Here is a 71558-nt window from a genome sequence, read left to right as displayed (position 1 = left end):
GGTGTTTGCTTGTTAGCAAGGCCATCAGTTCCCCCAAAATAAGGTAAAGGGTAAAGGGACCCCTGACCATTAGGTCCAGTCATGACCGACTCTGGGGTTTCTGCACTCATCCCACTGGAGTGGTACCTATTTATCTACTTGCACTTGATGTGCTTTTCAACTGCTAGGTTGGCAGGAGCAGGGACAGAGAAACAGGAGCTCACCCCATTGCGGGGATTCGAACCGCCAACCTAGGCTCTGTGGTTTAACCCACAGCGCCACCCACGTCCCTTCCCCCAAAATGGAAGTCAGCAATTAGCATTTTGTGTATTAGCTTCCCCTTTTCATGAAATGCATAGGCCTCAAATGTGTTGTGTTTTTCACATTCTAACTCCTGCCGCATGTCACTCAATGAGGAAAACACATGGAATGTCTGTCGCCAATGAGCCACCCTAGATGAATCTCCCTTCTCCTCTCAGCCATTTCTGTTACGCTATGGAAATATAACTAGAAGCTGGCAGTCCATTAACGGTTTTTAACTGCAGGTTTCATTATCCATGGATAAGGGGATTTGTCTTTTCTCTCAGCGGAACAGAATGAAAGCAAATAATAGCAAGGACATTTATTGGGTTAGCTAATGGAGGAAAAAACCTGGTCTTTATTCTGCAGGCACATCATGTATGCCGCCAATTTCCCATGCTTCTACTAATAAAGAGATCAGGATGTCTCTGAAAACACGCCGTCTCAACTTGACGCTCTATCATTCAGTGATTGTCATGATGGCTAAATTAATACGTTTATTAAGATACCTTCATTTCCTCCCTCTCTGCTGCAGCTGCTACCGCATCACTCTTAAAGCCACGCTTTCCCCAAGAAACTGGAATTGTTCAAATGACCTTTGCATGTCTAAAGCAAGCAAATACTCACTGAGGTATCCCTCAAGACACCTCACCAAACACTTTTAATGAGCTCCTGTCTCCTCTTCCTCTTTTAAACTTCAGCCAATCTGCAAAAAAGGCATAAAAGACCCCTGTATCTCGTTGCTCTAGGCAAACCATTTGCTTCCCCACATAATGAACAGCTGCTAACATCTTATTGCTCTAGGCAAGCCGTTCCAACCTTCATCCTTGAGAGAACAGCAACAGCTTCCTTAAGTGGATAATTCCTTTCCCGGGTTTCCCACTTGCTTAGCCTTCTGATCTCTGCGACCTTTTTCACAGATGCTTTCCTCTGCCTGAGACTCGTCTACTGTAGGGATGGGGAAACCTGTTCTTAGGCTCAGGCTCCATCATCCTGGGCTATGGACCATGCTGTCTGGGGCTGCCTGGAGTCAAGAGTCCAACATCTGCAGGACCACATATTCCCTACTCAAGATCTACTGCAAAGTTTCTCAGAATACTGATGGTTGTACAGGTTGCGAACAACCAATAGTGTGCCAAGTTGGCCATCGATAAGGTCCCACAGACTGCCCAGGTAAGTTGCCACCAATCCCTACTGCATCGCTCTGTGCAAAGGTGCACACATAATAATAATAATAATAATAATAATAATAATAATAATAATAATAATAATAAATTTTATTTATATCCCGCCCTCCCCAGCCAAGCCGGGCTCAGGGCGGCTAACAACAATCAAATAAACAATCAAATAATAACACATTCTAAAAATTTTCATTATAAAAATTAGTTAAAATCAAATTGATGGCAACCGATTAAACAAAATTCTGTGCAGGTTGCCAGAGGAGGGAGTCAGGCTGCGCCCTGACCAAAGGCCTGGCGGAACAACTCTGTCTTGCAGGCCCTGCGGAAAGATGTCAGGTCCCGCAGGGCCCTGGTCTCTTGTGACAGAGCGTTCCACCAGGTTGGAGCCGCAGCCGAGAAGGCCCTGGCTCTAGTTGAGGCCAGCCTAACCTCTCTGAGGCCTGGGACCTTGAGGGTGTTATTATTTGCAGACCGTAGGTTTCTCTGTGGGGCATACCAGGAGAGGCGGTCCCGTAGGTACGAGGGTCCTAGGCCGTATAGGGCTTTAAAGGTTAAAACCAGCACCTTAAACCTGATCCTGTACTCCACCGGGAGCCAGTGCAGCTGGTATAGTACCGGATGAATGTGATCTCGCAGCGAAGACCCCATAAGGAGTCTCGCCGCGGCATTCTGCACCCGCTGGAGTTTCTGGGTCAGTCTCAAGGGCAGCCCCACGTAGAGCGAGTTACAATAATCCAGTCTGGAGGTGACCGTCGCATGGATCACAGTGGCTAGGTGAGGGCGAGAGAGATAAGGGGCCAACTGCTTAGCTTGGCGGAGATGGAAAAATGCCGCCTTTGTTATAGCTGTAATCTGCGCCTCCATAGAGAGGGAGGTATCGAAGATTACACCCAAACTCTTAACGAACGGTGCTGGCACTAATTGCACCCTCGCAAGAGATGGGAGTTGCCCCCTCGATCCCATATCGTCCCGCCCCAGCCAGAGGACCTCTGTCTTCGAAGGATTTAACTTCAACCGGCTCCCACGTAACCATCTAGCCACAGCTTCCAGACATCTGGTCAGTGTGTCTGGGGCCGAGTTAGGATGGCCATCCATCAACAGATAGAGTTGGGTGTCATCAGCATACTGATGGCAACCCAGCCCAAAACTCCGGACAAGCTGGGCGAGGGGGCGCATAAAGATGTTAAAAAGCATCGGGGAAAGAATCGCACCCTGAGGCACTCCACACACCAAGGAGTGACACGATGACAATTCCCCCCCAAGCGCCACCCTCTGTCCCCGATCAGAGAGAAACGAGCGCAGCCATTGAAGGACTGTGCCCTGGATCCCCACGTCGGCAAGGCGGTGGTCCAGGAGTTCGTGATCAACCATGTCAAAGGCTGCTGACAGATCTAGAAGAATCAGCAGCCCCGACCCGCCTCGATCCAGCTGTCTGCGGAGATCATCTGTTAGGGCGACCAGAGCCGTCTCGGTCCCATGGCCAGCACGGAAGCCGGACTGGAATGGATCCAAAGCAGATGTTTCATCCAGGAACCTACCAAGCTGTTCAGCAACCGCTCTCTCAATCACCTTACCCAGGAATGGAAGATTCGAGACCGGGCGGTAATTGGATAGATCTAAGGGATCTAATGATGTTTTCTTTAAGAGCGGACGCACCACCGCCTCCTTCAGTTCCCCTGGGAATATCCCGGTGCCAAGGGACAAATTGATGATATCCCCCAGGGGGGCCCGCACCTCGTCTGGACACGCTCTAATCAGCCATGACGGGCACGGGTCAAGAGGACAGGTGGTGGGCTTTCCAGCTTGGAGGAATCTGTCCACATTGGCTGGAGATATCCGGTCAAAGTGGTCCAATACTGGACCCGAGGACAGTCGAGGGGCCTCCAGTTCCTTTATTGTATCCAAATTGGCAGGGAGGTCATGGCGGAGCAACAGGACCTTCTCCACAAAAAAGCTCGCAAATGCCTCACAGCTGTGTGTCAGATTGTTATTTAAATTTGGCTGTCCTTCAAGGGACGTTAAAGACCGAATTATACTAAATAATTGCGCCGGGCGAGAGCTAGCGGATGCAATGGAGGCCGAGAAGTAAGACTTCTTAGCGGCCTTCACTGCCATCTCATAGGTTTTCATAAAAACCCTATAAGATGTTCTTGAGGCTCCGTCACGGGCACCCCGCCATACTCGCTCTAGCCGTCTGAGGTCCCGCTTCATTTTCCGAAGCTCCTCGGTAAACCAGGGGGCCCGGTTTCTGCGGGGTCGCAGAGGGCGCTTAGGTGCGATCTCATCGATGGCTGCCAGGAGCTGGGTATTCCAGCCCTCAACAAGCTCAGTCAATGAGTCGCCAGGGGGAGCAAGGTCCCGCAAGGCCTGACGGAATCTATCAGGGTCCATCAGCCTCCGCGGGCGAGCCCAAATTGGCTCGCCACCTAAGCGGGGTGGGGGTGGAAAATCAATCCTGGCTTTCAGTGCGTAGTGATCAGACCATGGCACCTTCATCCATACTTGATCCATACTGAAATATCTATGGGATCAGCTTCCATCAAGGAAAGAAAAACCCTTGTGGGTCACAGTGTGAATGACATGAGCTGTGATCTTCCTGTGATCTACCACGCTGAATCTTTGATATGCTTGGTAGGTGCTGGTTTCATCATCATCATCACCATCTGGCCAGGCCTCCCCAGCCACTCTGCATGGCTCCCAACAGAATATTAAAAACACGATAAAACATCAAACATTAAAAACTTCCCTAATCAGGGCCGCCTTCAGATGTCTTCTAAAAGTCAGGTGACAGTTTATTTCCTTGACATCTGATGGGAGGGTGTTCCACAGGTCAGGTGCCACTACCGAGAAGGCCCTCTGCCTGGTTCCCTGTAACCTCACTTCTCCCAGTGAGGGAACTGCCAGAAGGCCCTTGGCGCTGGATCTTAGTGTCCGGGCTGAACAATGGGCTCCTTCAGGTATACTGGGCCAAGGCTGTTTAGGGCTTTAAAGGTCAACACCAACACTTTGAATTGTGCTCAAATATGTACTGGGAGCCAATGTAGGTCTTTCAGGACCAGTGTTATATGGTCTCGGCGGCCACTCCCAGTCACCAGTCTAGCTGCATCATTCTGGATTAGTTGTAAGTGATGCCTGAAAGCAAGTTGCCTGAACCCATTTCTATTTTTTAAATAATATTTTTATAAAATTTTCAAGAAAAACAACAACAACAAATACAAATACAGTGGTACCTCTGGTTACGAACACTTCTGGTTACAAATGCTTCTGGTTACAAACTCTGCTAAGCCAGAAGTAGCTGCTCCTGGTTGCAAACTTGCCCCGGGACGTGAACGGAAATTGCGCGCCAGAGGTACACACGCAACAGGAGGCCCCATTAGCAAAAGTGAGCCTCAGCATAAGAACGGTTTCAACTTAAGAACGGACCTCCAGAACAAATTAAGTTCGTAACCAGAGGTACCACTGTACAATAACAGCCACCAACAAAGAAAAATATACACTAAAACAATATCAAATCCATAAAAATGGATTCTTTGAATCCGGTGACTCTCTCCTCCCCCGCACCCCTGGTTCTTTAATTTTTCTTTTCAACCGCATATCATTTGTACTCCAAATTATTTTTTACCTCAAAGTTCCTGTAGTATTTCTAAAATTACAAGTATTCTTAAAATCCTGCCATTGTATTAATCTGTTTACAAGACTTTTGCAAATACATACAGAAGAAGAAGAAGAGAAGAGTTTGGATTTGATATCCCGCCTTTCACTGCCTTTAAGGAGTCTCAAAGCGGCTAACATTCTCCTTTCCCTTCCTCCCCCACAACAAACACTCTGTGAGTGAGTGGGGCTGAGAGACTTCAAAGAAGTGTGACTGGCCCAAGGTCACCCAGCAGCTGCATGTGGAGGAGCAGAGACGCGAACCCGGTTCCCCAGATTACGAGACTACCGCTCTTAACCACTACACCACACTGGCTCATAATAAACATTTCCCATTCTTTTTTAAATTTCTTGCCATCTTGATAATAATATCTTATTTCTAGGAGAACTTCCGTCCTTTTGGCACTCATAAACCGGGCCTCCTTCTCCTATTGGTAAACTGCTATCGTTTCACAATGGGAATATGGGAGTTGTTTAAAAAGACTAAGCAAATTCACAAAACAGTTTAAGGCAGGACGAAGAGCATGTCATACTGCCATGTCAAACAGAGCTACAAAAAAAGGCAGAGGATAATTTGGAGATGAGATGCAATTATTCAAGTTGGACCGGAGCCAGGATGGTGACAGTGACATCTCTGCTCTTTGTGGAAAGTTACTATGGGATGTTTTGTTGGATGGGTCAACTCCTTCCTTTCCCTTCTAACATGTAGGATGGCACCTCCATCAGCTTATGGTGTCCAGCAATAAGTTGCCGAGTGCGGGGAAATTAGCAAGAGGAAAGAGTGCCATCTCTTGAAGAATATGTGTAACTGAGCTCAACACCCTACAAATTGTTTCGTTGATACTTTACTTAACAAATGAAGTGCTCTTAAGTGATCTTTATGACTATTAGAAATGTGTTTCATTTAGCGCCTTCCATCTAAGTATCTCAAACCACTTACAATAATCATCAGAGCTGATTGCAGACTCTCTCTCTCTTTTTAAGACAAATTCCCCCATTTATCGCCAAATGTTTTATTTCCTTTGGGCCTCCAAATTGCTTTAGGTATTAATCTTTTGGTTTCCGTACACGGACAGATTACAACTGCAGTTAAAGATCTTCAAGCCTTTTCAACAAGTATACATTTTCACGGGAGAAACAGAACTTTGGTGGATCACATCTGGTCCAGTATCTTGCTTCTTGGAGTTGATTATTAACCGATAACTGATTATTAACCAATACATTCAAACCTTGGAATTCAAACGGCTCCGTTGCCGAACGTTTCAGTTCCCAAATGCCGAAAACCCGGAAGTAAGTGTTAAGGTTTTCGAATGTTCTTCAGAACTCAAACGTCTGACGCGGCTTCCGCTATGCAAAAACCTAGCTGTCAGCCAATTGGAAGCCACACCTTGGAACTCAAACATTGCGGAAGTCGAATGGTCTTCTAGAATGCATTATGTTCAAGTTCTGAGGCTTAACTGTATTTATTTCCTAGAATCAAAGACTTGGAAGGCTCGACGACCCAACAAAAACCTCTAATACTCCCTAGAGGTCATCCTAGAGGTATCATGGAGGCTTCTGAGGAATTTTACCTGTGCAGGGAACACCTTTGGGGTGACCTCCTAATTTTTAGTGGGAGGGGCTATATCCTGCAAGGTACTGTAGAAAGGGTGTTTTCCTTCTCTCTTTGTGCTATGGAAGTGGCTTAGACAGCGCAGAACAACTGCCTAGGCAGAGCTGCTCTGCTCTCTGAATCGGGTGTGTAATGTGTATGAGTTACTCGTGCATAAACTGCCGCCTTTCTAGGCTTTATTGCCTTGGTTAAACCGTTCTGACTGCACAGCCCATCTCCGCGTGGCTGCCTCAGTCGCTAGCAGAATCTATCTGTGGGCGTTTCTTAAACCTTTTCCAGCATAGAAGCTGTCTGACTCCCAGTCTCCTCCTCCTCTCACTGCGCGGGAGTCTTCTGCGCAGGGAGGGCGTGGGTAGTGGACAGGGATGCGGACTTATAAAAAATATTGGGGGGGCCGGGAAAGCTCATGAATAATAAATAAGCTCATGAATATGCAAATAAAGTGGCGCCGCCTCCTCGTGAGCGAGCGTGCTGCGCCTATTAATCAGCTCCGGAACAGCTGATATGCGGGAAACGTGGGGCTAGCCGGAGAAGAGAGGGCGAGCCCCCTCCGCTCCGGCCCTAAATAGGGCAAGCCACACACCCCCCAGCCAGCCGATTGGTACCCGGTCGTTCTCGCGGGGGCTGAAACCGCCAGGAGGAAGGAAATTCCCCCCGGCAGTACCTTGGCAGTGGCGGTGGTGCTGCGAAGCAGCGAGGCAGGAGCCCCCGCCCCCGGGGATTCCCTAATCTCGCGGGGGACGGCCGGGGCTCTCCGACTAGGGCGCGCGGCTGGCTGGCTGGCTGGCTGGCGAGGGAGCAGGTGGGGAGGAGGCGGGGGCGGCGGCGGCGCTCTGCTGGAAGGGCGCCCGAGATTATTGGGGGGGCTGAGCCCCCCAAAAAATTTTTTTGAGGGGGCTCGAGCCCCCTCAGGCCCCATGGAGTCGGCGCCTATGGTAGTGGAGGACCTGTGCTCTCCTCACTGATGTCCAGAGAAGAATCCCGGAGCTCTCCCTCCGCTTCCCCCATTTGCCCCCCTTTTTCCCTGGTGTTGCACTGATTTCCTTCCTCCTCTACCAAGCTGCTTCTCCCTCTGGTGCTGGGTCCTTCGCCTGCAGAATCTGGGAGCCTCCCCTTCGCCTCTCGCTCTGATGTCAGTTCCCTGACAGGGTGCAAGCATCTATTCCCCACACGCAAATAACTGGGTTTTGTTTTGTTTTGAAAGTGGCTCTTCTCAAAAGTTACCGACCACCACCACCATGACCGCAAACTACAAAGCTTTGCTGAAAGCTTTTATGTCCGTTTCATGAAGTCTACACAGCATTCTCCTGTGGGAGATTCTCACTTTTAGATGGTTGTTGTGCCGTTCCTATTTCTTCTGCTCAGATCTTATTGAACCTTCCATTGTAGTTAGTCCACAGAGAGGAGGGAGGTGATTTGTGAGAGGCAACATTTGGGGTGTGTGTTTTCTCTCTACATAGCATCATTTTCCCATCTTCACGGTTGTAAAGATATACTGGTCAATGTGCACAAAACAAGCCTGTTCTTGCTACTCGTGATAGAAAACAACCAGGTGTCTATATTTGTTGTCACATCATGTCTCTTTCCTTGACCTTCTCTCCTCAGCAATCTCTTTACGAAGCTGCAATAAATACAGTGATCGCTGTAAGGAGAAAACTAGAGTACACACCTATTTCAACACAACAGTTTCCTGCTTGGTAAAACCTCCCAGAAATATGAAGGGAAGCTGTTTCAAATAAGACCCGTTAAATTTCATTGTGTTTACTTACACCACGCCGACACCAGATTGTCACCAGATTTTCCCTAAAACAAACTTTAGAAATGGATGTGGAGGTTCCTCTCTGAATAAACACTGAGGAATTCTGAGGACAGCTCAAAGCATTTCAATAGCCAGGGTTGACAATATATATATTTAGTATACAGTTGTATAAATGTCTGTTAAGCAAAACTATCTCTCACCTCGCCCCACTGTCATACAGACCCTTCAAGTGTCCCTATTTTCCAGGGATATCTCTGATTTAGAGAAGCTGTTCCAGATTTGGTTCTGGGAAGTCCCAGTTTTCTTTAGACTGTCCGTATTATCATTGGAGAAATGTTGGAGGGTATGGAGTTATCTGACATGCGAGCAATCTGAAGGCAATCCTGTACTGTTAAACTTCGGAATCCGAACAGCTCCATTGCCGAACGTTTCAGTTCCTGAATGCCAAAAACCCGGAAGTAAGTGTTCCAGTTTTCGAACGTTCCTCAGAACTCAAACATCCGACGCAGCTTCCGCTTGAGTGCAAAAAGCTATTGCAACCAACCAGAAGCCGTGTTTCAGAACTTGAACATTTCGGAAGTCGAACGGTTTTCCGGAATGGATTACATTTGACAACTGAGGTTTGACTATATAGGGAAGGCTTTCTTAACGTTTTAATAATAATAATAATAATAATAATAATAATAATAATAATAATAATAATTATTATTATTATAATTTATTTATACCCCGCCCATCTGGCTGGGTTTCCCCAGCCACTCTGGGCGGCTTCCAAACGAATATTAAAAACAATACAGTGTCAGACATTAAAAACTTCCCTAAACAGGGCCACTTTCAGTTGTCTTTTTAAAAGTAAAATAGTTGTTTATTGCCTTGATATCTGCTGGGAGGGCATTCCACAGGGCAGGCGCCACTACCGAGAAGGCCCTCTGCCTGGTTCCCTGTAGCCTCACTTCTCGCAGTGAGGGAACCACCAGAAGGCCCTCGAAGATGGATCTCAGTGTCCGGGTAGAACGATGGGGGTGGAGACCTTACTCCTCTTTATTTTCTAAACAGCCCCAGATATTGCAACCTTTCTTCAAAGGGCAGATGTCCCAACCCCTTGATAATTTTCCAGCTCTGTGATTTCCTTTTTGTGGTTAAGTGACCAGAACTATACACAGAATTCCAAGTGTGCTCTCTACACAGCTGGACCTCAGAGTCCGGGCTGGATGATGGGGGTGGAGATGCTCCTTCAGGTATACAGGACCGAGGCCATTTAGGGCTTTAAAGGTCAGCACCAACTGTTTTATTATGGGGTTTTATATGTTGGAAGCTGCCCAAAGTGGCTGGGGCAACCTATTCAGATGTGTGGGGTATAAATAGTACAATTATCATTATGGAATGGGATGTCCCTATTTTCATCAGAGAAATGTTGGAGGGTATGTGTCATATCCACATTTTGTCTCTGCTGAGCCTCACTGCCCACTGTTATTCACATGTTGGGGGCACACCTACAGAGAGGAACCTGCTTTGTGTGGATAGACTTGCTTTGTGATGTGGATCCTTAGGTCTCAGCCTATGCTCATACAACAATTTGTTAGAATTCCTGCTCCATGGTTGCAGTCATTGGATTGTTGTCTATCACATGATGGTGTATGTTTTGACTCCACAGAGCGGAAAGTGATGGAGACAGGATGTTTGTGTTCCGTGAAGTGGGACTATTGTCCTTTGTTCTTTCTCTTTGCTGTCTGATGCTAGAGAGAGAGGGAGCCATGTTGCAGAGCTCTGTGTGTGTTTATATGTAAATAAAGTAGATTAGCCAAAATGCTGAGTTGCTGAGGTCTGCAAAGACTCTGCGGATCCCTAAGTGTGCTGATGTCTGTTGGCATTGGTCGCTGTGATGTTCAGGCTGAAGAAAGCTTTTGAAGCTCCCGAATGATCAAGGAGGGAGAGAACATGCCTATAGGGCATGTGTCTCTGCCAGGGTCCTACTCGAGTGTAGGACAAGCTCCTAACACAATTTCCCCTGCACAGATGCACCCCACACTACAAAAACAGTGAATGCATGGAGTGTGGATCCACTTCCCACTCCAAAGAATTGTAATTGCATAAGCTGAATGCCTGAACAGAACTAATAAGACAATGGTTTAAAGGAACCGATTCACCTAAATCCCTAGCAATGCATAAGCTGGTGAAATCCACCTCTGTACTGTAAAGGAAAGCGAACAAGGGTTGAGAAACTAGGCATTCATATTATATACATGTTTAGAATAGATATTGGTGGCTATGTTAATGTTTCCTATGGATGTTTGGAGAATCCATGTCTCCCGTGCACTATGATCAATGTTTTATGCTTCACATATATGCTTTGTGTCTTTGCATGCATTTATTTTGTATCGGTTTCTTTTTCCTTCAAAACAATCATGTTTAGAACTGTGAATGTGGCAAACATGCTTGCAAACATGGGTAAAAAAGGTATATGCAACAGGGAATAATAATAATAATAATAATAATAATAATAATAATAATAATAATAATAATAAATAAATGGTTGCAGTTCACTCAATGGCACTCATAGCTTTGTATAAAGTATAAAATGGCTCAATCTGTATAGATAAGGGATATCTAGGGTTGATGATGCTCACCACAAACCTTTGCACACCAGGAGACAAATAAGTAATCTTACTAATAATTGTTGAAATTGATTCATGAAGTGTTTATTATATTTGTCAGACAGATGCTATGGGTGCTAAAATATTTGCAAATATTCCACACCTATCCTTTGGAGAACTTACTGTTGTCTTTCTTGCGCATTAAATACTTTCTTTGTGTAATTGTTCCCAGGAGAATGAATTAAAAAGAGCCATGCATGTATTAATAGACTAATAAACCTCCCAAGAAGAAAATTTCCCTCCATCCCAGTGGAAACCAATCACTTCAAATCATAGCCTGATGTAGCTCAAAGAGTATTTTCCTTTTTCTGGAAAGGCTGTGGGAGAACAACATATTGGAAATAGCTAGAAAGCACAAATAGCAATTTCAAAAACAAGTCCCGGGTTTTATTTCCCAAGAAACACTGTTCCTAGTTGCTGAGGGAAGTGCGTATTGATTGTATATTTAAGGGGGAATGAATACCAGTTACATACATGCTAAAGTGAGAAGTGTATGCGTCTTCGGATGTCCCTGAACTACAACTCCCATTATCCCTGACCATTGGCCATGCTAGCCGGGGCTGATGGGAGTTGGAATGCAACAATTTTCATTCCTAGAAAATCTATGACTGCCAAAAGCTTCCATCAATTCAGTTTAATGGTATTTATTAATAGGAACACTGTGAGGATCGAATGCTCCTGTGGCCTCCTGGCTTGTTGACAATACAGTCGTACCTCGGAAGTCGAATGGAATCCATTTCAGAAGTCTGTTCGACTTCCAAAACATACGGAAACCAAGGCACAGCTTCTGATTGGCTGCAGGAAGCTCCTGCAGCCAATTGATAGCCGTGGAAGCCACATCGGACGTTCCGGTTCCAAAGAACATTCGCAAACCGGAATACTCACTTGCAGGTTTTCAGTTTTCGGGAGCCAAATCGTTTGACTCACAATACATTCGGGATCCAAGGTACGACTATATGTAGGAAAAAGTTTGTTTGGTATTACAGGCATCATTGGTAGATTAATATTTCCATAAGGGTGAAAGTAAATGTTAACATTTTAACATTTTAAGAGTACGAGAAGGGTTTTGCTAGCCCTATCACCATCCTCCAAAGACACGGACCTATTTCTTTCCTCTGACAAATGGTTCTGTGAGTTTTCTGCATGGCTCAGCTTCAACTGGAGCAAAACTAGTCGAAAAGGATGCCTGATGGCATGTGCCTGTGACATCATCAACACCTTTCCCCTCAGTACTGAAGGAGGTTTGCAAACTTTCTTTTAAAAGGTTAATGAATCTAGAGGAAACAAGTGTAAGCATGTATTTATATCGGCATGAACACATAAATCCTTGGTAAACAAAGCAGACCAATGCATGTGGAGTAGGCAAGACGAAGCCATTTGATTTAATATCTGTAGTACAAGTTAGAATCGTAGAATTGTGGAGAGGCAGGACTGAGATGTGGAGATACGCTTCAGAGATCCAGACTGTGGGGAGCTCTGAAAAATTAATAACTATAATTTGGACTATAATTTGGTCTTTTTGTTTTAGTTTTTTATTTTAATTGGAGTATTATGATTGGATATATTAATTGGATGTTTTTTATTGGAAAATCAATAAAAATGATTTTTTTTAAAAAAGGAATTGTAGAATTGTAGAGTTGGAAGGGACCCCAAGCATCATCTGGTCCAACTCCTTGCAATGCAGGAATCTTCTTTGCCCAATGCGGGGCTCAAACCCACAGCCCTGAGATTCAGAGTCTCATGCTCTGCAGACTGAGCTATCTGCTGTCAAAGTACAAAAGCAGAGGAAAATGTTCTACTTCTCCCTCAGGCAGAGGGTGCTTCTCCCGACGGAAAGTGGGAAAGGTCATGCCTCTGCAAGGAGCCAGCGGCTGCTGGTGCATGCAGAGGGAATGTCAGAGAAGCTTTGCTCGATCGGGCGAAAGGCCCATCTAGCCCAGCAGAACTTGAATTGCAACGATGCTCTGCCTGCTCTCGGGGTACCAAGAAAGCAGCAACACAAGAGGTGCTGCTCCTTATCTGGCAGGTTCTCCTCCGAGTAAGAGTTGTTTGCTGTTCGGAAGGGTTCCTTGCAAAATGAGGAGCACCTTGAAAGGTCAACGTGAAGCCGGGAGAGATGAGAGAGTCCCAAAAGATCACTGGGGAATTGTAAGGTGGTAAAAGGATTTTGGGAAATGATATATAATGAGTTGAAAAAATGTTTAAAATAACCTTTGTTTTAAAAAACAACAACCTGAAGCCTTCCTTTTAGGAATTCTAGGTGCCGAAATCCCAAAGGAACAGAAAGGCTATTTACGTATGCGACCACGGCTGCACGGATGTTACTAGTCCAGAGATGGAAAGAAGATAAAGTTCCTACCAGAGAAGAATGACAGATGAAGGTAATGGACTATGCTGCAATGGCTAAAATGACCGGAAGAATCAGAAATTAGGAAGACCAATTTTTTAATAAGGAATGGGGAAAATTTATAACTTATCATAAAGATCATTGTAAACAGTTAAAATAGTTAGTAGGATTGGAATATCACTTGTGGTTTAAGGTTGAATTCTGGACATAATGGAAGAGGTAAAGGGTTTGGATTATAATAAAAGATGTGGGAGGAACTGATTAATAATAGGACCCACAAAGGGGAGGATGGAAGTCCAGGAAATTCCTTGGAATCTTGTTTTGATGATTTATGTTTGATATATCTCTGTAAAACTTTAAGTTGAAAAACCAAATATTTGTGTGTGTTTTTAAGAAAGATTACAGGGGAGGTAAAGAAAAGCCACTGGGTCATCTCTGCCGCAAGGAATCACACAAAAGGCAGTGGGCCTTTTCGGGAGTCGAGCCCACCCTGTGAAACGCCCTCCCAGGAGATGTCAAACAGCTATGTGATTTTCAAAAGACATCTAAAGGCAGGGATGTTTTTAGCGTTGTGATGTTGTATTGTGTTTTTACTGTTCCTTTGTTGGGAGCCGCCCAGATTGGCTGGGGCAACCCAGTCAGACGGGTGGCATAAAAGTAAAAACTTAGCCCAACAATGGAAAGTGAGTTAGGTCCCACATAAGGAAGACTGGCAACTTAAGATGACAGAATATGTGGAACTTATAGGTTTGATGTCTACCTTAAGAGAACAAGTAGGACATGCATTTAAAGAGGAGTATATGGAGAGTAGCTGCGCACTGTTGAAAACGCGGGCTGCAGTAAGATAAATTTGACTGTTGATTAATATTTCAGTGATGTAGGTTTGGAGAACTGACCAAAATGGTTAGAGTAAAATATGCAGGAATGATATAGACAACTAAAATGGAAGGGGAAGGAGGGAAGTCATTGATTATATGGTGTTATGTAAAATGTTTGTTTTGAGATGTTAAACCAGAAACTTAATAAAAACTATTCCAAAAAATTACACAAAGAGAAACTTGCTGTTATTGTTGTTGTTATTATTTGGGAATCTGTCTGTGAGACCCATTTTAAAATGGAGCACCTTGCCTCCCTCCCCATCCCAAAAGCATAGTTTCACTCATAAAGAAGCAGGTAGCCACAGGTCCATTTAAAACATGTACATACACAGAAAGAGAATTATTAAGCAAGGTGGACCAGGGTTGGTTCCATGTGCATACTTCCTATGTTCCCTAAGTACGCCACTGAATTCCCCCAGTTGAAATTTGAGAGCGGCTATGTTTTAAACTGCTCTGTCGTGAGACGGGGAACCGTGGCAATCCTGAAGGGCTCGGTCTTTTTAATCGAAAACTCTTTTCCCTTTCCCATTTGTGAGATACAGCGATGGCAATAGATACTGCTATTGTCTCCTCAAATCCCCACACTCCTTTATTTATTATCTAGCCTAAAATAGGAGCCGAATTTCTTATTAAATGGGCTCTGATAATATACATGGCAGCAATAGATAAATCCCCAAATCTTGTGCAATATGCCAGAAGAGGCATCTGGAATGCTAAAGAGTCAGCCGGGCTTCAGAATGCTACACTTCTTTTTTTTTTGGTATCTCCCCGCCACCCTGCGCTTCTGATCTCATTTGAAAAACTTCAGCAAGCCAGCTTGCTCTGAGGAGAAATTGTGCTAAGCACAGACTCATTTATTTTCTGCTGATGAACACAGGCGTGTGAACAATTGATAAAGTTGTCTGTTTGGTTTGGTTTTTTCTGCAGAGGGAACCAACTGGCACGCCAGAGCTGTAAGCTTGCATTTCAAACTTCATAACCACCCTATTTGTTAATGCAATTACGGGGTTGTTTGCTGCTCTCATGGCTCCAGCATTTGGGTACATTTAAATATATTTTGTCGTTTTTTTCTCCTCAAGTTTTATGGTTTAAATACAACAAATAACAGGGTCACTTACTGTATTTCAAAATTAATAATTCCAGTCCAACGCAGGGCCTTTATGTTAACCCGACTGGACATTTTTCCTCAGCTTTTTTTTAAAAAATATGTTTATTAAAGATTTCTTAATTTACAAAAATACGTGCATTGTCTCTTTTTTCAAGTTGTGTTTTGTCAAGGGCAGGTATTTAAACATCCCCAGAAATGATATACATTGGAGGTATTATTTGAATGTGGCAGACACAGTAGAACATATCATTTTCTGCTGTCCATTGTACAACCAGCTATGCAAATGTGTGCTTTCCCCTTTTTTGGGTAGTCTAACACCATGACACAATGAAAATATCAGATTCTGACATTAACCCAGAAGTAACTGCAAGGGTGGCGGGTGGCGCTGTGGGTTAAACCACTGAGCCTAGGACTTGCCGATCAGAAGGCCGGTGGTTCGAATCCCCGCGACGGGGTGAGCTCCCGTTGCTCGGTCCCAGCTCCTGCCCACCTAGCAGTTCAAAAGCACATCAAAGTACAAGTAGATAAATAAGTACCGCTCCGGCGGGAAGGTAAACGGCGTTTCCATGTGCTGCTCTGGTTTGCCAGAAGCGGCTTAGTCATGCTGGCCACATGACCCGGAAGCTGTATGCCGGCTCTCTCGGCCAATAAAGCAAGATGAGCGCCGCAACCCCAGAGTCGGTCATGACTGGACCTAATGGTCAGGGGTCCCTTTACCCTTTACCTTTAACTGCAAGGGTGGCTGAGTTTTTATCAGTTTTTTTCAAGAGTATCTCTTAGAGTGGCAAATGGCCATATTTAGCAGGAAGAAACTCCCATTTAAAATCCTTGCTACTACCTATTTTTACACAGCTGTTTATTCGTATATATTTTACATTTTGATATATGAATGTTTCCGATGGCCTATATTTGTAATGCCAAATAAAGGTTTGGCGAAGTATGCTTTGTTGTCTTCTTTAAGGTGGCTGGCAAGGCAAAGAGAATGCATAAGAGCTAGGCAGGGCAAGCTCACTTGGTATTCGCTTGCAAATGGATGCACTACTGGCAATCTGAAAATCTCTCTGGCCTAGAATCGAAATTTTACAAACCAGACTGCCCAATAACTGCTGCTAGGAAACATCTGGAGCAGATTAAAAAACAGGGATGAGAATCCTGTGGATCTCCAAAGGGTTATGGATTTCCAACTCCAGCAGAAACCTAAAATTTGAACTTATCCTGCAGCTTAGAAAGAGAGTTACACTTGCAGAAAAAAAGTAATTTTGTTCCGCTCATAAAATGTACTAACCACAACTACCGTATGTGTGCTCTATTTTTCACAACCAGAAAGTGGCATATTGGCCAGTTGCCGATACTATAAAGCAAGAAAAAGGTGTTTGCATGTAGCGGGTTTTTTCCGAACTGCAATTTATCTGTTTTGAATAAGATGCCTTTTTCAATGCAACCTTCTAGCTGCAACAAGCTCAGAGGCAATCTCTATATCTGTGCATAGGTGCCGACTCCATGGGGCCTGAGGGGGCTCGAGCCCCCTCAAAAAAATTTGGGGGGGGCTCAGCCCCCCCAATAATCTCGGGCACCCTTCCAGCAGAGCGCCACCGCCGTCCCCCGCCTCCTCCCCACCTGCTCCCTCGCCAGCCAGCCAGCCAGCCGCGCGCCCTAGTCGGAGAGCCCCGGCCGTCCCCCGCGAGATTAGGGAATCCCCGGGGGCGGGGGCTCCTGCCTCGCTGCTTCGCAGCACCACCGCCACTGCCAAGGCACTGCCGGGGGGAATTTCCTTCCTCCTGGCGGTTTCAGCCCCCGCGAGAACAGGGGAATCCCGACCGGCCACACCTCCCAGCCAGCCCTCTCTTCTCCGGCTAGCCCCACGTTTCCCGCATATCAGCTGTTCCGGAGCTGATTAATAGGCGCAGCACGCTCTCCCCTATTCGCTCACGAGGAGGCGGCGCCACTTTATTTGCATATTCATGAGCTTATTTATTATTCATGAGCTTTCCCGGGCCCCCCCCCCAATATTTTTTATAAGTCCGCGTCCCTGTATCTGTGGGTTCTGGCTTGTTTGTTTCTTTTTAGCTTTTGCGAAAAAGAGCTGCACATGTTCAGAGGCACCGTTTGGCACCATTTTCACTATTGGCTCCCCTCACAAAGGGAAGGCACTCTGCACATGTCTAGAGGCGTTCTGCCCCCCCCTCGCTCCTTTTCCGGAGGAGAAGAGAAAAGAAAATTTAGTTAATTTGGCTATGCAGAAGATATTAAAAATAAATTTAAGGAACTGCAGAAAGAGGGGGGAGGAAGTTTTGAAATGTCAAAATGATTGTAAAATTAGAGAAATGTATAAAATTTGTGAAATGTGTAAACTTGAAAAGTATTTTTTTTAAAACCAAAGACAGAAACCCGGGACGTATGCTCAGAGGCACTTGAATTCCATATGCTCATTTTCCTTTAAATACAGCCGATTTCCTTTAAGTGCTGTCCCTCTTTAGCCAGTTTCCTGCTTTTATGGAAGCTGGTGAAGATGCTGCTTTTGGAACATGGGTATAAAATTGACAGCATGTTATGGTTTAAGAGAAAATTATGTGAAAATGTTATATAGACGGTGCCTAAACACCTAGCAGATTGGCAAAAATGTACAAATCCAAATCGATTAAGTGTCGGAAATGTAAAGAGAAAGAAGGCACCTTTTTCCGTATGCAGTGGTCTTGCAATAAAGTTAAAGCTTATTGGGAAATGATATATAATGAAGTGAAAAGGATGTTTAAGATAACATTTGGGTTTTTAAAAAACAAAACAGAAGCTTTTCTCTTGGGGAGTATAGGATCAGAATTACCTAAACAATATAGAAATTTATGTATGTATGCAGCTACTGCCGCAATAAATTGCAAACAAATTAAGACATTAGCAGGATTATTGCAGAAACTTGCAGTTATTAAAACATGTATGAAATAAATGAGAAAAGGGATAGAGTTAATTGGGAGATGCGGGGGGGGGGGAGGAAATAAATTAACGGGACCGCAGAGAGAGGGGGAGGGAAGCTGCTTTTTCAAAAAATAAAATAAAATAGTTTATGGTTGCTTCATTTTCTCTGTTGAAATGTTTATTTGTTGTAAATGAAAATAAAAAAATGAACTTAAAAAAGATACTGCACAGTTTCATTTTCTTTGTTGAAATATTTATCTGTTGTAGATGAAAATCATAAATGAACTTTAAAAAATTCTGCATTTGCTGGTTGTTTGTTTGCACGTTTCTTCTCTGCCCTCCCCACCCCCCTCCGTACAAAGCGACCCAGAGGCGCTTGCCCTCATCCAACATGGCGGTCCGCAGCTTCCCATACCCGGAACGAAGATGGATGACCCACTCCCCGCCGCATGACGCACGCCCTAGGCGTTTCCGCGGCGACGGCTGCGGCCTTTCGCCGAGACGTCGAGAAGGGAACCGTCCTAGTTTGCCCTCAGTCAAAATGGCCGGCCGAGCCTTACGAGGGAGAGGCGGAAAACAGAGGCGCGCGTGAGCAGAGCCGGTCTTCCCAGAAGGCTTTGCGCCGGCGCCGTTTCCCAGTGTCAAACGCGGGGCGAGACGGACGGTGGTAGGTGAGTGAGGTCGGAATTCGGCGTGGAATCGGTTTATTTTGGCGGGGGGCGGGGCAGCGCTTCTCCCTGTGGCCGTTCTTTGCTCCGGGAGGGGTTCCGTGTTCACAGGTAAGAAAGGGACGGGTGGGAATAGTCCCCGTATGAGGAAGCGAAGATACACGCAGATATTAAATGCGTATACGCAGATATTAGCTCAATGGCACTTAGGTTAGGCTCGCTATATTCCAAAAAGTAAAATTCCACCAATTGTGGAGGTTTTATTTTGTTTTGTTTTAGAAACCCACCAAGATTGTCGAGCTTATTTTTTAGAAACCGCCAAAATTGTGAAGCTTTATTTTAGGAAACTCACCAAAATTGTCGAGCTTTATTTTGGAAGACCAACAAAATTGTCGACCATTTTAAATTTTTTTTTTTAGGAATCCACCAAGATTGTGGAGCATTTTTTTCCTTTTTTTTAAGGAAACCCACCAAGATTGTCAAGCTTTTTTTTTTTTAAGAAACCGCCAAAATTGTGAAACTTTATTTTAGGAAACTCACCAAAATTGTCGAGCTTTACTTTAGTAAACCCACCAAGATTGTGGAGCTTCTTCTAAGAACAAAATTGGAGACTTTTTGGGGGGAACAAACCCAAATTGTTAAGCTTTTGGGAGAAATTTCCCATCGTGTTGCCATATAGCTGAGTTTTCCATGACATTTTGCCACTTCGGCAAAATCCACACACACACCCTGACACAGTTTTTGCACCCCAAAACCAGGACATGTCAGGAATTTTCCTGACGCAGGGCAAGCCTAGCCTAAGTTATGGGAGCAACAACAGAATTTCCAGAATAAGAATAATACAAAGCTGAAAATAAATGAACTGCAGCTAAAATATTATGTTCATTTTTCACTTGGTCTAGTCCTTCCCCTGCCCATCCCCCTAATATTCTTAAGAGGGTCCCTTCTCTAGTCTTAAGCGAGTAGCTGGAAGTGGAGAGGCAGAAAAAGGTCATTCTTTTCTCTGACTTTGCAGTTTTCATCTGAAATCTTAGGCGCAGTACTGCACCCAGAGCTCAGAAACTGCTTGCGCTAATGAAATTCCCTATCGCAAAATGCGCCTAGTACAGTGGGAGTTTCGAACACTGCTCCAAGCCCACGTAGGACAGCAACTGAAAGAATAAAAGTGACTGGTTCCGCTAAGAAATTGCCCGTTCTTGCTGATCCTTTGCGTTTGGTACATTCAGCGACTGTATCATTGATCTGTGGGGACCACAGAAATAATGTTATTTTGGTTGAAAGTTTCAGCATCAATCTCTCTTCCTCTATTTTGAGGATTACAAGGCTTGGTGGACGTCCTTGTATGCATGCATGCATGCATGTCTCTCTCCTTATTACATCATACAGCCTTGACTCAGCATTTACTTTATGTTAGATAACGGGCTTGGTGACAGACATGGTTACTGTGTTGCTTTCATCTGTAGCTGCTCCCTCTTGTTTTTAGAAGGTCTTAACTAGGGCTGCCGTATTTCAAAAAGTAAAAACCAGGACATCCTAAAAGTTTTCCCTTTTTTTTTTTTTAGGAAACCACCAAAATTGTTGAACAACAAAAGTTGTTGACAAACCTAGAGTTGCCATATCTCCAAAAGTGAAACTCAGGACAAAGTCATTGAGCTTGTTTTTGTTTTTGAAGGGAACTAACAACTATCAGCTTTTTTTGTAAAAGTTACAAGAGTTTTTTGGGTTTGGGAGCTTTTTTAAAGCATTTTCAGCACAATTTTGCTGGTTTTCCTTTCTCTTCACAAGATTTGTTTTATTTTTTTAAAAAAAATCTGCTAAATTCTTAAAACCTTGGGTAAGGAGAGAATTATCATCATGTGTCTGATTTTTTTCTGATTTCTCCAGTTTAAGGCTAAATTAGCAACCCAGCTTGTGACTTCAGCTGTTCCCCAGATAGTTTTTTTTTGTTTATGGTGAAAGTTAAATATTTCTTTAATTTTTGTGGCTTAGCCTCAAGGGATCAGTAGCAACCATGTAACAGGTTTAAAGTGGATGGGAAGTATTAGTGACACAGCTCTGCAATCCTTGCCACTTTTATTTGGTTGTCATTTAAATTACAGCCTCTTAAACAGCTTACTGGGTTGGTGTGTGTTTTGCCCGAGACACAAAAAGTCTTTACTTGCTTGAAGCTTTTGGAAAGGTTTAGAACTGTATTCACCACATTCCAACAAACCCTTTTGGTTCTTGTATTCTACCGACCTTGTTCTGTTTCTGGGGATCAGCAACTTTCAAGTCTGTCTACAGTGGTACCTTGGGTTACAGACGCTTCAGGTTACAGATGCTTCAGGTTACAGTCTCCGCTAACCCAGAAATAGTACCTCGGGTTAAGAACTTTGCTTCAGTATGAGAACAGAAATTGAGCAGCGGTGGCATGGTGGCAGTGGGAGGCCCCATTAGCTAAAGTGATGCTTCAGGTTAAGAATGGACCTCTAGAACGAATTAAGTTCTTAACCCTAGGTACCATTGTATATGACCACATTTTAAATTTCAAAGAGGTTGTGTGTATTTTCATTAATGAGTATTTCTTCCCACGTGTTGAGAATAACAACATGGAAAAACGACATAAAGGGCAAAGCGAGGGTCATATTTACTCCAGTTTGCCTAGCTTCTGTTTTCTTCTTTCTGCCTTTCCACCCCTGTCCCTTGGAAAGTCTGGGTGAAAAGAGAGTAGTCTTGCCTCTGCTTAGCTTAAACTAGGAATAACAAAATAGTCTTTCCTTTATTCCTTGTAGATGAGAGATGTAGCAGCTGTGGCCCTCTGTTATTGGACCACAACACACACACCCATCATACCCAGTGAGAATCCTAAATCTGGAGGGCCAAAGAGTTGCTTATCCCTCTCCTAAATGTGCATTTCCACTTTAAAATTTCACAGCAGCTAATGTAAATGAAACTTAGCTTGCACTGTTCTGAGGGCAGATTATCAGGCTGTGGAATCCCTAAGAGATGGTGGCATCACAATGGTTTGAATTCTACTCTGCTGCTGGGATCCTCTCCCTTTCCTGCTCTCCAGAAAAACACAGCAAACAGAACCGCAAGGAGGAGAAGCTCAGCTGCTGGGGATAATGTTGTCAGCAGCTGGACATGACCAGGGTGGCAAATGAAACCTTTTGGGAAAGTTCCCTTTGCCTTGAAGTCGCCATCTTCCAGCTCCTGCCTTGCAGCGACAACTTCCAGAGAAACATTGTAGTATACCTTTTTTAAAATGTTGGCATTTTAAAGCCTGCAAAGGAAGAGAGAGGATAATCTCTTTTGAAGCCTCTTTTCCCAGCAACTGAGTTGAACACACTCAAAAGTGGCAGAGTAAACTTTATTTTTTCCACACACAAAAACAAAACAAAAAGCTGCTACTACTCAAGGCAGTCTGCTGTCCTAATTTAATTTTGAGTACTATTTTTTTTATCAAAGTTTGATTCTTTTCATTCATAAAGGGGGATGGGCTGTAGCACATTGTTTGTGCCCATGCTTTACATTTTGAAGGTTCCCAGTTCATGTATGTCTTGATGCGGGTGGCGCTGTGGTCTAAACCACTGAGCCTCTTGGGCTTGCCGATCAGAGGGTTGGCCATTATAATACCTACGACGGGGTGAGCTCCCATTGCTCGGTCCCAGCTCCTGCCAACCTAGCAGTTTGAAAGCACACCAGTCAAGTAGATAAATAGGTACCACTGTGGCGGGAAGGTAAATAATGTTTCCTTGCACTCTGGTTTCCGTCACGGTGTTCCGTGTGCCAGAAGCAGTTTAGTCCTGCTAGCCACATGACCTAGAAAGCTGCCTATGGACAAATGCCGGCTCCCTTGGCTTGAAAGCAAGACAAACACCACAACCCCATAGTCTCCTTTGACTGGACTTAACCATCCAGGGGTCCTTTACCTAGTCTTGAATCCTTGGGATCTCCAGGTAAAAATGTGCTGGACCTTGAAGAGCTGCTTCCAGCAAGAGTAGACACTACTGGGTTCAACAGTTAAGCAGAGGGATGATTTGAAGCAGCTTCCTATATCTGCTCTCTTTTATATAATGATGTTAGCAATTATTATTTTTGGCTCCATGCTGTGCTTTGCAGTGCAGTTGCTGTTATGTAACTCTCTTTCATGTTGTTACAGGTAAAATTTTGCCATTGACGACCACAGCCATGTTGGCAGCAAGGTTGGTGTGCCTTCGGGCTCTCCCTTGCCTACGGCCTGCACACCTTCAGGCTTCACCTGCACTGAGAAATTCCTCTCTAAAGACACAGCATTGGCTCTTGCAGCCTTCTAAGGTAGGTGTCTCTTTGGAATCTTATACTAGTTTTGAGATTTCTCTTTTAAAAACAGTTTATGTGCATGTTAATACATTCAGTACATGAATTTAAGTAGCCTATTTTTTTGTTTCTTAAAACCATACAGATCTGCTCCAAGATCTTAATCCTTAGAAGCCTTTCATGTGAACAGAAAACCATAACTTTCTTTTACGTTTGGACAGGTTCTGATTTATACCTCTGGCCCTGCAGAGTATGGGTCAAGGCAGCACAACTTGACATGTTCATGCAGCTACATCAAAGCCAGCCCAAAATCTTCCCTGTCTTTGCACGCACTCACACCCCACAACTATCTTCATGGGCCCCACTTCTTAGTGGTATGCTCCAATGTGGAATTTATTTACTTACTTTAATAGATTCCTGCCTGCCGTTTACTTTAAGGTCCCAGCGTGAGTTACTGCAATAAAGTATACAATTATTTAAAACAAAATGGTTGTAAACATAAAAGAGGAATTGTGTAAAAATAGCACCATGTGAAGCAGATCCAGAATTTAAAACAAAGCAAACATTTAGCAATTCCACATATAAAAACAGCTTTAAATAGTTACAGTACAGATGCAGAGTGGGAGAAAAGCTTGTTGAAAGAGGGTGGTCTTCTGTAGATGCTGACGGGACAGCAGAGGTGGTGCTGGTCTGATATTCTGATTCGTACCCTGTAAAATAGAGCTGTCAATAAGATTGTATCTACAGAGCATCCTCTCCTGCAGAGCACAGTGATGGAGCAGGTATAGGAATTTATGCGCCAGTACTAACACATTAAACGGAGCATGTTAGCTCATTTTCAGCCAGTGCAATTCTTTCAGCAGTAGCATAACATTGTCTGCCCCAGTGAGTAGTTGTGCTCCTGCATTTTGCACTAACTTCAGCTTCTGGGCCAACGTCAAGGGTGGCCTCACATGGAGCCCGTTGCAGTAATGCAATCTGGAGGCTATCAACATATGGACAATGGTGGTCAGACTATCCCAGTCCAGAAACAGACAAATCTGTCTTACCAGCTGAAGCTGATAAAAGACACTCCTAGCCACGGAGGTCATATGGATGCTTACAGGATACAGGAGCATCCCTCATACCAGGCGCATGCTCCTTCAAGGGGATTACAATCCTGTCCCAAGCAGTCAGTTTTCCGGTCCAGTTTTCCGGATTGAGGAACCACCCACCCACAAGGCCTCTTGTCTTGTCGGATTCATAATTTGGTGGTCTTCTTTTAGCCCATCATGGAGTCTATGCCCCTATCCACGGTTTGAACAGCCTGATACATACATTATGCATATGAATGACCCAGTTGAGTAAGTTTCGCATGTCACATTGATATTTCTCCAAACTGGGAGATGATTGTGTGATACATGGTTAGACTCCAGCTATCTTTCCCCATTGTTCAACTCCTCCTAATTTGATCCTTGATGTGCAGTATGCTGTTTCTCCAGATTAACTAGAGGCATATTTATCATCTGTTCCCTTGACAGCAATCTAGAGTCTTTCTTTCTTTCTTTACCTTTTGTTGTAACAGGGATATGCCTCCAAAGCCAGGTTTGGTGTACGCAAGGGGAGAACTGGTCAAGAAATTAAGGAAGCGGCTTTTGAACCATCAATGGAGAAAGTGTTAAAAGGTACCTGTATATCTCTCTCAGATTTCACTTACTGTGGTTGACAAAGGAGAGGCAAAGCAACACTCAAAAGTGGTGTGGAGGCAAATTGATGACTATATTTTTACTTTTCGGCTTTAACAAGTGTCTGTTTTAAAAAGAGCCATGATGCAGATAAAGCATATAAAAACACAATTGCCAATTTTTTATTGATTTATTTCAAAACTGATATAATCGTTATCTCTAAAACTTGATTTGTGGTCCTCTTGCAAACTATTTTATTTGTTGCATTTACATAGGGTGATATCTAGCTAAGGTCCCAGTTGCACTATACATTTAAAGCAGTATCATATCATTTTAAGCAGTTATGGCTTCCCCCAAAGAATGTTGGAAACTGTTCTTAAGTGTGCTGACAGTTAAGAGATCCCTATTCCTCTCACACAGCTATAGTTCCCAGGTTAAACCTCTCTGGAAACTGTAGCTCTGTGAGGGGATTAAGGGTCTTCTAACAACTCTTAGCAACTGTAACGAACTACAGTTCCCAGGATTCTTTGGGAGAAGCCATGACTGCTTAAAGTGACCTAATATTGCTTTAAATGGGGCCCAAATCACACAATGTCAGTGGATTTAAGTCTGAGTGCAACTTGGTTGGATATCACTCATAGTAACTTTGTGCCAATAAACTTCTGACAGTTTATGTTACAATAAAAAAATATGAAAACAATAAGATGGCAGAGGAAGTGATCTCCACAACCTCTTCCTCTCTCCTTCCATTCAGGACACAGGTCTTTTAAGTAGCCCCAGGCAAAATTGGAGTGGGACTGTCCAAAGATTGGCTTATAGACTGCCTGCTTTGTACAATAGAAAAAAAGACTCCAGGCAAGCATTATAGATAATACACATAGCATATGTATGATTGAGAGCTTTCTGATGGATTCAGGGACTTGTAAGCACAGGGACTCTTGTGCCAGGTTCCTGAATTCACCATCCTGCCTCTCAGCAGAATTCATCCATTGATCCCTCTGGGAGATCATGTACTCTAGTTTTATGTCCTATAGCTACCTGAGCTCTGCAGTACATTCATTTCTTAAACCATGAATATATAAATATAATTTCGCCAGCTAAACCACTGAGAGCCAGTGTGGTGTAGTGGTTAAGAGCGGTAGACTCCTAATCTGGGGAACCGGGTTCGCGTCTCCGCTCCTCCACATGCAGCTGCTGGGTGACCTTGGGCCAGTCACACTTCTTTGAAGTCTCTCAGCCCCACTCACCTCACAGGGTGTTTGTTGTGGGGGAGGAAGGGAAAGGAGAATGTTAGCCGCTTTGAGACTCCTTAAAAGGGAGTGAAAGGCGGGATATCAAATCCAAACTCTTCTTCTTCTTCATTTATTTTATATCGCATGGCAAAACACTGTTTTGGACATTTGACTTTCAAATAAGTGATCTTGCCTGAGTCCTCACATCAGAATTCCCACCTCCTCTTGCCTCTGCCTAGATATAATTATATGAATCAACAGACATGCGGGATGAATGATTATAGGTTTTGGAATACATTGCAAAGCAGTATGAGCTAATTGTCATAGTAGCCTATTAGTATGCATGGTGGTTCTGAACTGCATGGGTAACGTGCTTTAAAGCAATTCCTCTTTGTCAAAATCTCGGAACAGCCTTGTGGCTTACGGATAATTGCCATTTTATTGCAGCTCTATTAAAATGGTCCTTGGTTTCCTTATTTTTAGAAGTTTACAGTGCAATCCTGATCCCCTTGCAAAGGAGTGTTAGATTTGGGCTGTCTCACCCACCAGCCCCTGTGCAGGTGGGATCCCTGCTGGTGGCAGCTGCCAGCAAGCTCCATAATGTGAGGTTCTGAGGGCAGGGTAGGGCCAGGGCTGAGCCACCCTGAGATCTGTCAGATCCTGAGCCAGTTTCACTGCCTTTTCATGATGGCATCAGGCCCCATTGCTCCAGGTTGGCATGGCAGTCTTTCTCCACCCTGACTGCTGGGCAGCTGAGCTGCAGATGCAGTGATGGTTCTTGCAGCCAAGGTTTGGATTGCGCCTTTAATTGTATGAAACTTTTGCCCTTCTAAACAATTATAGGCATAAAGTAAATAAGATGCATGGCAGTTCTCTCAGTTCTGTGGCCATAAGTACATAGTGAAGAGCTAGAAACTTCAATGTTCATTCAAGAAGAATAAAAATGAGATCTTCTAAAGTTGATGTTAAAGAATCATCGCTTTGACACTGGTGATCTTTGCTTCTTCCAGTATAAATCATACAAACCCACTCACTTGTTCAGCTATTCAAACGTGTATTTCTTAGGAGAAAACTACTTACTTCTGAAATCATAGCATTGCATTGGTGTTGCCGCAAAATGGGGAAAAAGTTTTATGGGGTAAGCTTAATTTTATTCTCTTTACCAGTTGATCGAATGGGGAGATGGATTGTCGCTGGAGGTGCTGCCATCGGCCTTGGGGCAGTTTGTTACTACGGATTGGGGATGTCCAACGAGATCGGAGCCATTGAAAAGGCCATGTAAGTAAAATACCCAAAATGTGTCGAGTTCTTGTGGTCACAACAAGACAGTTAAAAGCAATTTCAGTGAAATCAATCTATAGTTAGAGCTGTGGTTTTGAAAGTTCGCTCTTTCTTTCTTTTTCTGAACACGACAAAACCATGATTAAATGTTTGGTGCTTCTGCTTCGAGAGACTCGGAACCAGAAAGAATCTCTTGATTTGTCATTAATGATTCTGCTAAACCAGTGACCGAAAAGATACAGAAGCTACTGGTTTTGGCTGCAACCCAAACCCCCAGTCGGCTGGGCTGGAGGGAGTTTGGATGAGGCAGAAAGGATTCTCCACCCAGCGCTGTCTAGCTTTACCAGTCAGGATGTTTCAGGGGCAGAGTTCAGCCAGCAAAGGAGCCAAGCAGTCCTGATCTGGCTGGCTTCTGTCATGTGATGGCAGCAGGCCCGCTTTGAGCCTGGAAACTGGCAGAGTTTCAGCAAGAATCGGGTTACCCAGGCTGAGCCGAAAGGAGGGTTTAGGTGGGGCTAGGGTGGGGAGTGTTTTGCAAAAAATATTTTGGTGTCAGCGGTGGCATTTCCCCCCCCCAGCAACTTTTTAGGGGTCGGTTGAAAAACGTTACATCCATAGAGTGAACCCTGGCAGGTTTGGATTATCTATGTGACCATTGTAAGAAAGAAACGTAGCTCATTTTCTTAAAAGGCCTCGTTTGTCCTCAGTGGCACCATCCCATCCATAATGTGACCCCTAAATGACTGAAATCATTTTAAAATGAAACCAAGAAAAATGGTGCTGAAATAGCAGTGGAGCAGAGAATCTGTGTTCTGTGGGAAGCAGATTGGGTATAGTAGGGGCAGAAGAAGCCATGCTTTTCCTGCTATGTAGATACATAGCATCTTCTCCAGCCCATCCTAGATGCGAGTCGTTCGTATTCTGTTGGTCTATGCATTTTCCCTCTATTCTGTGTTTAGGATGCAAGGAGGAAGTGTGATATGTGAAACTTCTGTGCTTTTCTGATCGCTATTGGTCTTTTAAATAAATCATAACTAGCCATTGAAATTTTGGGTTTTGAAGTCAGAAATACAATTGACTAGAAATTTTGGGGAGAAATGGTTACAGCAAAAGAGATAATGGTTCTATTGAAGAGAATTTTCTCACCTTAATCTACCCCCATCCCTACCCCATTTTGGTTCTGGCATGTTGCTATAAAAAAAAGAGAGAGAGAGAAATAGGAGGACCTTTTCTTCTCAAAGTTGTTGTTAAAATACCTCTGTATGGGTGCCTTTTTTTGCTAACACACAATGTAAAAGTGAACGAAAATTAATTGCCCAATGGGCAAATGATATAAAACCAGCTGAGAGATCCAAAACTACTCTGTGGCTAAAGACATGTGGTTGCAGGGAAATGTGGTCTCAGATTCCACACAATGTATTTTTTACTGTTACCTTAATAACTAACATGATATCCACAACACATGCTTTATTAAGGGAGCAAAGGGAGTGTCACAAACCCATTACATTGAAAGCCTGGATTGCAAGTATTGAAACAGTTTTTCTTCCGTCAGAGTGCAAACTTGCTGCTTGCCGTATTCTTGCCCCCTGTAACATATTCATATAACTTAAATATATTCTGTTTGTTTCCAGTATCTGGCCGCAGTATGTGAAAGACAGAATCCGTTCCACCTACATGTATTTTGCAGGAAGTGTTGGTTTGACAGCATTGTCTGCTGTTTTAGTTAGCAGATCTCCAGCCCTCATGGGTCTCATGATGAGGGGGTCTTGGCTGGTAAGTTCGGGGGGGGGGGAAGTTGGTGTTCTCTATCTAACATCGCTCAGAATACATCTCTCAAAAGAATTCTTCAACCTCCCGTTGACTGAGTTAAATTCTCTCATAGCCTGTAGGGGCTCTCTAAATCGCAAGTGATGAAAAGACCAATAGGTAGGCAAGATTCAATAAAATATCCCATGGTTTTGACCCTATTTGAGTGGTGCTGCTTCTCACAGAGAACCCAGGGAGCTGTAGCATAGGCGTGCTCAGTTAGTCTCCCGCTTGCCAAATGAAAAACGTCAAAAGATTTCATGTTGTTTCATGTGTGAGAGACTGATTCTGGAGTGAAGCACTTACGGCCAGGTTTGCACAGAGCCGGGATTAACACAATCCTTCTCACGCTGCTTAGTTAACAGTTAAAACAGGTGGGTTTCAGTATTGATGCTGAAGTCTGTCCGCACAGTGAGGGACAAGTATTGCATGGGGGGGGGGGGCAGGCGTGTTCTTCCAGAAACAAGGAGATCTTATTCCTTGTTGAAATATAATTTATTTTGCCAGGGATGGCACTTGGTCGGCAGCAGATCTGTGCTTGCTATAGGTTAATCGCCTATTAACACAGCCCCTTCAAAGCTTATCTTCCTAATTTCTTTAACAGTGTGGTTGGAAATAGACGTGGAGAAACAAGGAACCTAGTTTTACCACATGGCAGTAAATGGAAGAGTTTGCAGTCGCCTGCTGAAGCGGTGATGGCATTATGCTGCAATCCCAACCCCAGTTAGGTGGGAATATGCTCCACTGAATTCTCTGGGATTTATTTCTGATTAGAGATGGATGGGACTGCAGCATAAGCCTCAAATCTCACTTTTTAAAACACCCAGTATCTGCCATCTTGCCAAAAAAACAACCTGAAGATTCATTGTGCCCACTAGAGGGAGCCGCTGCCAATTTAGTCAAATATTGCCTTTGCTGGAAGGTTTCGGCAAGATAACGTGTGACTGAAACACACTGGCTAGGAAGCAAATTTATTGCACAAGTATAGCCATTGCCAAAGGAGAATTGGACGAAGCTGCCTGATTAGGACCTTTGTGACATGAGTGTAATTTCCTGCCATGTTATCTGGGGAAAGACCCCGAGTGAATATTGCCGTATCATAAGTGAACCTTAGTCAGCTGTAAAATGCTTAGTAAAAAAACAAAAACAAACCCAAAACTCTAAAACAATTTGCTAGTAATAACAGCAATCTTTTACAGGCAATTGGTGCGACATTTGCTGCAATGATTGGTGCTGGAATGCTGGTTAGATCAATAGATTATGAACAGAGCCCTGTCCCTAAACATCTGGCTTGGATGCTGCACGCAGGTAGGTGGCTTCTGATTTTCCCAAACAATTATTGTTGTTGCTGTTGTTGACCTCAAATGTAAGTTGCGTTGAGAATTCCCCTGATCAGCTCCCTGATTTATTGATTGATTCACTGAAGGATGGATAGTTCTCACTTGCAGTCAGAAACATACTTGACAATCCAGCTGATTTGCTGTGGAGCTGTAGAATAGTGCTGAGGGGTGGGTTAAAATACATTTAGAGGGAGGCAATCAAGGTTTATTGTTGTTGTTAGAATGTATATACTGCCCTATACCCAGAAACACTGGCCTTAAAGACACATGCCATCTAGTGTGAAGATATTTAAACATGCAGTTATCAGGTTCCAAACACCATGCACGCAGTTCCACATCCATATGTGGCGATCTTGGCTTCTCCTGGTGTCATTTCTTTCTTGCCCCCCCCCCCAAGCCCTCAGGTCCAAAGGTTGGATCCCTCAAGAATAGCACCCCTGGAAGGGCAAGGGATAACTTGCTAGAAGCTGGACAGTCTTCATGCATGCATGGGTTTTAAAAATATATATATTAAGGAATTTTTCTATTACAAAACATATGTACCTTTCACAGTCTATCTCTCGTCTCCATTTTTAGTTCATAGAGTCTTATTCTCAGTTCGTTTACATTTAGGGAGAGACACTTTTGTCATAGGCATCTTGCAGTCGGGGGGGGGGTCAGATGGGATCCAGAGCTTCTGTGCACAAAACGCTCCCATGCATTTTGGGGAAACACTTCCATTTAAACTTCCAAAATGCACACAAATGTTTTGTGCAGCTCCGGATCCCGTCTGATAAAATAAAACGCTGAAAATCTGCTCCCTTCTCCAAATCTTGGGCACGAACTTTCTGGGGACTTTAAGACAAACCACTGTGTCTCGGATACAGGAATGATGTCGGCTTACCTTTGCAATGTTGTAACGGTTGCTGAGATAATGTGAAGTGCTTTGAGAACTTAAGAACTTTGTTGCAGCCTTCTAAGTAACCTCACAGAAGTTAAAAGCCTGCTGAGAAACTAGTAGCCTTTGTTTCCATCCTGGCAAGGGAAAAGAGGAAGCCGCTTGCTCCAAGCCCAGTGCAGGAATGGAAGCTACTACCTTTCAGTGGGCAGGAAACAGAGATCTGAAAGCTAGAAGCTGAGATCTGAAAGATAGGGGCTAAATGGTTTTGGGTTTTTTGATGCCTTCTGCCAATAGGAATGGTGAAGGATGAACAGAGCAGTCGATCCTCCCTCCTCTGCCCTGTTGCATTTCCATGCTAGTTGAGGAAGTTTGTTCTTCCATAGCTAGCAGAGAACAAAACAAGCTGGCAGAGCAGTGATGAAGTGTGGAGTCCCTCTCCAGTCACCTGTATGGAATTCCTGGTCATCCTTGGCTACCAGATGTGTTGTTATATATCAGTCTATTAAATAATACAGAAATTAAAACAAGGTTTTTTTCTTTCTTTTTTTAGTCAGCTGTTGGGTTTATTTCATGCCTCTTTGAAAGCACAGACAGTTTTAGGGTGATATTGCATGTTAGCGAATTTAAATCTTCACAGCTTTCGCGTCAGGATTGTAGTTTCATACTGTTCAGTTCTACAGAATTTTCATACTTTTCTTTTTTTAGTCAGCTGTTGGGGTTATTTCATGCCTCTTTGAAAGCACAGACAGTTTTAGGGTGGTATTGCATGTTAGCGAATTTAAATCTTCACAGCTTTCGCGTCAGGGTTGTAGTTTCATACTGTTCAGTTCTACAGAATTTTCATGGCATCTAACATAGACTTGGGTTGTTGTTGACTCATAAGGGTGTCGTGGAACTCCAATCTGAGGAAGCCTGGGGTGATTTAAAATATTGGCACTTGAGACCAACGTTGCCACAGGGTGAAAATGTGATTGCCTCATCACCAGTCGGTAGTTAACTAGGTTTGCCATATTTCAAAAAGTAAAAACCACGACACCCTGAAAGTTGTTGAGCCTGTTTTAGGAAGACCCCAAAATTGTTGAGCTGTTTTTAGGGAAAACCTGAAAGCGTTTTTCAACCGCGATTTTTTGATTGGCGTCTTAAGATGGCTTTGACATCCCAGTAATGTCCGGCAAAGTCCGGACGCATGGCAACCATAAGTTAACTTGCCGCATGCGTATTCCCATTTATCTAACTTGTATCCCAAACCTACAACACTGATTTGTTTCTAGGGCAGCTGACAGTGTAGTAAAACACAAAAAGTTCGAAATAAAACAGCGACAGGCGATTTAAATAGATGGCAAGTCTAAGCTCCTCTAAGTTCGGTTTCTGTTTGCAGTCCTTAAAAGCCTTGATGTGCCATGTATGCAGTTGAGTAACTGAATTAATATTGGTGCCTCTTTCTTCCCTCAGGTGTCATGGGTGCCGTTGTGGCTCCTCTTACTCTACTGGGTGGCCCCCTGCTCATTCGAGCTGCTTGGTACACAGCAGGAATCGTTGGTGGTCTCTCAACTGTGGCTATGTGCGCACCGAGTGAGAAGTTTCTGAACATGGGAGCGCCACTGGGAGTGGGCTTTGGCCTCGTGCTTGCTTCTTCCCTTGGTCAGTGGAAGATGTTTTGTTTTTTTAAATAATTTTTATTAACAGACCAATCATATCAAATCAAATCACATAAATTCCGAATTACAGAGCCTAATTTTAAATTTTGTTGGGGGTACCCATATTTCAAGTTCCGAAAGGGATCCAATCCTCTTATTGCTACTGCTTTAAAAGTCCACAAATCTGTCCAAATAATGTTTAAAATTTTGTCCAATCCTTTCTTGCTGTTTTCCACATCTCTTCTAGTTGTTTTCATATATTTTCCTCTCTCTTTGTCTTTGTGGCCTCTGATTATCTCCATAAGCGGGTTCAAACAAATTTGTATTCCTGTGTGGGTTTTTCCGTTCGTCCAAGAGTCGTATTTCAGACAGCCGCCGTATTTCATCGCTTCCATAAAGAAAAGCATTCTTGCTGTCTACTTATTCACTTTTCACAGGTCTGTCCCTCTTTCTCAGTCCTCGAGGAGGTTCTACCAGGAATCCAATATGAAAACAAAGCTTCCTCCTCCCGATAAATCTTTTGACAAGACCCGTCAAAATGGCGACTCCCTTTTTGTTGCTGCGCCATCAAAAGCCCTTGTTGTTTTTCTCGATCTCACATGCCAAGCTTTTGGTAGTAAATTATTTCCACACAGTTTTTACTCATCCTGCTTAGGTCGGTTATGCGACGATTCTTTTTGAGAAGGGGTTATTGATTAATCACATAGAAGAAAAGAAAAAAAGTCCGTCCCCCCATCCAGTCCCGCTCCGGCATACTGAACCTGATGTAATTTCTTCATGTTGTATTCCATTAAATCCAAACCCGTTGTTCTCGTTTCACAGAGGTCCCTTCAGTTAGCAGTTTTCACTCCCGTTCTTCACTTGAAATATGTGCATTTGCTTCATTTCCAATTAAATATCTCGAGCTTATGCAAACCAGTGCGCAAACAGAGACAGCGTCTGGGAGAGCCGGACCCACCCGAGGGCTTTGTGCCTAGTGCCCTCATCCCCTTCTTTCGAATCTGGGGGTGAATTATGGGCACAGCAGGCAAGGCAGTCCCTCCATTCCCTTGGGGGGGCAAGGGAGGCTGCATACTCCCATCACAGCCTCTTAATTACCTCATGTGGGTCAGAGAGATGTTATTGTTGGCCATCTTCCAATGCGCCCCCTGGTGGCCCCCCGGTCAGTGGAAAATGTTGGGTGTAGAGTGTGATTGAGCTGCCTAGAATCAAGCTTGCTTTATGCATTCCATCTGTTCCTTAACAAATGTGTTCCGAAAATTTGTGTTATGTACATTTCTGCTGGTTGGCCATCTACGTTTCTCGGCATATTAAAAATGTTCTGTTTGAAATTAGACCTACTCAGGTTTGTGTGTCACTCTGGCTCTCCCTCCCGGCCCCCAGTGAACTTGTAAAGAGCAAATATCGGACACCTAAAGTTAGAAAAAGGGAGGCTGATTTCATGGTCAATATCTTATTTAGATATTCCATTCAGTGGGGCATTTTGCATATGAAAGCACTGTTTGAATGTGGCATAACTGTGTGTGTGTCCCCCAAAATGCATGCTTGGTTCTAGATAGCCTTTGTGTATATCTTCCAGGATCGATGTTCTTTCCTCCTACGACTGCTTTTGGTGCCGGCCTCTATTCCGTCGCTGTTTATGGTGGCTTGATACTTTTCAGCATGTTCCTGCTCTATGACACTCAGAAAGTCGTACACCGTGCAGAAACTCAACCGCTGTATGGCGTAGGGATGCAAAAGTATGACCCCATCAACATGTAAGTGCTTCCTCTTGATAAACGTGATGCAAATTCATGAAACATTTAGAGAATCCTAGGCTTCTGGAATACAAGCAAACTGTGTGCATGCTATGTTTAGGTCTGCCTAGAAGTCTATAGACCTTTTAATAAAGGGTGCCTTGTCATTCTTTTCAGTGATTGCTGCTTAGAAGGTTAGGAAGGTGAGGAGCAGTTGCACCAGGAGGCCGGGTGCAATAGACAACCTCTGATTTTCATAAGCTATCTCCAGTAAAAACAACCTTTTGTGTTACAGGCTTAGAAACAGCTGCTACCTAGTTTAAGGAGAGCAATTTCCAGGCCATTCTGCAAGAAAGCTTTGCAAATACAGTCGTACCTTGGAAGTCGTACGGAATCTGTTCCAGAAGTCCGTTCGACTTCCAAAATGTTTGGTAGTTTGAATTAATTTTATAATGAAGTGATTTTAGAATGTTGTATTATTTTATTTTATGAGCCCGGCTTCAGCTGGGGAGGGCGGGATATAAATAAAATTTATTATTATTATTATTATTAAACCAAAGCTTTGCGGTTTTGTTGGAAGCCCCATTGAACGTTTGGGTTCCAAAACACCTGAGTACCAAGGCGTTTGGGATCCAAGGTATGACTCTACTGGTGACAGCAAGGAGTATACAATAGGATGACTGGGGAGAAAGCCATTTGTGGATAGTATTCACTAATATTTGTTTGTATACGCTAGTAAGGTCCGTGAACTTAGTTTGCTGTGTTTTTGTCTCAAAACCACGAATGGACTTCAGTTTGAACACCAGGGTGCTGTGCCAAATCATTTGCATCATTCTTTTTCCTTGCTAGAGGACAAGGAAAGTTTGTTAAACTAATGGCTGCTTCTCTTGTCTTTCAGGTGTATGGGTATATACATGGATACTCTAAACATCTTCATCAGAGTCGCCACCATGCTTGCTACCGGCAGTGGCAACAGGAGAAAATAGACCGCAACTTCCTTCCTCGGCCCGAACTGATAGCTCACCAAAAACTTTGGCTTGTCTGATTAGCACATTATATCTCCTAAAACTGCCACTGGGTTGGAGGCAGCTTTCATGTAGCAGTCAGATATTCCTAGCACTTCCACGTGACCTTTTAAGGTGTTTTCGGAGTAATGTGATTTGGATCTTAACACGAGTGGAAAGTAAATTGCTGCATGCCATTAAATCATTTCTCCCTGATTTGGGGGGGTTTGGAAATGTGTAAGAAGTTTATTTTAAAATATGTAGATTTGTAGCCGGTGTAAGTTTAATTTCCTCCTCTTAAAAGGTGAAGTTGTGGTCTTAACTCCGTATATAGGAGCAGACCCCAAGGGCACTGCATTTAAACCAAAATTAACATCAAAGGGAGCTGTATTTGGAAGTTATTTGCAACAGATTGTGCTCCGCAGCATACTCTTTGGTGGTAACTGAATGTAACATACTCGGGACTGATAACAGAAATGGCTAATAAAATAAAATCTCTAAAAGGATATTTGTTAGGATCCTCTTTGCTTTCCCTTGCAGACAATCGGGGAACTTACCATCAGACTATATTGTATTTGTACTACTGTCACACAAATGCCATCAGCTAAGTGTTGCTTCTCTTTGAAGAGATTGTGGAAGCAACGCTGAAGTGTAGGTTAACTCAAGAGTTGCTTTTCGCTATCGCTAACAGCAAGGGTAAAGGAATCAATTTGAGCATTTCTGACCTGCATTTCCCTTCAAAGTCAAACTGGGACACAATTTTAACTTTGAAGCCTGCATCCTTCTCTTCTGGGCTCAAAATGTTACCTATCAACTGGCAGTTTCTTTTGATATTTATCTAAAGACGTGTGGCCTCCTTTACAGAACACTGATTTCTAAAAGATGTCTAATTCAAGAGCCACACTTCTGAAAAGAATATTTTTTTAAAGCTGGGAAAGCAGATGTATGTGAATTCATTCATCAGATGGAACAGAAGTTATTTTGGAAATTGCTGGACCTCTTTGTTACCGTAGTACTCATCTGTTATTTTTAAGTATTGTGGCACAGCAATTCAGTAACTTTATTTTCCATCCGCTTTTGCCATTTGTGCTTGTACCAGCTTCTGAAACAATAAAGTCTTAGCTGAGAAATTTATTGGTCTTGTTTTCTGTAAGGTGCTACAGAGATACTTTACTTAAAACTGTACTTTTAAAAACGCTTTTCATATACTAGAAGGCACTTGAGCAGTTTTCATTTTCCTTCCGAATTTACCCTTTTTAGGGGAAACTTCACAAAATTGAGTGTTCACAGGTTGTACTCTGTTTAGTAATCTGCCAGCTCCATACAGCTCTCCTTTCCCTCCACCAGGTATCCATATTTGGGCCTTTTTTTGTTTCCTTGTGTTTTACACCTATAGCCTCAGAGGCTTCTGGATGTTGGGGGGGGGGAGCCCTGGAAAGTGGCTAAAACCGTCGGAAGGGGTTTTCCTTGAGAGGAGACATGTTTTTGGAGATGGGCCTTTCTGCAGACCCATCAGAGTCTGGGGACCCTGGGCACTTGTGCAAGGGAACCTGGTATGTGCCCTGAATCCAGCAGCAGCGACTCCCTCACCTGCCCAGGTATAGGGAACCTGAAAAGCTTGCTCTAGCACTCCCAGAGGTTCTGGATGGAATCTACACACGTATAAAAAATGATGTGAAAATGCTTTGTTAACATTTCGAAAAATAAATTGAAATTGCCATAGCTCACTCTCGCCATCTAGTGTCACGTTTATATATTGCACCTTACGACAAACTTAAAATGTTTTATCTGCAGCTGTATACCTGAGTCCCTGGTACACTGGGAAAAGAGGGGAGGGGGCTGGCTCATGCCAACACCCCACAGGATGCCACCATTTTGTTCTTGAAGGGCTGGCCTATCTGGGACAGGCTCTTGGCTACCTGCAGCCTTACATCCGATTCACCTGAAAGTGGTGCCTGATAGGCCAAAACCAATGCCAGATAGGCCATGTTTCCAGGTACGCCAAAAAATGAGCCATCGGCGCCCTGACCTGGATGTCACGGTTTTCGCCAAAATTCCGCCGTCGTCCGATTCACTCGAAAACGGCACCAAACACCTGCAAATGTTCCCTGCAACCTTTGGCATTGTGAATGCCATGTTTCACAGTAGGCCATAAAATGAGCACCCAGCGCTCTAACCTGCGTCCCGACGTCTGATTCACTTGAAAACTGCCAAACACCTGCAGCGTTTGGCGGTGCAAACATCGTGTTTCCTAGTAGGCCATGGCCAATTTGCAGGTGTTTGGTGCCGTTTTCGAATGAATTGGGCGGTGTTGGAATTTTGGTGAAAATCCACTAGTCAGAACGCCAATGGCTCATTTTTCGGCCTACATGGAAACATGGCGTGTGCACCACCAAATGCTGAAGTGGCCAATCTGCAGATGTTTGGCGCCGTTTTTGAGTGAATCGGTGCAAATGCTGCATTTCCTGGTAGGCCCCAAAATGAGCCCTCGGTGCCCTGACACAGTTTTTGCCAAAATTCCAACGTCCAATTCACACGAAAACGGCACAAAACACCTGCAAATTGCCCCCTGCAGAGTTTGGCGCTGCATACACCATATTTCCACGTAGGCCAAAAAATGAGCCATCAGATTAGTTTTCAGAAATCGGGCAAATGCCCCATAAAAGCAGCCACGGGGGTTAAATAGTGCCAAAAATGCCTTTTAAAAACCCTCCAAAAATTTCTTGTAGCTTTAATGTCTGTGGTGCATTTGAGTGTTCCACAGGGGGAAACGAAAGCTTTGACCCCCAGTGCCTTGAAACCATTGATAGTTTGTGTCAGGGGCTCAGGAACAGAGGCACAGGGGAGAGAGGAAATGGAGAGCGAAGGGGAAGAATCCGAGGGCAGCGTAGGGGAATATGGCAGTGACCCGAGAGATTCCATGAGCTTCTCCAGCGAATCAGAAGATTCCCAGAAGGAGGCGCCGATGGTCAGGGCGAGGGGGGTCCCAGGGGGACACACCAGAAACAAGGGGCCAGCGGGGACTCCCAAAGCAGCAGCTGGAAATCAGGACCAGCTTCCCCACCAGAGCGTAGTGGGGGGGAAGAGTCCCATGTGTCAGGGAGAGAAGAGGAGTCAGGGCTGACCACGCCTCCATCAGAGAGTGGGGGAACGGAGGGGAGGTCGGGTCCAGCTAGCCTCCCCGAAGGGGGAAGCAGTGACAGGAGCAGTGTAACGGTCAGGAGGAAGGTTGCCGGCTGGGCGCGCGCGCCAAGTTCAAATGTACAGGCGCGCGGGACAGCAGAAAACTCGGATTGGGAACCAGGTCCTAAAGCCCGCCGGAGGCAGGGAGAAGATTCAGGGGATTCAGCGTCAGAAGAGTCTAGGAAGGGCGAGACCCCAGCTGACAGGCGGAGCCAGAGGCGGAGAGAGCAACGGAGGAGGTGGAGCAAGGCTAGAGTCTTAAACTGGTGTCTGGGGGGAGGAGATTCAGACGGAGCTTCAGCGGTCTAGAGTTTCAGACGTAGAGCTGCACGCTACGGCTGTGTAATTGAAACTGAACTTCAATAAAGACTTTTGTATATAACGACGGACTGGCGTTGGTCCTCTGTGAGCTGGGACCTCGGGCAGCTCTGACAGTTTGTGAATCATAGGCATCTACATTGGCTGTGCTCCTTTGAGCAAAGAAAGGTGTGCTACTGTCACACCTTATTTTGAACTTCATTGTTTTTAAAAAGCAATCATGATGCGTGGCCTTCTGGACTTTGACACCATCCTGATGAGACTGCATGCCTTCAGCCCGGGAGGTGTTTTACAAAAGTATTTGCAAAGGTTCATATCCTTCTGTTAATCATAAACTCCGACATTATAGTGCTGTGTTAGAATTTTATTATTTACAGTTCATAATGCTCTGATCTTGGAATGCCACAGTGTCATAAATTAACCTACTATGTCCTTGTGCCGGGGGGGGGGGGGATCATAGGAAAACAGATGTATTGAAATATGGGTAATATTATTTCTGTCGGGAGTGACAGAATTTGGGGGAGATGTTAAGACCGTATTTTTTTTTTGTTGGTTTGATAAATTAATTAATATATGATGTTCATTTCCCTCCCCCTGTCACCTGTTGTACTATTCTACAATGCACAGTAAAAATTAAGATTAAATACCTTATTGGCCCGAATATAAGCCACACTTCTTTTCCAAATTCACGACCTTAGAAAAATTGGCATTTACGATATTGCTGCTGAAACAGACATACAGTAAAGCGGAACAACAAAAAAAGTTTTATTGCTGATTTGCAAGCTTAAGACTGTTCATTTGCCATTTACGGGTGTGAGAGCCTGCAGAATTGTCGCAACTGAATATTGTTTTGCGATTTTAGCGATTGTACGGTAACTTTTGTGGACTTGCAAGATCAAAGGCTCAAATTGGCTTGGAGTAACGATTCTACCAACCGCATCAATTTTCAGCCTGTAACCCAATTTTAAGGGAGAGGCTTATATTCGGGTATTGTCTTTTTCTCCCCTTGAATTTTAAAGGTGTGGCTTATTTGCAGGTGCTGCTTATACTTGGGTCAATATGGTAATGGTAATGACAGTACTCTCACTCTACAAGAGTGATCCATTGTGGGAATAGGTTTCCGCACGCAGAAAATGCCCACCGGCATTAGATGATTGTGTGTTGCACATGCTTCAGTGTACATAGGATTGCTTGCCACCAGGGTGGATTTGATTGAAATCTAATCGATTTAAATCACTAGTCAGTAAGACTTGATTTAAATCTTTCTTCTTTCTTTCTTTCTTTCTTTCTTTCTTTCTTTCTTTCTTTCTACATTGGCTCCCAGTACGTTTCCGAGCACAATTCAAAGTGCTTGTGTTGACCTTTAAAGCCCTAAACGGCTTCGGCCCAGTATACCTGAAGGAGCGTCTCCACCCCCATCGTTCTGCCCGGACACTGAGGTCCAGCGCCGAGGGCCTTCTGGCGGTTCCCTCATTGCGAGAAGCGAAGCTACAGGGAACCAGGCAGAGGGCCTTTTCGGTGGTGGCGCCCGCCCTGTGGAATGCCCTCCCATCGGATGTCAAGGTGATGGACAACTACCTGACATTCAGAAGACATCTTAAGGCGGCCCTATTCAGGGAAGCTTTTAATGTATGATATTTTAGTGTTTTTTGGTTTCTGTGGAAGCCGCCCAGAGTGGCTGGGGAAACCCAGCCAGATGGGCGGGGTACAAATAATAAATTATTATTTATTATTATTATTTCTTTTACAGGAAGAATCAATCTTGCTGGTATAATCTTAGTATTTACAACCAGATGAAGGGACAGTGCGAGTTACAGTTCAAAATATCTGGTGGGCTGAAGTATGACTACTGCTATGGAATAAATGGACAAGTCCCCAGACACCAAGTTATACATCTCAGACCCTCCAAGTGTCACTGTTTTCCAGGTAGAGTCCTGGATTGACAGAGGCTGTCCTGGTTTCTGATGTGATCCCAGAATGTCCTGTTTCTATAATGTACATAATCAAGGATGAAAAATTGGTGAAAAACATCACTCCCTCTGTCAAGGGACAGAGATTGTGGGAATTGTAGTCCAAAACACCTGATGGGAGAAAGCAATTGTCCTCCTTGAATCCTATAAAAGTCTTCAGGCTTGTGAAACAAATAGACCTTTTCCCCTCTCAAGGCCTCCCTCTCTTTCCGCCTTCCCTGTCAGGGAAGCGGGGTTTGATTTATTAGTCCCAAAATCCCCAATCTGAGCAGTGAAGCTGCTTTATGATATAGATATATATATATTGGCAGACTTCCAGCTCTGAGCGTAGGAGCAAGAGTTGGCTATCTGTTAATCCTGAATAAACCAGTACAAAGGCCGAGGCTCCTACAGCAATCATGTTTTATCATACCGGGCCGCCCCAATAAATAAACCTTGCATCGCTGTTGGTGAACAGCAACGACTGCCTGAATCTCTTTGGAAGACAGTCTGCAGCCAGGTGGAACCATGAAGTTTTTGAACCTTCTTGGCTTCCTAGTCATCTTGATTCTCTGCCTCGGGACCTTTTCGGCTGAAAGTGCCGGTAAGCTATGGACTCCACAGCAGGGAACACTTGGCAGGGCTTTATTTTCACAAGGACTTATTTGCCGGGTTGCGCCAAAAGTCTCTCTGACCCAGGGCTCTGTTGCCATCAGGGTGGTAGTGCCGGGAGTCTTGAATTTTAAAGGTGCAGATTATTTGCGGGTGCATCTTATAGTCGGGCCAATACGGCACTTGCTCATTTTTAGATGTCTGATTATTCGGACAGGCCTTTCAAACCTGAGATCCTTTCTTACCAATGCGTTAAATATCATAATGTATGTTTTTTAGTCTGAATGATATTTTATATGAAAGCGCAATTTATATTCAATATACTTATAAAATATATTTTATAATATATTCAGATTAAATAAATATTTGTTTATTTTTAAATAAATGAGTATCCTATAACCAAATAGGCCATTTCAGGTTCTAGCATGGGGGACAGGGTGGAATTTGTGGCAAGATTCAAACGTCTGCTCCATTATTTGTTCATGGTTGCCATAAAATGATTAGCCTGCTTGTATTTTTTTGTTCCATATGCTTTCTTTTTATATTATATTGATTCTGTGATTGATATCTGTATTTGTTTATATCAAGGGTTCCCAAAAACTGGTATACAGACCACCAACGGTCCACGAGTTTCATTCAGGTGGTCTGTTTCATATTATATTCTGAATTGTACCTAAAAAATAAAAAAATAAATTGTTATCTTGCAAGTTACTTTGGACACAATCTTGTGAAGAAGCAGCACACCAGTGACTGAAAACAGCAAAGAGAAGTATATTGGAAAAGAACTTATGGGGATTACTTTTGTATACCTCATAATAACTAGAGATGTGTGTGAAGAGAATAACCAAAACATAGGGAATGGGGGAATTGCCCTCAGACTGCCAAAGATGAAGAACTATTATTTCACCAGTGAATATTCTGAAAATTGTGCTTCCCAGGGTGGGTTACGAGCATTTAAAATACGCTGAAAACAGCTTAAGAAACTTAAAAAATAATAATTACTTGTGTTGATGCATTTCTGATGGCAATCTGAGTAAAATCATGGAAAGCTACACATCCTCTATTTCTCCAGGCGACACTGCTGGGCTTCCTTCTGCAGTCTTCAGAATATGAGCCTAGAATTTAACCTCTACAACACCTGTTTTTGTTGTTGGGGTTTTTTTCTGGGGTTTTTTTGCTATTTCATAAGTAGGAATGGCAACAACAAAATGCTGCCATGTCTCCTCACAACCTAAGAGGTGCCCTCATTTCAGAGTGCCTGCCAGCCAGCCAGCTATCGCCCAGTTTTCTTCTCAAGTGAAAATCATAATTCTGTGGCCTCATTTGGCTGGCTTCATGTGCCAGAGGCAACCCCTTAAAAATAAATATTTGCTGTACTTCTGTAAGACTAAGTTTGCTCGCAGAGGGAGTGATGTTTGTCACCAATCTTTCATCCTTATCTTTCTTTATGTGCATTACAGATTTTCATTCTTGGCTGGTTATTCATAGTAAAACAACAACAACAAACCTATGGTTACGTGAAACATACTCAATAAACACACAAGATGTAACCGGCTGTACTTTTGAATAAATAAAGTATACTATTCATTGTATCAAATTGTAGATTTCAACGGAAGTCTCATAAATTTCAATGAGAAAAGCAGAAGACCCAGTGGATCAGTTCATTCTCTAGTCAGTTCATGCATAAGGTCCATACATGTATAAGTGTCTATTCCCCTTGTTACAGGACTGTTACAGTTCCACAGAATCCTTTCACAGAGTCTAAGACAAGGCTTTCCGGAATATTAGCCTTGTTTCATCATCCTAGGCTTCATCAGTAGAACAGGCTCATATGTAATATTACAGGATAGTGGATCTTATAGCGATCCACCCTTCACGTGGATTATTGGACTCTATGAACAGACAGGTTACGTCTTGTGTGTTTATTGGTTATTCATAGTGGATCAATCCCTCTGGCTCTTGGCTCTTTGCATCTAGCATGCTTTGTGCCCAACTCTCTCTCTCTCTCTTTTAATGTGGATTTGTTGCACTAGGGTGGCTAGAGCACGCCATTTTTCAGGAGGGAATCAAGCACATACTGTGCATTTAGGTTTGTGCAATTTGAGTGCACTAAAATGCTCTATCACCCTAGCGCAACAAATCCACTTTTTTAAAAAAAGCTATAGCCCTTCCTATCTTGTTCATAACTGACATAACTCTCTAGATAGCTGAGACAGACAGACAGACAGACAGAGAGAGAGAGAGAGAGAGAGAGAGAGAGAGGTGAGTAACTAACAAAACAGACATTTCTTTCTTTCTTTTGATACTTTATTGTAATTCATAGATATAAACAATATTAAGAAAAGAAAAAAGAAAACAATCTTGTATAAGTAATCTTATGTAAATTTACAGAAATAAATTGGTTCAAACTTATACAATCTCTTTTGTCCTTACACAGATAAGCTAGACTTCTGGTCATTTCCCGATGTATTTTACCTTTCTAATGTCAAATGTACTTATCATTATTACCTTAATCTTTTTATATTTTCTTATACTTTCTTACAACATTCATACCAGTTTTTCTTATTTCTTGTTTGTTAATTTACACAGGGGTCATTCAAATGCTGCCATAGATATTATACCACTATTATGTTTTTGTAAATATCTCTTAAACATATCCCATTTTTGAATAAATGATTGTTTTGTTTTACCTCTTATTCTATTAGTCAATTGTGCCATTTCCGTGTATTCTAATAATTTATTCTGCCATTCCAATAAAGATGATACTTTCCCCCCTTTCCAGTACATTGCAATCAGTATTTGGGCTGCGGCTGTTGCATATAGAAAGATTTCGTTTACATTTTTTGGTATATCTTTACCTAACATCCCAAGCAAGAAGGCTTCTGGTTTTTTAAAGAATGTTAATTTGAAGATCTTTTTCATCTCATCATAAATGAGATTCCAAAACTCTTTAATTTTTCCGCATGTCCACCACATGTGATATGTATCTCCTTCACATTCCCCACACTGCCAGCATTTATTTGAGATATCTTTATACATCTTTGAGAGTTTTGATGGAGTAAAATACCATCTAAATTGCATCTTCATCAGATTTTCTTTAATGGTATAACATGCTGTGAAGTTCATATTTGCTTTCCATAGAGTTTCCCACTCACTCATCGGGATAGTGTGTCCTATGTCCTGAGCCCATTTTATCATCACTGCCTTAACCTCCTCCTCCTCGACTTCCCAGTCAAGGAGGAGTCACTACATCTTTGAAATTATCTTAGTTTTATTGTTTAGTAATTCTCTTTCAAATTTAGAGGGCTCAGTGACAAAACCGTTTTTTAAATCTTGCTTCAATGTTTCGAAGAGTTGGTGGTACTCTAGCCATCCCCAAAGTTGATTTTTAATTTCATCATAGTTTTTAAGCTTTAATTGATTACCATCCTCTATTAATAAAGAGTTATACGTTAACCAGCTTCCTTTCATATTTTTCTTCTTAACAGCCTTCGCCTCTAGGGGAGAAATCCAGCGTGGGGTTTTGGGTTCCAAAACAGACATTTCAAATTCTTACAGCAAAACATTTCAGCTTCCACCTTCATCCATTGCCCCTATAAAAGTGCTTCTGTTCTTAAGGTGGCAATTCTGCAGCTGTGAGGATTTGCCGAAGCTAAGCAATGCTGGTTCTATCCTCCAGGCTGAGGCCATGCAAGGCTTAAAATGTCTGGCATACCCATCCTGAAGTTATCCCTTGTTGCTACATTGTTGAATTTCTGGGCCTCTCTGTAGCAAGTACATCAATAATTGCATTCCATCTCCAAAGTTCTAAAACTGCTCCCTTGGAAACATCATTCTTATTAGAGTAACTGATCAAGGTGGAAGCTGCAAAGTTTTGCTGTAAGAATTTAAAATTTCTGTTCTGTTAGACACTGTATATGATTTTAGTTATTTACTGCACCCTACCAGGATTCACAACAAACTTGTCTGAAGTGCTGTTTGATGCTTTCACAACTTATTATCTATCTATCTATCTATCTATCTATCTATCTATCTATCTATCTATCATCTCTATCTCTATCTCTATTTTCCCTCAATATTTATCAGCAACATTTTTTAAATCATTCCCTAGGTCCTAAAAGTAGAAGAATTTGCTGCCACAAAATGAAGACTGCACATCACAAGAGAAGTATGGTTTTGTTAATGATGAACAAAGATATGGGTGTCCGCCAGGCATTCCTTAATGCAAACCACATCAAATGCCTACTGACAGAAACTAGAATGAAACTAAGGGAACTTTTTTTAAATGTGATAATAATTTTTTTATTAATTTTCAATTATAGTTCAATAATAGCCTCATTATAACAATACTAATTTATAATACAATTACCAATATCAATCATTTAACCAAATTAATCAATTTAGTTAAGGTGCCCCCCCTGCTAGAATTGATGATTTGATTATTTTCCTTGTTTCTGTATTCCAAAATCTTATTGATCTCAATTACATTCCGGTCATAATAATAATCCTTTGTATAATTGTATATGAAACTAAGGGAAATGGTGGCAGGAGCCACTCACAACCCACTCGTTCATGGAGCCAAGCCTCATAAAATTTTCAATATGGATGGCATAGGAAATACCATCCCAAAACTGTGATGGTAGCTATAAATTACTGCAATTGCATGACATCAGGTTTTTTCTGATGTAAAGGTAAAGCTTAGGGCAAGGACTCCTGAACAGTTAGGTGCAGTCAAGTTCAACTATGGGGTATGGCGCTCATCTCACTTCAGGTGAGGGAGCTGGTGTTTGTCCACAGACAGCTTTCCGGGTCATGTGGCCAGCTTCTGGCGCAATGGGACGAGTGCCAGAGTGCACAGAAATGCCGTTTACCTTCCCGCCGCAGTGGTACCTATTTATCTACTTGCACTGGTGTGCTTTCAAACTGCTAGGTTGGCAGGAGCTGGGACAGAGCAATGGGAGCTCACTTTGGGTACTACTTTTTAAGGAGAATGTCTATACAGTGGTACCTCGGGTTACAGACGCTTCAGGTTACAGACGCTTCAGGTTGCAGACTACGTTAACCCAAAAATAGTAGCTCGGGTTAAGAACTTTGCTTCAGGATGAAAACAGAAATCATGCGGCGGTGGGAGGCCTCATTAGCTAAAGTGGTACCTCAGGTTAAGAACAGTTTCAGGTTAAGAACAGACCTCCAGAACGAATTAAGTTATTAACCCGAGGTACCACTGTATCTGTGGGACACGGGTGGCACTGTGGGTTAAATCACAGAGCCTAGGGCTTGCTGATCAGAAGGTCAGCAGTTTGAATCCCCACGACAGGGTGAGTTCCCATTGCTCAGTCCCTGCTCCTGCCAACCTAGCAGTTCGAAAGCATGTCAAAGTGCATGTAGATAAATAGGTACCGCTCTGGCGGGAAGGTAAACGGCATTTCCGTGTGCTGCTCTGGTTTGCCAGAAGCGGCTTAGTCATGCTGGCCACATGACCCAGAAGCTCTACGCCGGCTCCCTCGGCCAATAAAGTGAGATGAGTGCCGTAACCCCAGAGTCGGCCACGACTGGACCTAATGGTCAGGGGTCCCTTACCTTTACCTTACCACTGTATCTATATGTCTATATGTCTATATGTCTATATGTCTATATGTCTATATCTATATCTATATCTATATCTATATCTATATCTATATCTATATCTATATCTATATCTATATCATCTATATCATCTATATCATCTATATCATCTATATCTATATCTATTTCTATTTCTATATCATCTATATAAAATCAGTTACTTTATGAAAAGTCATTGCCCTCAACATTTTGCATCATGGGATTTAGACAAACAGGAATAGGGAAGAACAAGAAAGACTGAAGATAAGTTCTGGAAACAGGAGAAGAAAAGACTAAGGTTGCTCTGCAAGTTCCTGAAGGACTGTCATACAGAAGAGGGGAAATAATTATTCTCTGCTGCACAGAGCAGAGCTAGATTTATAGCTTTTTTTAAGTTAAGGGAGGGTAGCTTAAGCTAGAGCATGAGGAGAAATGTCTTAACATGTATGCTAAATTCTTTCAGTTGAACATTCTCCACCTCTTTGTCTTACAGAGATTAATACCAGAAGTGCCAAGCGGCACAACTGTGTGCCTTGTCAGAGATCCAGACATCCACACATACCTCTTCCTGTTGGACCACTTCCTCTCAACTGAAGTGAAAGTTTCAGAAGATTTGGGCGAACAAATTTCATAAGCGCACATGGCTTTGAGCTCTCCCCTCCCACCTTCATCCCCTCATTAAACTTTCTCCATCCATTCATGGGGTATTCTTGAGTGACATTGACATCTGGATTTCTAACTGGGGGTTCCCAAAACTCAGTTTCAGCAGGCTGTTTGCATTCCGCAACATTGTACATGGTTGTATCTGTTTGCAGCCCCAGAGAATTGTGGGAGTGAAGGGATCAAATTTGGGGATCATATGCTGGCAAGCAACCCGTTCCTCCTCTTTTCATGGGAGAGTCATAAGGGAACATAGGGGTGTAGCAACATCGCATGAAGTTTGTGTTTTTTTCCACACTACATGTACATGAATGAAATTTGGTGTGACATTCCAGTATATTGGCCCCAAAGCCACAATTCCTTATTGCAACCAGTAGAAGGTAAAGGGACCCCTGACCATTAGGTTCAGTCGCGGATAACTCTGGGGTTGCGGTGCTCATCTCGCTTTACTGGCCGAGGGAGCTTCCAGGTCATGTGGCCAGCATGACTAAGCCGTTTCTGGTGAACCAGAGCAGCACACGGAAACACTGTTTACCTTCCTGCCAGAGTATTTATCTACTTGAACTTTGACGTGCTTTCAAACTGCTAGTTTGGCAGGAGCATGGACCGAGCAACAGGAGCTCACCCTGTTGCGGGGATTCAAACCGCCGACCTTCTTATCGGCAAGCCCTAGGCTCTGTGGTTTAACCCACAGCGCCACCTGCGTACCTCTATTGCACAAGTACTGTGGTGTGAAAATAACACTAGAAAACAGGGCAGAAATGTTAGCATTATAATTAGGAAAACTGATGCACTGTTCCTGTGTCTGAATGCATCCAGAGTATCTTGCCCTATCGGTGTCATGGCTCTGCTATCCTTGCATCATGCTCCCCAGACCCCAACCCCAGATAAATAAAAGACCACTAAGTCTGGTTGGGATCGAAACAGGCCACAACTTTATGGAATACAGAATGTTTTATTAAATAATAATGTTTCAAAAAGGGCGTCTTATACACAGACAGTGCATTGGTGGGACTTGGATTGGTTGGTATTGTGCGTGTTATTGGTGGCTGCATCATGTGCTGGTGCCGATTGGCCGTCGCCTTGGCAATTGGGTGGGTGATTTGCAGCTTCTGCCGGCAAGGGGACAGATGGTAGACAGATCTTGCGACGCATTCCCCCATTTTAAAAGCTCAACAATTCTGGGCCATTCTCCCCATTTTCTTAAATTGGAGCCCCCCAAAATACAGGGTGTCTTATACATGGGGGCATGTTATACATGGAAAAATACAGTAAATAATAAATTATTATTATTATTACCCACATTAAGTCAATTCCTTTGCGTTGGCCCAAATCATCCCCCCCCCCCACTGGATGATCAAGGCATCCGGGGGACCCTTGGGACTCAATTCTTGCCATTATCAGGGACATAAACTCTTACCACTTCATGCCCCAGCAGCCCAGCCAGTGAATCTGGGAGCCAGTTGGGAGCCCGAGCACAGCCCCCAAACCAGTGGTGATGGTGTGCATCTGTGCCCAATGCACAATACTGTGCCCGCATATCCAGAGGTTCTTGTTTTATTTTGGAATTTGTTCAGTGAAGATCTGTTGCTATTGACCTTTCTCGCCGATCAACTTGTTTCCACTCCAAAAGCACCAGATTCCATTCTTCCTTTTTGCTCTGCCACCGCTAAGGGGGCTGGTCATCTTACTGAAACCAGTCTCACTAAATTAATTTTCATATTTCTATCCTATGCTTCCTTCAAAGAGCTCAGGGCTGCATACAAGGGGCTTACCCCGTGTTATTTTCACTAGCAACTCTAGGAGGTAGCTTAGAGTAAAGTGAATAATTGAACCAAGCTCCTTTATAGACCAATCCTATACTCAGAAGTAAGTCCCACTGAGTTCAATGAGACTTCCTCCTGAGTAAACTAGGAAAGCCTAAGTGTCATTCATGGGAAATGGGGATTTGAACTCACGCCTCCCTATTTCTTCTCCATTACTCACCCCGTACCACTGTTTTACCCACACCCTTGTGCAAATTAATTGAAACAAATAATGTAGTTTATTGTACAAAACTCACATATACATGTATAAAACTCACATATACGTACATTAGTAATGGATATGACCTCCGCTATTTTTAAGCAGCATTAGAACATGATTAGGCATGGAGTCTACTACAGTGGTACCTCGGGTTACATATGCTTCAGGTTACATACGCTTCAGGTTACAGACTCCACTAACCCAGAAATAGTGCTTCAGGTTAAGAACTTTGCTTCAGGATGAGAACAGAAATTGTGCTCCGGCGGCGCGGCAGTAGCAGGAGGTCCCATTAGCTAAAATGGTGCTTCAGGTTAAGAACAGTTTCAGGTTAAGAACGGACCTCCGGAACAAATTAAGTACTTAACCCAAGGTACCACTGTAGTTTCAAACAGTCACTGTTGATTTTCGGATCCCTGTACCACACTTGAATCAGTGCCTGAATGAGCTTCTCCATCGTCGTACAGTCTACAGCACAGAGGCGACTTTTGCATATAGCCCACAAATTCTCAATGGGATTTATGTCAGGGGAATTCCCTGGCCAATCAAGTACCTGTATTTGCTGCTCTGTCATGAATTTCTTCACCACTTTCGATGTATGACAGGGGCTAGGTCCTGCTGCAATATCCCAGTACGGTCAGGATACCACTTTTCCAGCTCTGGAATAACTCTCTTTTGTAGAACCTCAATATATTGTGGCGAGCGCATCATTCCTTCTATTGACTGCAGGCTTCCGACCCCATAATGATCAACTGACTTTTTCGTGTTTGCAGTGGTACCTTGGGTTAATAACTTAATTCATTCCGGAGGTCCGTTCTTAACCTGAAACTGTTCTTAACCTGAGGTACCACTTTAGCTAATGGGGCCTCCTGCTACTGTTGCGTGATTTCTGTTCTCATCCTGAAGCAAAGTTCTTAACCCAAGGTACTATTTTTGGGTTAGCGGAGTCTGTAACCTGAAGCGTCTGTAACCTTGAAGCGCCTGTAACCCAAGGTACCACTGTATTATGAGTACAGGATTACGAGTAAGATAGAAAACTTTGTTTCAATTAATTTGCACAAGGGTGTATATAACACAATGCAGATCTACTCAAAAGTAAGTTCCAGGACTTACTTCCAACTGTGGCATGTTTGCAGATCTTTTATTAGATTTCCTTCTGAGTAAAGCAGTTTCAGTACTGGGGAATTCTCCACGCAATGAATGGCCTTTAAGCACTTATCTCTGTGATTCACTCACTTTCATTTCACGGTGTGGGTGGGGTGAACTTTTGATAGGCTCCCATTTATTGCTAAGCAATTACAGTAGTTCAAAAACTAACCAGCAGAGGGCTGCCGAATCCAGAGGTATGAGCAGCCCCATTGCCCTGACCCACTTTGCATCAAACATATTTGTGGCATGCTTGCAGACTGAATGATCCTGGTCCGACTGCACTGGCTACCAATTAGTTTCCGGGTCCAATTCAAAGTGCTGGTTTTGACCCATAAAGCCTTAAATGGCTCAGGACTGCAATACCTCAAGGACCACTTCTTTCCATATGAACCTACCGAGACCCTGATCATCTTCTGATGCCCTTCTTCATGTGCCTTCTCCACGAGAGGTCCAGAGGGTGGCAAAACGAGAATGGGCCTTCTCTGCAGTGGCTCCCCATCTGTGGAATGCTCTCAATATACACCTTTAACCATCAGGCAAAAATGTTCCTTTTTCACCAGGCCTTTGCATGATTTGATTGCCATCCTATGCCCTTTTAAAATGTGGCTCTTTTGAGGGCAGGTTATTGGGCTGTTGTTGTTTTTATTTTGATTACATATTTTGTGGTTTTGTATTTTGTTTTGTGAACTGCCCTGAGACCTCCGGGTATAGGGTGGTATAATAATAATAATAATAATAATAATAATAATAATAATAATAATAATAATAATAATAATAATATGAAAAGCACCCTACAAACCTATCATGCCCTTCAACGTTTCTCCAATGAAAATACGGATGTCCTAAATAATAATAATAATAATAATAATAATAATAATAATAATAATATGCATGTGTTCAGCTAAAAAGAAAGAAAGCAGAACATTATGGGATCAGATCAGAAACCGGGACGGCTTCTGTAAATTTGGGGCTGTCCCAGAAAAATAGGGACACTCGGAGGGTCTGTCCTAGGCATGGGAGTAACAACTTTTGGAGTTAGGGGGGCTGCACTTTCCTTCTTGTTTTTCTCTTCACTGGGAAATAAGAACCTGTATCAAATGTCTCTAGAACTTTCTACTCTTTGGGGAAGTGGAGGAGCCATGCATGAAACACAGACATACAGTGGTACCTCAGTTCTCGAACATCTCTGTTGACGAATGTTTCGGAACCCGAAAGCTGTAAACCCGGAAGTAAATGCTTCTATTTTCGAACACGCCTCAGAAGTCGAACGGCTTCCGCTGTGTGTTTTTCAATTTTCTCCATTGACCTTGCAGACAGCCCTTTGTGCCTCGGTTGTCGAATGAATGGTCTTCCGGAACGGATTACGTTTGAGAACCGAGGTACCATTGTACTTGTTCTGGCTGCAACTGTTTTTTCCAGTTGAACCACAGGCTTCAACTGATACATGGTTTATGTATTTTCTTGCAGGTTTTAATGCATGAGCACATTTGCGAAAAGCCTTTAGCCACTTAATCTGGCCTGAAAATCGACTGCAGAAACCAGAATTCAGTGCAGCAGTCGGAATAAAGCTAAACATCTCTGTTAATGAGTCATACCATTGAACCTCATTTCCCGTCAGTGTCTTCAGTTGCGGGGGAAGATTTAGTTCACAATTTCCCTTTGACTCACCTTCTGCCTGGCAAGGGATAAGAACATGGATTTGCCGCGTGATAATCCTCTCGTAAGCACAATGCCATCTGTCCTCCTTACCAAAGTGTAAGTGGAGAAATCAGGTCACCCTGTGGCAGCACAAACAGGCAGATCCCACGACTGCACGGCCATTTTGATTTCCGTGGTATGGCGGGCCCACTCGGAGCTGTGTCTCTGTGTGTGCGTTCCACCCCATCATACTCAGATGACCAATGAATGGAACACACACACACACTAATTTTTATTAGATTTTCTGTTTAACAATTTTAAATACTCATTTAAACAATTTCAATGACTTCCCTTCTTCTCTTTCCTTGGTTCGTTTTACATACCATAAATCCCTGCATATTTTACATAAACTAAACCATCCAGTATTCCATTATTACATCCAACAAAACTTATTTATACTGTTGAATTTATCTTAATGCTGCCATCGTTTTCAAGCATACAGTCGTACCTTGAAAGTAAAAGAAATCTGTTCCAGAAGGCTGTTCGACTTCCAAAATGTTCAAAAACCAAAACACGGCTTCTGATTGGCTGCAGGAAGCTCCAGAATTCAACTGGAAGCCATGGAAGCCCTGTCGGATGTTCCAAAGATAGTTTGCAAACCGGAACATTCATTTTTGGATTTGTGGCGTTTGAGAATTAAGCTGTTCAAAAACCAAGGTACAACTGTACACAATTTCCCCCCATTTATTCAATAAACATTTTCCAGTCTTCTTTAAACATATGTTTTTCTTGTTCTCTTATTCTATATGTTAAGTCTGCAAGATGGGTATATTCCATCAGCTTAAGTTGCCATTCTTCTTTAGCTGAGACCTCGCTCATTTTCCATTTTTGGACTATCAAAACATGTGCCACAGAAGTAGCATACATAAATAACCTTTTTTGACACCTGGGAATTTCCGTCCAAATTATCCCCAATAATAAGGACTCTGTTTTTTTGGGAAGGTACTTTTAAACATTTTTTTCATGTCATTATGGATCATTTCCCAATACTCTTTTATGTTTTTACAAGTCCATCACATATGAAAAAACATTCCCTCAACCTCCTTGCATCTCTAGCACTTATCTGATTCAGTCTTACACATCTTAGCATCTTAGCAGGCCTACTCAAATACTTAGCAGGCCTACTCAGAGTTAAAATCATTTTCAGGTAGTTTTCCTTCAAAGAATAACATGCTGTTAACTCCAAAATGCTTTTCCAAAGTTTTTCCCAGAGGTTAAAGTCTATTATTATGTCCTATATCTATTGCCCATTGTGTCATAGAAGCTTTAACAAGCTCGTCTTTTGTTTCCCAATCTAAAAAGAGATTGTACATTTTAGATAAAAGTTCTTCTTTGTTTTGTAGAAGATCTTTTTCAAATTTTGAGCTTCAGTCCAAAAAGTCATTTTTCCTGTCTGTTTTAAACATTTCATGTAACTGATGATATGTAACCAGCCCGTAACATGGCCCAATGAATGGAACTTAAACCACCCTGTGAACCCTGGACAAAGGTGATATATAAATTTAATAAATGATAGTAAGAACTTAAGAGTTGGCTGATTTCTCAACAGCCCCCACCGAATGCCTGTCACATTTCTGCAAGACAAGTTGTGAGCTGGGATGCAACTCAGAGGAAGGGAAGACCGCCCTTCACCGTGGCACACAGAGAGTGACGCAAGGGTCACCGTTGGGACTGTTTGACCATCCTTCCAAGTGTGCTGGAAGGATGTCTGCCATTCTTTCCTATGAAGAAACAGAAAACACTGTGCTTGGGAACAATGTTGTAGAAGGGGATAGACTTTGCCCCCTTGTTGTTCTTATTAGTAGTCCAGCTTTCATCAACAAGGGCCTTAGAAGGAAGAGCTTTGCACTGGGTAATATTTATAGGTCTTATTATCATGACACACGTCTTGCCGGTAAATAATAGTAACTGCTAATTCTGGTTTTTCGAATAAGGGAAGAGTGATTTGCAGCTAAGTCACCCTCCCTTTCCTATGCTCTTCTCAGATAGCTCAGAGATGGAAACAAGATAAAGTTCCTACCAGAGAAGAATGGCAAGTAAAGCTGTTGGACTATGCCGAAATGTCAACACTGACCAGAAAACTCAGGAACCAAAAAGACAAAAACTTTAATAAGGAATGGGGGAAAAATACATTTTACCTTAAAAACCACTGTAAGCAGTTGAAAACATTAGCAGGACTACAATAGCACCTGTAAATGTAAAGAGAACTTTACAATGGAGTTATTAAAACGGATACAATGGAGTTATTAAAAAAACCCTGATTGTTTAAAAAAAGATGCAGTAGAAAAGGTTTAACAACAGAATCTGTGGAGGGGAAAGTGGGAAGATTCGGGAGAATTCGGAAGAATCTTGCAAATTTGGATGTTTTGTGGTATGATTGTAAACTTAAATATGTAAAACCAAAAATAAAATTATTAAATAAAAAAACCTATGCTCTTCTCAGAGGTAAAGGTAAAGGTAAAGGTACTCCTGACCATTAGGTCCAGTCGCGGACGACTCTGGGGTTACGGCACTCATCTCGCTCTATAGACCGAGGGAGCCTGCGTTTGTCCACAGACAGCTTCCGGGTCATGTGGCCAGCATGACTAAGCCGCTTCTGGCGAACCAGAGCAGCGCACAGAAATGCTGTTTACCTTCCCGCTGGAGCGATACCTATTTATCTTCTTGCACTTTGACGTGCTTTCAAACTGCTAGGTTGGCAGGAGCTGGAACCAAACAACGGGAGATCACCCCGTCGCGGGGATTTGAACCGCCGACCTTCTGATCAACAAGCCCTAGTCTCAGTGGTTTACACTCAAAAGAGTCAAGTAGTAACATTGCTGCTATTAAGTTGTGGAAAAGTCCAAGGTGAATCCTTGTTCCTGGCATTTGATCTGTAGCCAAAGCATTTTCAGCTCTTTCATGATGCTATAGGCAAATTACACTTGCGAATGAGTGCCTTGGAGCACGCACAGAGCACCTGTCCCTAATTGCTGAGAGTCTGCAAGTTCTTCTATTTGTGTATTTATTTATCTCATCTATCCCGCCTCCCAAGGTAGTGTTTGAGATTAGAAGTTTAAAATTAACATTCTTTTATGAAAGTAAAAAGGTTAGAAGACATTAAAATGAATATTAAACAGTGATCATAAAGCCCTTAATTGAACTACAGAATGGGTAAAAAGCTGAATAGGCAAAATGGTGTTGTAAAAACTGCAATATTCAATTCCGTCTCCTGGTCAACTGCATGCACAGATGGATTGGCTAACAGTACAATTAATGGCACAATTGCACACCCTTGCCCGCACAATTTGTTTTTAAGAGAAACTTTTACTTTCCAGACCGCAGTACATTTGTCCAGCTTCTGTCATGGCTGATGAAATTCATAAAACAGCAACTGTAAATGTATTTTATGAGCAACAGGTAAATAGCACCAGAGGGGCAGAGGCAGACTTCCAGACTTCACAGACTTCCATCCTCCCCTCCATGGAGTCCTCTTGTCAACATTTTTCACTGCATATCATGTTTTCCTCTGATTTTTTCATAGTATTCTATTTAAATCCATAGTTCTCTTCACATTGCAAGTGTTATTTCAATCCTGCTAATGTTTTTAACTGTTTACAGTGTTCTTTTAAATATATTACAAACTTTTCCCAGTCTTTATTAAAGTTTTTGCCATTGTGGTTTCTGGTTTTTCCAGTCATTTTGGCCATCTCTGCATAGTCCAACAGTTTTGTTGTCCTCTCTTGTTTTGTAGGTATTTTATCTTCCTTCCATCTTTGTTATAGAAGCATCGGGATTGCTGTCGTCACATACAAAAACAATCTTTTGTACTCCCTTGGTATCTCTGCACCTACAATTCCTAATAAAAAGGCTTCTGGTTTTTTTTTAACATATGTTATTTTAAAGATCTTTTTCAACTCATTATATATCATTTCCCAATATGCTTTTATTGCCTTATAGGTCCATCACATATGATAAATGGTGTTCTCTTTTCCCTTGCATTTCCAACACATATTTGAAGTATTCTTATACATCTTTGCTTATTTACTGGGAGTCAAATACCATCTATACATCATTTCCATATAGTTTTCTTTCAATGTACTGCATGCCGTAAATTTCAAATCCTCTCTCCAGAGTTTCTCCCATGAAGAGAGTTGAATATTATATCCAAAATCCCTTGCCCAATGTATCATTACCGCTTTAAGCTCTTCATCTTTAGTGTACCATTCTAACAACATCTTATACATTTTAGACAATATCTTTACCTTATTTTCCAAGCTCTGGATTGTATATTCCAGAGTATTTCTGAGCCCATACTCTGTGGCTTATATTTCAACTGCAGCCATGCCGATTTCTCGAACCCAAAGCCTCTGCATGACTTTTGGGTCTACCAAAGTACACAATTTGCCTGTCCGCCAAACAGCTTCTTGTACAGGAACTCCCACACCACTGTTTCCAATGTATTGATCCGTTTCCTTTTTCTCTCTCATTGGGCAGCTGCTTATGTAATGCCTTTTTACGGCTGATAGGGTGAGTAAATTAGGCTTGTGCTGATCTTGTTGCATTCAGTCAGCCATAGACCTAATAAAGTGGACATCCATCATCTGCTAGCAGAGCCCAGAGGCGCCATCGTTTTGTTCCAGCTAGAGCATGGAGACCCAAGTCATGCACTCATAAGCCTCCAGTGCCCTAACCCAAGAGCCGAGAGGATTGCTGCGCATTGCACATGGTAACCGTTTCCTTACCCTTTACAGAATGACAGATGGGGATCTAGCGGGAAACTAAAAAGCAGAAATAAAACAAAACACGAAAGCTTTCTAGACACACACACACACACACACACACACACACACACGGAGAGAGAGACCTCATGCTCCTTTTTGCTCCCATGTATCCCTGCCACTTAAAGCTGAATGATACTTTATTATTTACAATTTATGTAGTAATGTTTGATGAACATGTTGCTTTACAGATGAGCAAAATGGCCAGTGCCTTCCTGAGGACCTTAGAAATCTAACAGCCAAGGTAAAAAGGTAAAAAGGCAAAGGACCCCTGGATGGTTAAGTCCAGTCAAAGGCGGTTATGGGGTTGCGGTGCTCATCTTACTTTCAGGCCAAGGGAGTCGGCGTTTGTCCACAGACAGTTTTCCAGGTCATGTGGCCAGCAGGACTAAACTGTTTCTGGCACAACGGAACACTGTGATGGAAATCAGAGCACACGGAAAAGCCATTTACCTTCCCGCCACAGCGGTACCTATTTATGTATTTGCACTGGCATGCTTTCAAACTGCTAGGTTGGCAGATGTTTTGAGACTGCAATTCCCATCATCCCTGACCACTGGTCCTGTTAGTTAGGGATGATGGGAGTTGTAGTTCCAAAACATCTGGAGGGCCGAGTTTGGGTGTGCCTGGTATTATACATGGATAGTGCATAGGGTGGACGTTTGATTGGTTGCTGCCGTGGCTGTCAGTGGCTTATTGGTTCCTGTGTCAATGGCTGGTGTTGATTGGCTGATGCTGTGGTAATTGGGCGGACGTTTGGCAGCTTCTGCCGGCGATGGGACAGACACGAGACTGATTTTTTGATGCGTGCAGGTGAGCAATTTTTTTGGCAATCCCCCCTTTAAAAAGCTTACCAACCCTGGGTAATCCTCCCCCAAAAAGTTCAACAACTCTGAGCCCATTTTCTTAAATTTGAGTCCCCCCAAATAGGGGGTGTCTTATACATGGGGGTGTCTAATACACGGAAAAGCATGGCAAATCCACCAGTAATATGTTATTTTTGCATCAATGACATGTCTCAGAATACATCCTCAAAAAAACCCCAAACCCAGTCTGGAGGGACTCTTAATGATAGTGGGGTTAGCCCAGTCGATAGAGCATGAAACTCATAATTTCAGGGTTATGGGTTTGAACCCCACATTGGGAAAAAAATTCCAGTATTGCAGAGGGTTAGACTAGATGATGCTCACGGTCCCTCCCAACTCTACAATCCTATGATTGTCTGGCTCCAACCCTGCGTCGTATCTAGTTCCACCTTGAGAAAAATCTTTGCTCCTCATTTCTAGAAAGTAGGGGAAATGTGTACTTGGGCTAAAACCACGGTTGTTTACAAGTGATTTTGCCCCTAGTGAAAGTAGTTTAAAATCCAGTCATAACGACAGACCATTTTGCATCCCTGAGGGGAGAAAGTGCCTCTGCATTTCTAGGTTATGATCAGATAAAGAATGTCACAAAGTCTCAGCATAATGGATTTTGTTTCCGCGGCAATCCACAATATTGACTATGGGTACTTTCTGTTTATCAGGCTCAGATCGGGCTGGATTGAGTTCTGTGGAATATATTTATTTGGCAATTACTGCCAGTTGGATCATAAAAATGTATACTTTATTGGAGGGTTGTTGTTGTTCTGTGTTTTTGGAGGGGATCATGGTTTTATTTGGCACTAATTGGAATAAGATGGTTTTTTATCATAGTGGCATAACTGAGTAAAATCAACCAGCTTTTACTCTCCCTTTTTAAAAAAACCTCATTTTGCCCAACAAGAAGAAAGAAATTCTAAACCTGTGAAAGTGTCAGAGTTGGGGGTGGGGCTTGGAATTCCTTTGACAGACTCCAACTTCTGCAGCCTTCCTCTCTATCTGTTTCTGCAATGTGAATATGTTTTTCAAAGAAAGTATGCTTTTAGAGCATCCCTAAATTTGCACACTTCATAATGGATGTGAAATACGGATGGACAAAGTAGACCCACTTTGGAATTTTCAGTTTGTGCTTTCGCATACTGCAAGAAAAGAGATGGGGATCCATAATTCTTGTAAGTCTGAGATATGGAACCCCATTCTAGCAAAGAGGATCTGGAAGCATATGAAAGCAGGCTTCGATTCACATGGAAATTTTGTGGTATCATTCATAGAATCATAGAACTGTGGAGTTGGGAGGGATCCCCAGATTCATCGAGCCCAGCGGTTCTCAACCTGTGGGTCCCCAAATGTTGTTGGACTACAACTCCCATCTTCCCTGACCACTGGTCATGCTGGCTAGGAATGATGGGAGTTGTAGTCCAACAACATCTGGGGACCCACGGGTTGAGAAACACTGATCTAGCCCAACCCATGCACATGGATGTTGCATGCAGCATTCCTCAGTCGGACCAAGGAACCAGAGCTTCAAATTGCTGGAAAATGGATTTAAGAGCTGCTGAAAGGTGAAACTACTAGAGCAGGGGTGTCCAACAGGTAGATCACGATCTATTGGTAGATTGTGGGGTGTCCGTGGCAGATTGCGGTAGATCATTGGACCCGCCACAAAAAAGCTCAACAACTTTGACTTTCTAAAAAATGCTGAACAACTTTTACCTGCCCCAAAAAGCTCAACAACTTTTGTAGATCACTGCCAGTTCTTTTTTATAGTCGGAGTAGATCTCAGTCTCTTGGAAGTTGGACATGCCAGAGTCAATTTGCTTTGTGCCAACTTTTCACCTACCTTCGAATTCCTGTTTCAAAAGTCTGTATTTTGGGACTGTCCTGAAGTAACTACAAGTAAATATAGTACACACCCACACCCACACACCCCAAATGAGAAAGGGGGGGAAATCAGTGTGTCTTAAAGAAATTTCAAATGTATTATTAAACTGTAGTAAGCAGTGGATAATTTTTAGCACACGGACAATGAATGAGGATTGGCTTTTATTTTGGGGTTTGCTGAGTTTGCAGCTTGTGTTTTTAGCTTTGTATCACTTTCTGTCCATAATCCTCAGTCCTATTTAGATCCGTAGAAGCATTAACAAGGAAGGTGTTGCAGAACAGAGCTCACCTCCAGGTATGGAGGTGATATTTTGTTATGCTTCCTATGTGCTATAACACCTCTTGCTGCGGGTGCGACATCAAGAGAGCGACTTGGAACAATCCGCGGGCGAACAGCTTTGTGTGGTTTGGTTGCTAGCGAGATGCGTCACTGCAAAGTGGACCAAATCCGTATGTCCTCTCCTGCATTGATATGAAACACAAAAGCAATACATTCTTTTTTGTTGCAGGTGTAAGCAATATTATTGCACCAAGGGGCCTCAGGACTTTGGACAGACAGGTTTATTCTTCATAACGGCTCAATGCTTTCTCCATTCAGCCTAACTCCTAGCAATTGTGCTATTTGGTGCAAACTCTAATGATTTAGTCCCATAAAAAAAAATAATCAAGTCAATTTCTCATTGTTCCCCCCCCCTTAAATCCAAATTTGGAGAGCCCTGTTTAAGGCTGCAATCCTTTTGAACTCAGTCTGACACTTTCAGTTACAGAATGGGGCCTATTAAATCATTTATGAAGCACTTTTTTCAAGCTAGAGGTACAAATTTGGATGACAAGTGCTTTAGTTTAGCCCTTGATTGAATGAATTACATTATGTTAATAAGTGCTTCATGGAACCCTAGAATTGCAGGGTTGGCAGGGACCACAAGGATCATCTAATCCCAACCCCCTGCGATGCACGAATCTTAAAAATGATATTTTAAAAAACACCACAGTTTTCTTTCTATCAAATATAAAGTGAAATGAGAAACAAAAGCCCCGTCGTTTTTAAATGTTATCTATATTGGTTATCAAATTGGTGGACTTATCAATCAAGTATTAGAAACCTAATACAAAGTCAGTCTTGAAAATGTAGTAAAATAATTATCTAGATTAACGAGCGCTTCTCTTCATTACATTTACATCCATCTTTCAGGCAAAGATTTCCTGGTTATAAGAATGCTACATGTTGCTGCTCACTCAGTAAGTCAAAGTTGATTTACTCTTGAGAATTTGTTCCATCAGCCTTTCGAGGGAAGTAAAAATTGCCCTTCCTTCCATTTCTGGAGAAAAGAAAAGCGAGGTTAGAAAAAAGAGGGAGAGGGATATTTCACACCCCGGTTTTACCTTGTCTTTTCCAGATCTGGAAAATGTTTTATTGGGCGGTGTGAGTGCAGCACACGACAATAACAGCCCCAGCAGAGAGTGATGTTGGTTCCTCCAAACTCTCTCACAGAGAAATGAGTCCCAGAGCTCCTTGCAAAGTAATTGGTCTAATTAGGTGGAAGGAAGGAGCGCCTTTAAATTCCTCGGAAATTAAGACGCGTCATCCACTTAACATCTTAACATCTGCTCCTGCCTCTCCCCGCTGCACGGGGCTGAAGGACAGCTTACTGCCAGGTCTTTGGGGCCATATTTCCACCCACCTGCCCCCAACCTCGGAAGATACTGACCCTTGCTTTGGGGGGATGAAGCATCTATGGCAGCTGCCCCCATCTTTGTTCCTCAATTTGATGCATGTTTGCCTGGGTAAGTACAACAAACCTCTTGGCTCCTTAAGAAACTATAGGATAGCAACGTACGCCTAAGCTTTGTTAGTAATCCTTCATAATGTGGCCTTGCAAATGTTCCTTGATAACTGTGTCAATAAATACTGCTTGCTGGCTGTTCCCCCTCCTCCTTATCCCCCCACCATTGATTGTATTACCTGTAGCTTGAAGTGGGCTGTTATTGATTCTTGATCTGTGATTAGAATGATAACTAATTTCATTTCATTTTTACTTTTTTTTCTTTGAACTTTGCTGTTCTCTTGCAGCAAGTAAGTAATTATTTCATTATGGCTTCTTGATAGGCATCCCTGAAAATCAAAATGTTTTAGAATCTCCAATAGATTGCTTAGGGATTGCCTGGAGGTCAAAGATGCTCGTTTTGCAGTTAGTGAGCATTTCGTGAAGGCTCATTCAACAAGCAGAAAACTTCAGACTGTCTGGTGGGATCCTGATTAATTCGTTTTCTGTGTGTTATATATATGGGTACATCTGTAATATGTTAACTGATTCATAGCCGTTTGTATTATTAACAAGATAGTACAGGATCCCTTAAATATGCCCATAAACGTTCTAAAATGTAGATGCGATCTATTAGCATAATTGGATATATTGGGAACTCAGATTATTCCCTTGAGGGTTGATCTTTGCTTTGTACTCAGAGGCAGGTGGGGTAGGAAATTCATCTGTTTGTGATCTAAAGAATGCTTTTGTTTTGGGTTCTGTTTTCTTTTCGACCTGCAGCTCAGGCGAATTACGCTCCCTATTTCTTCGACAATGGAGCTAGCAGCACTAACGGGAACATGGCACTTCTCAGCCTTTCGGAAGACACAGCTGTCGGTCAGTCTTATGATATGGCCCACTCCTTTTTAAAAATAACAATATTAATATGCTGGTTTCTTTTTCATGTGTTAAAAACTAAGAAAAGAGACTCGGTCGTATTTGTGCAGGTTGTGTCTATCTAAAAACTTTTCTTGTCTTTAAACTCGATGACTTATCTATAAATGAAATGAGTTAAATGGGTCATTTGTGTAAGTAGCATCCACGTGCCTTCAAATGCATGTGTGTACACGATTTTGGCTGTAATTTTGCACAACAAATGGCGACACTCAGCCAATTCAATGGGGCCTGGGTGAGCATTGCGATGCAAGTGTTAGTAAGCATGAATTTCCACTTCCATAGGCCCTGCACGCTTAAGCTTGTTTCTAGAACTTCCTTGCTGGAATGAGTTATCTATCTGGTATTTTTCACACAATTAACGCACAAGGGATTTGTTATAGGGCAGGAACATTACACTCACATGGGTCAAACGCAAAACTCCACTTGCAGCAGATGCCTGACTTTCTTTAACCAGAAATTTGCCGGTTAGGGGACCAGAGTTTAATTTCTTTTAATCATTCTCTCATAAATCAGTCCAAACATGCCAGCCTTCCATGTTTTGCCTATCCAAATTGCTTCACCAATACCATGGCTGGCACCCATTACCAGCATTCCCTTCCCAGGCTTGAACACACCTTAGCAGTTGAATGCCACCATCTAAGCCTCTTTCCACCTGCCCGCCCTCCAAAATGTTCCTTTCTTGTGCACATGTCTGCATTTTCCAGACATCCGGGCAAATTCCTTTTCTTCCCACACCATTCCACAATCAATTCCAGCAAAGGGTAAGAAGCTAGGAGGAGTCATCTGGTCTGTAAGGACAAGACGAGGATTATCCATCCCTCCTCCCACCAACGTGAGCGCAACGCTCGCTCCCAGTAATAACGGTAGGTGGCCAATTCCGATTGGCTACGTGCAAAATCCTCTTGCTCACTACGCGATTCTCGATTGGTCAGGATCATGTGGCGAGAGAGAGAAAACAAAATGATGGATGAGGGAGCAGAGAAGTGGATCACCCTGGTTTTGAAGTGCCACAGAAGAAATGAAAAAGCTACTCTGGGGGTCTTGTAGACATTTTGCACCCCCAAATTCCCTTCCCACTTTACCCCATACTTTTTGTGGGCATTGCTTGGATCTACTCCAAAATATGTCTAGAGTGGCTGGGGAAACCCAGCCAGATGAGCGCCGCAACCCCATAACCGCCTTTGACTGGACTCAACTGTCCAGGGGTCCTTTACCTGTTTACCTTTTTTAACTTTCCCATTCATACTGTACTTCCTATTTTCACTTCTCATCTGTCCAGAGTTTTACCTTATTCTTTGGCATTTCCTCCAGAGTTTTATTCAAGGCTTTTTTTTCAGCCGGAACTCACCAGAATTCAGTTCCTCTCAGGTGGTTGCCATTGCCATTCTAAGAGAACCAGGGAGGTGATAATGGCGAGTTCCAGCACCACTTTTTCTAGAAAAATAGCACTGGTTTTACTGCTCCTCACGGTACCCCTGATATATTGACTAGGTAGGTAGATTAATGCCAAGATTCAGTTTCAGCTCACAAATCACAATGGACCTAGGAAAAGGCTTTTGTTTCCCCCTTCCCCAAGGGATGAAGACTGCTGTGTTTGCTTCTGTTTCCATTTGCTGGCGCCCACAAAGATAAGACTAATTTTAAATTCACTTTTCTTTTCAGCAAGAGGAGGCAGAAATGCCAAATATAGATTTTTTTTTAATTGGTGTTAATTCTACACTGAGAAGTGTTCCCCGGGTGCTAATGATATGGAGAGCTTGTGTTGAGAAAGGTGTAAAAATTATCAGCCAGACACCAAGCCTGATCTGAAGGAGAAGCTGTAAAAGCTTCCCATTTTAACATCCTATTAACATCCTGACATTCGCACAACCAGTGAAACATTAGCTGATATCAGCTTGGGGGAGGGAGGCACGGAAGAGCAGGGCTTTTGGTGCTTGTTTGCTTGCAAAACAACAAAACAAAACAAAAACACGAGAACTCCTTTAACACGCCAAAGGTAAAGTATTGAAATTTTGCACCCCTGACAATTTTGCACTCAGGGCAACCGCCCCAAGCTACGACACTGCCTCTCACTGCTTATGAAATACTGTGTTTTGATGCATTTCCATCCAAACTAGTTTCAATCTCAAGTGAGAAAAAGAATGACCTAGGTTTTTTCTTAAAGTCAGCAATGTACTTCAATTTTTTTCACACACAAAAATGTTACTCTAGTGGAACTTCAGTTGTCGAACGCTACGGAAGTCGAATGTTTCGGCTTTTGAACACCGACAACCCGGAAGTGAATGCTTCCATTTTCGAACGCGCCTCAGAAGTTGAATGGCTTCCAAGGAGCATTCCTCCATTTTTACAATGGATTTTACCAACCAGCAATTGTGCCTCGGTTGTCAAAAGTTTTGGAAGTCGAACGGTCTTCCGGATCAGATTACGTTCGACATCCGAGGTTCCACTGTATAACAACATTGCAGTAGCTCTTCACAATACCCTCCAAAAGCAAATTTTTCTACAAGGTGTCCTAATCTCTCTCTTTCAGGTACACACGTGTACACATTAAATGGGACAGATCCTGAAGGGGATCCGGTAACCTATGGCATGACCTTTGAATCTGGGTCAAGAAAGTACTTTGCTATTGATGAAAACTATGGAAATGTTACACTGATTGAAGAGCTGGACCGTGAGGTACAGTGCAACAAAGCAGAATCTATTTGTGGTGTCAAGATCAATTTAAGATGGTTGTTTGTGTCAGCTGTTTGTAGCTTAGTTCCCACTGAGCTGATAACCCCCTACCTGGGCTGCTCACTTAAAATTTCAGGGGGGGGGGCACTCACGTAATCAAATGCTTTATGCAAAAAAACCACACAAAGGAAACTAGGGAAAGGTCTAAGTTTAAGCCCGCCTCCCTGATATGCTCTGTACTCTGTGCAATGATTTTGTTTTCTTTTAGGGAGGAATATTCAACCATATGATCGTCTACCTGTGGTCTAAAATGGTTCAGTCCAGACACAGGTTTATTGCCTCCAGTGAAAATTTAGGGCCATATCTATCAGTCGTAGGACAACTGGTTATACCATCCATTAATTTGGGGGACAAAATGAATATAATCAGTATGAAGCAAATGGCAGAAATAACAATAATTTTTTAGCCTCATTTTCAGCTTTTAAAACATGGAATTTAAAATTTGGGTGATTTGGGTTTATTGCAAACTTCCTAATATTTGTAAAGAATAGTTGTGGTATAATGTTTCACATAAATAAACATGCTAAAAGTAAAATGTTAGTAACCATAATTATGTCCACCAAAGGGATGTTTCCAAGAAGTCCACAAATTGAAGACAAACTCCATATATTCGAAAGGTTACTCTACAGTTATAGTCAATGTGGATATTTACTCAGAATTAATTCCTGAATTCAGTTGGGCTTACTCCACAATAAGTGTACACATGAACTTGCCCGCAGTTACTTGGGAGTAAGCCCTATTGAACTCAATAGATCATACATTTAAGCAGGACATCCCTAGGTTTCTGCTGTTAATAGTCTCCTAACTCTGTTCTTCAGACAGAGTTATGTGTTACTTATTTAGCCAGCTAAAACGATACTACGTAGAAAGCAAGCAAATATTTGATAAATGTTGTATTTTTACACTTCTAAAAGTATGAGCCTTGGATCCCATCAACCCTGTGGACAACAATTCTTTTATTTTCTATTTTAAGAGAGAAGATGAGGTTGAAGTTGTCGTCAGCATCTCAGATGGCTTAAGTACGGTAAGTATTTCAAGAGAAAAGGGGTTTTCCTCACCGTTGCCTATTCTTGCTCTATTCTGTATCAGATAATGGGAAAGGAAACAGTTGCCATTCTCCTAACTGCCAAATCAACTGCTTGGCAGGGATAGATTGTGGGATGTGAGGAATCACCCCTAGGTTTTTTGGTTTATTATATCAGGGGCTTTAAGTGTTTACAATGGTTTTTAAGATAAATTATAACCCACCCACCATTAGTAGGACTGGAACAATACTTGTAGTTTAATGGTGAATTTTGGACATAATTGAGATGTAAAAGATTTGGATTATCATAAAAGATGCAGGAGGAAATGATTAACAATACGACACAGAAAGGGGAGGAAGGAAGCCCAGGAGATTCTTCGGAATCTTGTTTTTATGTTGTATATTGGATATGTGACTGTAAAACTTTGATCTGAAAACCAAAGAAACATTTTTTTAAAAAAACGCATTCCCGTATTTTTCGCTCTATAAGACGCACCAGACCATAAGACGCACCTAGTTTTTGGAGGAGGAAAACAAGAAAAAAAAATATTCTGAATCTCAGAAGCCAGAATAGCAAGAGAGATCGCTGCGCAGTGAAAGCAGAAATCCCTCTTGCTGTTCTGGCTTCTGGGATAGCTGTGCAGCCTGCATTCGCTCCATAAGACGCACACGCATTTCCCCTTACTTTTTAGGAGGGGGGAAAAGTGAGTCTTATAGAGCAAAAAATACAGTATATCGGGGCAGTCCCCTGGCTCTTAGCCACCCTCCATATCTGTCTCAACCAGATCCTTGTAACTCAATCACTCACTCAGACATGGGCATGACCAAGACTCCAAGAGTGGGTTGGCACATGTGCATCTGACTCACGAGTAGACACAGATAAACACATTAGTTCCATATTAAGATTTTCTTAGTGGGAATAGCATCTTGTAACCAAAAAAAGGCACAATGTTCATCTGCACTGCATGGGGAAGTGGGTGAATGTTTAACTTCCTCACATTGGAGGGAAGCCCTCCCACATGAACCATAGCCTGTGAATTGTTGGAAGAAAGAGGAAAGAGGTGCATTTCCCCCCTCAAACGCTAGAAGCGTAGGTCCCTCAATGAAACGGATAGAATCGAAGAATCGTAAAATTGTAGAGTTGCAAGGGACCTCGAGGATCGTCTAGTCCCATGGTTCCCATCGTGGGGCACACGCCCCGCAGGGGGGCAATTTGATTTTTCAGGGAGGCAATTTGAGAATGAGTTATTAACAGTGACCTTTTTGCATTTCCTATGGTTCTAGGGCCCCGTATACAGGGAGCCAGTGTGGTGTAGTGGTTAAGAGCGATGGACTTGTAATCTGGGGAACCGGGTTCACTTCTCCGCTCCTCCACATGCAGCTGCTGGGTGACCTTGGACTAATCACACTTTTCTGAAGTCTCTCAGCCCCACTCACCTCACAGGGTGTTTGTTGTGGGGGAGGAAGGGAAAGGAGAATGTTAGCCACTTTGAGACTCCTTCGAGTTGTGATAAAGCGGGATATCAAATCCAAACTCCTCTTCTTCTTCTTCTTCTTCTTCTTCTTCTACTACTACTACTACTATATAAATATATATTGCAACACACACATTAAAAAAAATTCTTAGTGATTTCTTCCTCAGTACAGTGGTACCTCGGGTTAAGTACTTAATTCGTTCCGGAGGTCCATTCTTAACCTGAAACTGTTCTTAACCTGAAGCACCACTTTAGCTAATGGGGCCTCCTGCTGCTGCCGTGCCGCCAGAGCACGATTTCTGTTCTCATCCTGAAGCAAAGCTCTTAACCCGAGGTACTATTTCTGGGTTAGCGGAGTCTGTAACCTGAAGTGTATATAACCTGAAGCGTATGTAACCTGAGGTGCCACTGTACTTCAACTGTCCTTTCGTTCTTTTATTTTTCTCTTTCATGGATGCCATGTTCTTTGGAAGCTTGTTTAGACCAAGTTAATGGTCTTTTAGGTTTCCTCCACGTGAACAGGAGTTCATATTTTGAATAATAAGAATTATATGTCACAGCGGGGGGCAGGATCAGGATTTTAGAGATGCTTAGGTGGGGCATGGCCAAAAAAAGGTTGGGGTCCAGTGGCCTAGTCCAACCCCCTGCAATGCAGGAATATGCAACTGTCCCATATGGGGATCAAAGCTGCCACCCTTGAGGAACTCTTTTTTTGATCCTAGTAGTTCTTAAAATGGTTGTCATTAGGGCTAAGATGCAGCCAAGTATGCATATGATCACTCCTTGGTATAAATCCACTTTCTTGTCTAAAATTGCATCATGTTCAACTTTAGGTGGCTGAGAAAGTCAGGATCCTTGTAACAGATGCTAATGACGAGAGCCCAGAATTTACCAACACACCATACATAGCCCAAGTCCTGGAGGTTGGTGAAACTTAACTCGGTCTTTTTAGCAAATGTGAATAGAGTGGAAATTGGGTTCAGCTACTCCATGATGAGCATGGCTGTAAGTTGTGCACTGGCTGCTTTTGTGGTAAGAGTCAAGCAGTGTTGACATATGCAATTCAAATGAAGGTTTCTGATGAGCTTTGCAGTTTGATGATAATATGTCGTTATCCCTTGTCTTGAAAGAAAAGGTGTCGTTATTATTTTATTTCATTTTTAAAGTCAGGTTAAAAAGTAATAACAACTACTACAAACTGCCTTGGGGACTGGGAGGCAGCATTTGATGATTTCCTGGGCACTAGCCAATCAGTTACAGCTGCCCACAATCAGCTTCCCCTGGAAACTGCCCAAATCATTTTATAAGAGCTCAAAAAAGTAAGTTTGTATTGATCATTTTGAGAGCGTATCTAAAACTATTCCCATTGCTCTATAGAGGTTTCATCTGTCAAATGTTATGTCAGTTTTTACCCTGCCTTTCCGGAGACTTTTCCCAAGCTTTAGACTGTACACTTCAGTGCTCAGTGAAGAGTAAAAACAGCTGACATGGACATATTCTTCATTGTTCTGTGTCTCTCCTTGTTGCTGCTGTGATTTTGGGATGGATGGGGAAGGAATGAACTGGATTCTCTTTCCCCTTCTTCCCAATGCAATATCTCATTGTTCTCACTCTCTCTTTTTGCTTTCCTAACACATTACCTTCCCATCATAGGAGTATATTTATATTTTACTAATACTCCCTAATTTCTTATATCATGCCCATCTCTGAGTATGTTCTCTGTTTGGATTCACAGAACACCCCTTCAGGAAGCAGCATCTTGAAAATTGAAGCCATAGACAGAGACACCGGTTCAGGGGGGAGCATAACCTACTTTCTGCAGGTAAATATTGACTTAGGTGTCTAGGCACCCCAGGAATAAGACAAAGAGTGGACTGGAAGCACTGGGAGCCACTTACCGTATTTTTCGCTCCATAAGACGCACTTTTCCGCTCTTAAAAAGTAAGCGAAAGCAGGTGGGAGGCTCTGCTCAGCGCTCCCGCTTTTCCGCGAGGAGGGGGAAGGGACTGACAGGCTGCCCTCTGTCCCTTCCCACACCTCCCAGAAAAGCCAGCAAGAGCCGCTGCCAGGCTCTGCTCAGCGCTCCCCTGTAAGGGCTCCCTTTCGTCGTTCCTCCCACTTTGCTGGGAAGCCAGCAGAACAAGAGGCGCTGTGCAGCTATCGCTCTTGCTCTTGCTCTGCTGGCTTCAGTGAGAGCCGTGCAGTTTGCTCTGCTGGCTTCTCAGTGAAGCGGGGAGGAGCGACTGAAGGGTTTAAAGCAAGAAAAGCAAGAGCTGCTTACATGCTCTGCGCAGAATATTTTTTTTCTTGCTTTCCCCCTCTAAAAACTAGGTGCGTCTTATGGTCAGGTGCATCTTATGGAGCGAAAAATATGGTAAAATCCATCTCATGGTGACTGTTTGTTTGAGTACCTTCTGACTATAAAGTTAATACTAAGAGCATTAGAACTTCCATAATGATATAATGCAGGAATGAGGACCTTTGCCATTCCAGATATTGTTGGACTGCAACTCCCATCAACCTCAGCCGCCATCCTCCAGTCAAGGATGATGGGAGCTGCAGTCCAACAACTTCTAGAGGGTCACAGGTTCCCCATCTATGAGCTCAGCTTGGTACAGCATGAGATAAAAATATTCTGAAATGATACTTGCAGGGCCAGGCTGTGCCCCCTCCGCCCAGGTGAGCTACCAATAAAGGAGACCACACAGTTGAATGGGATCAAATCAGGCCACAACTTTATTGACTTCAGATGAAGTGGTTTGGCATAGGCATTGGGTAAGCATTTATTTCCAGGCTGCCTACCAGAAATGACATCAGGGTCAACGCCGGCAGCGGGGGTTCCTACGACTTACATCAAATAGGGGGATCCCTTCAGGGATCACCACCTCTAGGACCGCTGAGGCCCAAGCCCCTTGTCTGGCTAAATGGACAGAAGTAACTCCATCACAGATCCCTTTAATAGGTTACTCTATTTCTGGATGGGAAGGACAGGGTACAACCGCCCCTTCCAACCCAGGCTAAGG

The 71558-nt window shown here is 43.0% G+C and overlaps 2 protein-coding genes and 2 long non-coding RNA genes across 6 annotated transcripts in view; 3 read left to right on the top strand and 1 right to left on the bottom strand.

Moving 5' to 3' along the window:
* Positions 1-18891: 18891 nt before the first annotated feature.
* On the top strand, positions 18892-37035 carry GHITM (growth hormone inducible transmembrane protein). 3 transcript variants are annotated; one of them, XM_081190953.1, is made up of 9 exons: positions 18892-19050; positions 23189-23343; positions 24890-24989; positions 27388-27499; positions 29134-29275; positions 30508-30616; positions 32981-33169; positions 34745-34922; positions 35800-37035. In XM_081190953.1, the coding sequence occupies exons 2-9, from the start codon at positions 23218-23220 to the stop codon at positions 35885-35887; spliced, it is 1044 nt and encodes a 347-aa protein (XP_081047079.1). In that variant the 5' UTR covers positions 18892-19050; positions 23189-23217; the 3' UTR covers positions 35888-37035. The 3 variants fall into 3 exon arrangements, with proteins under 3 accessions (XP_081047079.1, XP_081047081.1, XP_081047080.1); XM_081190955.1 differs by having other exon boundaries at positions 18981-19059; XM_081190954.1 differs by having other exon boundaries at positions 19012-19158.
* Positions 19349-21965, bottom strand: LOC308585391. Its single transcript, XR_014007363.1, has 2 exons — positions 21548-21965; positions 19349-21320 (listed from the first exon to the last, which is right to left on the bottom strand). It is a non-coding gene; the product is annotated as an uncharacterized lncRNA (long non-coding RNA).
* A 4768-nt stretch (positions 37036-41803) lies between the features above and the next one.
* On the top strand, positions 41804-48267 carry LOC308584659. Its single transcript, XR_014006968.1, has 3 exons — positions 41804-41959; positions 46079-46135; positions 48065-48267. It is a non-coding gene; the product is annotated as an uncharacterized lncRNA (long non-coding RNA).
* A 13821-nt stretch (positions 48268-62088) lies between these two features.
* CDHR1 (cadherin related family member 1) overlaps positions 62089-71558 on the top strand; it is a 54318-nt gene continuing 44848 nt past the window's right edge. The window contains exons 1-6 of the mRNA XM_081190999.1: positions 62089-62386; positions 63148-63243; positions 65834-65979; positions 67010-67060; positions 69369-69458; positions 70271-70357. Coding sequence (XP_081047125.1) covers positions 62098-62386; positions 63148-63243; positions 65834-65979; positions 67010-67060; positions 69369-69458; positions 70271-70357 — 759 coding nt within the window. The 5' untranslated portion in view covers positions 62089-62097. The remainder of the gene's footprint in view (positions 62387-63147; positions 63244-65833; positions 65980-67009; positions 67061-69368; positions 69459-70270; positions 70358-71558) is intronic.

The sequence above is a fragment of the Podarcis bocagei genome, assembly GCF_964188305.1.
Source record: "Podarcis bocagei genome assembly, chromosome: 4".
NCBI classification, from domain to species: domain Eukaryota; kingdom Metazoa; phylum Chordata; class Lepidosauria; order Squamata; family Lacertidae; genus Podarcis; species Podarcis bocagei.
Note: the sequence above shows the minus strand (reverse complement) of the source record. Positions and strands in the feature narration are given on the sequence as shown.

What these genes read in the sequence shown, in the direction of transcription:
- GHITM (XM_081190953.1), top strand. Translation starts at nt 23,218, where the DNA reads ATGTTGGCAGCAAGGTTGGTGTGCCTTCGGGCTCTCCCTTGCCTACGG. An exon ending in GGAGCCATTGAAAAGGCCAT is followed by an intron (nt 27,500 to 29,133) that starts GTAAGTAAAATA and finishes GTTTGTTTCCAG; the next exon opens with TATCTGGCCGCAGTATGTGA. An exon ending in CGTGCTTGCTTCTTCCCTTG is followed by an intron (nt 33,170 to 34,744) that starts GTCAGTGGAAGA and finishes TATATCTTCCAG; the next exon opens with GATCGATGTTCTTTCCTCCT.